The 72,089-nt window shown below is 40.8% G+C and overlaps 3 protein-coding genes across 9 annotated transcripts in view; 1 reads left to right on the top strand and 2 right to left on the bottom strand.

Annotated features, from left to right (window-relative positions):
• Kiaa1211 (KIAA1211 ortholog) overlaps positions 1-15,263 on the top strand; it is a 271,096-nt gene extending 255,833 nt beyond the window's left edge. For all 6 annotated transcript variants that reach the window (XM_029563600.1, XM_008833300.3, XM_029563598.1 and 3 more), the window contains 4 exons: positions 1-2,695; positions 8,388-8,578; positions 9,611-9,776; positions 12,411-15,263. The exon at positions 1-2,695 is cut by the window's left edge and continues 96 nt beyond it. In XM_029563600.1, coding sequence (XP_029419460.1) covers positions 1-2,695; positions 8,388-8,578; positions 9,611-9,776; positions 12,411-12,571 — 3,213 coding nt within the window. In that variant the 3' untranslated portion in view covers positions 12,572-15,263. The remainder of the gene's footprint in view (positions 2,696-8,387; positions 8,579-9,610; positions 9,777-12,410) is intronic.
• Positions 15,264-17,734: 2,471 nt separating this feature from the next.
• Aasdh (aminoadipate-semialdehyde dehydrogenase) lies at positions 17,735-57,049 on the bottom strand. Of its 2 annotated transcripts, none has more exons than XM_008833298.3 (15): positions 56,665-57,049; positions 55,521-55,788; positions 52,723-52,843; positions 48,704-49,014; positions 41,360-41,552; positions 35,069-35,310; positions 33,882-33,988; positions 33,251-33,423; positions 32,117-32,309; positions 30,399-30,514; positions 28,755-29,469; positions 23,946-24,109; positions 22,194-22,316; positions 21,025-21,156; positions 17,735-18,356 (listed from the first exon to the last, which is right to left on the bottom strand). In XM_008833298.3, exons 2-15 carry the CDS (start codon positions 55,748-55,750, stop codon positions 17,970-17,972), a joined length of 3,207 nt encoding a protein of 1,068 aa, XP_008831520.1. In that variant the 5' UTR covers positions 55,751-55,788; positions 56,665-57,049; the 3' UTR covers positions 17,735-17,969. The 2 variants fall into 2 exon arrangements, with proteins under 2 accessions (XP_008831520.1, XP_008831521.1); XM_008833299.3 differs by having other exon boundaries at positions 17,736-18,356; positions 55,521-55,581.
• Positions 57,050-65,392: 8,343 nt separating this feature from the next.
• Ppat (phosphoribosyl pyrophosphate amidotransferase) overlaps positions 65,393-72,089 on the bottom strand; it is a 44,069-nt gene continuing 37,372 nt past the window's right edge. Inside the window, exons 7-11 of the mRNA XM_008833297.3 lie at positions 72,017-72,089; positions 71,495-71,622; positions 68,608-68,829; positions 66,099-66,219; positions 65,393-65,685 (exon numbers count right to left, since the gene is read on the bottom strand). The exon at positions 72,017-72,089 is cut by the window's right edge and continues 79 nt beyond it. Of these exons, the coding sequence (XP_008831519.1) occupies positions 65,489-65,685; positions 66,099-66,219; positions 68,608-68,829; positions 71,495-71,622; positions 72,017-72,089 (741 nt within the window). The 3' untranslated portion in view covers positions 65,393-65,488. The remainder of the gene's footprint in view (positions 65,686-66,098; positions 66,220-68,607; positions 68,830-71,494; positions 71,623-72,016) is intronic.

Genomic DNA, 72,089 nt, shown 5'->3' with positions numbered 1-72,089 from the left:
TCACAGCCTTTGGATTCCCAGGAAGACAAAAGACTCCAAGAAGAATATTGGCAAGAACTTGAAGCCAAATGCAAAAGGCAAAAGGCCGAAGCAGCTGAGAGGAGACGCCTGGAAGAGCAGAGGCTGCAGGCACTGGAGAGGAGGCTTTGGGAGAACTGCAGGCAGGAGCTCCTAGAGGAGGAGGAGGAGGAGGAGGAGGAGGAGAAGGAGGAGGAGGAGGAAGAGGAAGGTGGGGAGGCCCAACTGCAGCTAGAGGTAGGCAAGGCACCGCCAGGAGAAGGACAGCAGGCAGGTGTGGAGGAGCCGCATGGCAGAGACCAAGCACCAAGAGAACCTGAAGACCCAGAGCATCTGAGGGTCGAAGAGCGCAGGCGTGTGCTGGAAGAGGCGGAGCGGCTGGAGGAACTGAGGCAGTGTGCTCAGGAGGAGGAGGCCAGGAGGCTGCTGGAGGCGCAGAGGCAGCAAGAGGAGTTGGAGGCAGAGAGAAAGCGGATGGAGGAGTTGAGGCAAAAGCAGGAGGAGGAGGAGGCGAAAAGGCTACTGGAGGAGTTGAGGCAGCAGGAGGAGGAGGAGGCGAAAAAGCTACTGGAGGAGTTGTGGCAGCAGGAGGAGGAGGAGGAGAGAAAGCGACTGGAGGGATTGAGGAAGCAGGAGGAGGAGCGGAGGCGGCTGGAGGAACTGAACCGACAGCGGGAGCAGGAGGAGGATGCCAAACGCAGGGAAGAGCTGAAAAGGTGGGAGATGGAGGCGCTGGGGCGGCAGGAAGCGGAGGAGCGTGGGAAAGCCCCGCAGAGTCCAGAGGAAGAAAGTCAGCCCCAGACAGAGGACGACGCCGACCTTCGGAGCCCACTGCAGAACGACCTGGAGGAGAAGCTAGAGGAGCACGAAAGCCTGCAACCCAGACTGCAAAGACAAAGCGAGGAGGAGCTGAAGCAACCCACCCAGCAGGCCGGCGAGCGGACTGGAAAGAGGGGAGGTTTGGACGAGGATGTTGTAGACGAGGGAGGGAGAGAAGCCGGCAAAATAGACAATCCTGAGCAGCAAGAATGGCAGACGGAGGAAACGCCCGATGGGAGGAAGGAAGCCGCGGCTGCGGACCAGGACAGAAAGGTGGAGGAGCTGAGGTGGCAGGAGGTGGAGGAGCGGCAGACCATGCCCCGGCCCTACACGTTCCAGGTGTCCTCGGGAGGGAGGCAGATTCTCTTCCCCAAAGTCAACCTGAGCCCCGTGACGCCCGCCAAGGACGCGGGCTTGGTCCCCGCGGCGCAGGAGCCGCAGGTGCCCGGAGCAGGCCCGGCCCCGCACTCCCTGCCGTCTGCGCTGAGCATCCCGCACACCGCCATCCTCGTCACCGGAGCGCAGCTCTGCGGCCCTGCGGTCAACCTGAGCCAGATCAAGGACACGGCGTGCAAGTCTCTCCTGGGCCTGGCAGAAGAAAAGCGGCCCGCGGACGTCCGCGCCGTCGAGCCGCGGGCCAGCGGCAGTAAGGCCAGGCCTCACCCGGAATCGCCGAGCAGTGCGGCCGCGCTGGCCGAGTGGGCTTCCATCCGCTCCCGAATTCTGAAGAACGCAGACGGCGACCCGCGCGGCGACAGAGACCCGGCCAGAACCGGGGACGAGCCTGCAACCCGGGCGAGGTGCGACTCCCGGGGGAATCTGCGCAGGACCCTGCCAGTCAACGCCAAGTTCTCGATCATGTCCGCCAGGCAGAAATTCTCAGACAGCGGCGCTGAGACCCCCAAACAGAACCCGGAAGCTGAAAGTATCAGAAAAAAGCCGGGGCCAGCACCCGGAGAAGAGACGGCACCCCAGCCACCGATTGCCGGGCCTCCGGAGCCCCGCAAGAGTCCCGAGCTGCGCCGGGAGCCAGCAGACACCTCTGATGGATGCAAATTTGCCAAAGACCTTCCGTCTTTCCTTGTTCCAGGCCTGCCTTCTCCGCAGAAAGGTACGGCTGACACAGAGTTCACCAGTTTGGATGGCGAGAGTGGTGTAGTAAAGCCAGACCTCGTGATGCCAGGGAGTGAGGAAAAGGCCTCCCCCTTTGGAATAAAACTGAGAAGGACCAACTACTCCCTCCGCTTCCACTGGGACCAACAGGTGGAACAGAAGAAGAAGAAAAGGCACAGCAGCATGGGAGACAGTGTGGATGGGGGGACCCCGGCAGCTGGGAGCACTCATGGAGAGAAAAAAGAGCCGGAGGCTGTGACCCTCAGGCATGGCCCATCCCTCCTCCAGGAGAGAAAGCAAGCCTCAGCCCCTCAGAGGGACTCTGCTGAAAGTCCTGGCAGTCATTCTGTTTTTGTAGCCCAACCAGGGCCCTCACCAGTCAGCAGCCAGGTCCCAGCTCCAGAGCACAAGGCAGCAAGCAAAATGCCACTGATGCCCAAGCCAGCCCTGGCTCCCAAACCCACCGGCCAGACTCCACCTTCATCCCCACTCTCCAGACTGAGCAGGCCCTACCTGGTAGACCTGCCCACCAGGCGGGCTGTGAAACCAGACCCAGAGCTCACCAGTGAGCCTTCCAAGGAGGGCCAGGAGAGCAGTGTTAACCAGCCACCTTCACCATCACCCTTAGAGGACCAGAAAAGGAGGGATGAGGAGGAAGAGGTGTCAGAAAAGAAACCTGCTTCACCAACTCTGTCTGCCAGCCAGCAAGAGAGATCTTCCCTGATTCCTGAAACAGGGAGAAAAGGTAAGTAGCCGCAGGATGGAAGGTCGGTGCTTCACCGGAGGTGCCCAAAGTGCCGGAGAGAGCCCCAGGAGCTGACCCTGGGAGCATCTTGGATAATTAGAGATGGGTTTGCCACTCCCCAGGCAAGCTTACCCCAAATTGGTCCCTTTATATTTTTATAAATTGAATTGAACTTGAATTGAAATGCAGTCCCAACTATCAAAGGCATCATTAGCTATTTTGAGGAACCTGTAGTGATAATCGAAAGTGGAGTTTCCTATCTATCTGGGCAGCTGCTGCAAGAAGGTGAGAGGTCAGGGCTTCAGCCTGCAGATCCTCTCTGTATCACTGGCCTTGACTCAGTGTGTGTAAAATGCAGTGCACATGCAGTCTCCCATTCTTCTCACCACAGTGTGCTGACTTGCATTGTGAAATCCCCTATGGAAATTTCAGAGGAGCACTTAAAGGACCCTGGTTCAGTTAGTAGGAAGAGGCAGGTTGTCTTTGCCTCTTCCTGCTAAACACTGGAAGTAGCTAAATGGGCAATTGAGTTGACTTTTGTGCCTCCTAAGAATGCTCAACTATCTTTCTTATGCTTTGCATGAAAGTAGGAGATATAGTATGGGGCATGACCCAGGAAGCTTCCCAGAGAAATTCTCTGCTTAAGTTTTTTAGGGAGTGATTGTTTCTCTTTTGTTTAAATGTTTAGGTTTGGGGTGATTTTTGTTTTCTGAAAAGTGTTGGTTTGGTTGCTTGTGTTCAGAGCTTTATGGAAGACCAGAGAGTACAGTTGCAAGTATGCTGTGCTAGAAACATAGACAACATGTTTGTGACTTCCTACAATGTCAGAGTACAGTGATTAACAATAAATTTACAAGCTCTGCCTGTGTTGGCAGCCTTTACATTTTCCTTGTTTGCTGGCCATTGGCAAACACAAATTATTTTATTTGAACCTTAATTACCAATATTAACTTTCATGTCACACATTACACAGTAAATACACATGTGCACATGAGCAACACACACACACACACACGCGTACACACAGAATGAGAGAAAGAATGGCTACCTCAACAGAGTTCAACAAGTTCAAAGAAGCCTTTCTAGAAGGCAGAGAGCTGATAGATGTGTAGAGAACCACTGCAAAGTTTAGATAAGACACTGATAAACCAGTAGGAGAACTGCTGGAGGTGCTGAGCTGTGCCAGTCTCAGGAGTAAAGTAGGTCTCCAGGTTGAGTGGAGCTGTAGAAGTGAGGTGCTAGACCATGGAGAGGTTAGGTGTCTTCTTTGTGAGGTGTAGGTGAGGGTATAAATTCTTCATCTATAATTTCTCAGGCCCAGTCTTTATATATGTATATATATATAGATGGATATAGATATAGATATATAGATACAGATATATATATAACTTTAGATATAATTTTTTATATTATTTGTGTGGGTATATTGCCTGCATGTATATAAGTGCACCCATGTCATGCAATGCCAGAGGAGGTCCAAAGAGGACGTCGGATTTCCCTGGAACTGGAGTTATGGACAGTTGTTAGCCACTCTGTGGGTGCTGGGAACCGGACCAGGGTCCTCTATAAGAGCAGCTAGTGCTCTTGACCTCTGAGCCATCTCTCTCCAGTCCCTCTGATAAGGTTTTTATGTGCTCATGGGCTCATGTGTTCCAAGTCTACTGTGATAAGTTTACAGGTGGTATCTTTTAAATTTTAGGAGTAAGTTCTTGGACTGTGCCTCATGGGTAGTACTGGACAGATGGTAATGTCTACATGTGCTGTGAGATGCAGAGTCATCCTGCTTCTGTGTTTGCACTCAAAATGGAGCTAAGGCTATTTATAGAATGAAGTGACCTAGGGCAAGTCACAGACTGAAGGCTCCTGTTTTACCCAGTATGTAGTAACTTTGAGCAGGGCACAACATGATATCAGTAAGTCCTTTTGTTTTTTATCAATTTTACACTTTAAAGGTCTTTTGTTGCTGCTGCTGTTGTTACTGTCTATGGGGATGGGCTCCAGCAGCCAGCAGCTCCAGTTCATTTCCAATAATTCTAGCAAAGTGCTTCTCTGGGTGGAGCTGGCTGGCGCTGCAGTTGAATCTAGGCACTTTTCTCTTCAACTTCCTTCTTTTTTTGAGATTTTCTTTCACTCATTTCAGGAAGCCTTGTCTACTCTTAGAGCCCTTAACATGTTCAATATGCACATTAATTCTCTTGGTAAGAATCTTGCCTTTAATTTGCTTGTTTGCAACAGTGCCAACAGCATGCTGGGTAACACCGCAGACTCCGGCAGTCTTATGTTAGTTTATATGGCATTCCTTTTGGGGCAGTACCCATTCCCTTGGTGTCTACAATATCACTCATCTCGTACATTCATATGTATTTGGCCAAAGGAATGATCCAGAGAACATGCATAGGGTGCCTCACTTTCCCTCTTCCTTTTTGGTGAATTCCTGGAAGATGGAGAAAAGACAAGTCCTTTTCTTTGGTCTTTTTGAAACAGAGTCTCCCTGTAGCTAAGCTGGTCTGGAATTCGCTATATAGTTCAGGCTGGCCTTGAACTCAAAGTGATCTGCCTGCCTCTGCCTCTGTCTCCCAAGTGCTGGCATTAAAGGCATGTACCACCACATCTGGGCAACAAGTTCTTTTTAAATGATCCATAACAGCCTGTAGTTTTGTTTTTTTTTTTTCTCCCTCCATAGTCGTTTCTGTTCATCCTGTTTATTGCTAGAGAAGCTCATTTTCAGTTTTGATTTTACCTTTTGTGGCATTGGCTTTCAAGGTATCTGCAGAGTCCCTCTCAGCCTAGTCTGCTCTGTCACTGGCCTTATCCCTCCTCCAGGAAGGAAAGCTCATTTTCTCTCTCAAACTATTGATGCTCTGTTTTCCTCCCCAGTATTTAGATTTTGAGTTTTCAGATTCCTTTTGAATTTTTGACAGAAAGCAAGGGGTTATCTGTTTTAGTCGCTGCTTCCCTTTACCGGAGCTTTGCTAGTCAACTACTGTAGGCCAGGGCTGACCAAATTTGTCTGAACACCCTATAAAATGTTAAGCACAGACTTTCCGTTCATATGTAGCACCATCAGCTGAAACACCTGAGACATCTACACCTGGTACAAGGTTCCTCTGGGCTAATGTCCATCTGTTTTGCAAATCATGATGCCACTTTATTTTCTTTGGCTAACTTGTCTGATTTCTTCATAACATAGTGGGCAAAGAGCTTGTCACTTCGGCTATTTTCTTTCTTTCTGTTTTTTTTTTTTTTTTATGGGGTTTCACTATGTAATCTTAGCTGGCCTAGAACTCCTTATATAGACCAGGCTGTCCTCAAACACAAAAATCTGCCTACCTCTGCCTCCTAAGCACTGGGATTAAAAGGCATGCACCACCATGCCCAGTGATACTTGCGTTATTAATAGTAAATTAAATTTATAGAGGTTTTTTTACACCATTTTCCCATCTTATAAAGGGTCATGTAGTTAAAAGGAGGTGACTATTCCATATATTCACCTGATTATAGAACTTCCCAATATGCTAAAAGTGAGAAGAGAACTGCTAGCCCTCACAGCTTCTGCTTCCCTAGGGAGTCTTTAAGTATTATACACTGTCTTTGGTTACTAGAGAGATGGCTTAGTGGTTAAGAGCACATACAGTGACTTCCAGAGGACCCAAGTTCAGTTCTCAGTACCTGTATCAGTTGGCTCACAACTGTTTATAACTCCAGCTCCAGGGGGATCTGGCACCTCTGGCCTCTTTTGGCACCTGCATTCATGTGCACATACCCACGTACAGTATGCACACAGATAATTAAATCTTTTTTTAAGTAGATAAATAGAAATTATCATAATTTCTTCACCCCAATAAGTTGTCTTACACATTATGTAGGCCATTCATACCCTTTGTCAGAGATTATTGATTTACAATAATCTATCTGTCTTCTGGAAGCCAAGGCCAGTGAGGTCACCAAAGAAACTCTCCAGTCTGGCTTCTTCAGCATCTCTCTTAATTTTGCCATGTCCTAGAAGTGACTGTCCGCTTCATTGCCAGTTCCTAGTAGGTGGTCCTGTACTTTAGAATATGGGACGATGTGTGATTATTTTGTCACAGGCTTTTGGGAACTCTTTGGCTGAGGCTCAACAAGAATCCAATTTTAATGTCTTGTTTATGATTCTGTCAGCCAGACCAATTAGGCCTTTATCCTTGCTCTTTTAAAATCTGGTCCATAATTCTAGGCCGTTCTAGTCAAACTGGTATTCTCAGGAAATAAAAGCTTTCTCTTTTCCCTAAAAACCAATTTCTTATTTTCTGTTTTTAGGAAATAAATGGTAAGATACAAATGTTGTAGGGTCTGAATTCCCCCTTCATATAATGTGAAAGCTGCCCGGGTTTTGAAGCTCCTCAGGTTTTAAAGGTCCTAAATATACACTCTTTGGCATGGATGAGCTTGTCATCTTTGATGCCTTGCATGGAAGTGGCAGGAATCTGTCTGTCAGCTTCATTAAATAATGGCAATATACCTCCTCTGTGCTCCTAGTGTGAAAACATGGCAGAGATGTTTCAGGCACTGGCCTGCCTTTGTAGTGGACTCAGCTATCTATGACTGAATCTGATCTCTACATCATGCTTCCAGAACTCCTTTAATTATTTAGATTCCCTTTTTGTTGCTGTATTCTAGTTAACCAATGAGCATTCATCTTCTCAGTTTTGCCAATAACCAAATCTTGTCTTTGCTTTGTTATTTTGTTTCACTCTGGTTGGACTTCTGGTTTCTGCACTTCTTCATTGCTGTAAGAGAAAAGAAAAGGCAGAAACTGCCATGATTTTGGCTTGAATTCTTGACTCCAGCTTGTCTCATCATTTAGTCTTTTCTCCTTATCCTGGAGTGTACTTTCAAGCCCAGTTGACTGAGAGCCCCCCGCCCCATACCACCCGGTGGTTAAGAGTCTACACTATTGAAGTGTAAGCTTCTGTTGGATTCCTAAAGAACAGGAATATAGTGAGTCCTTTTCTTTTGAGATAGTCAAAAATTCAATACTAGAACAATTATCTCTGAAAGTATGTGTTTTTTACCTAAGGGAAAAGAAAGGGGACTTTTGTCATAGGCATAAATAATAGTTACCACTCACTTTTGTGAAGTGATTAGTATATGCCAAGCACTGTTCTAAATATTCTAAGTACCAGGATCTGTTTTTTGTTTTGTTTGTTGAGATAAGGTCTTGTTATGTAGTCCAGGCTGGCCTTGAACTCACCTTGTTTACTATGGACTAATTTTCAGATGCGAGTATTGGTTGACAGTGATGGGAGTTCTTACTGTATTCCTTGGAGCCTTGCCCTCAAGCAGCTGAATTAAGAAAGCAGCACCTCTTTTTTGTTTTGCAAGCATTGGGGTTACATATAAGATGTTGTTTGGGAAGAAAGCTTCCATTGCTAAAAGTAAATCTCACTAAAGCAATGAACCATGTACCCAGATCTCCTGTCTCCTGTAAATATGAATTTTTGTCACACTGGAGATTTTATTTTCTTGTAAAGTAATTCTATTTCTAGGCAAGAGAAATGCCCGTTTTTCTGTTAATCAAAGATGTTTGCTTCCCACCCAGTGGAATCCCTTGAACAGCAGCATAGATTTCATAAGCCTATTAATATGTCCTGAGCTTTACAGAGACAGGAGTTAAATTAACTGCTAATCGCTGCATTGTCTTTTTCCTCCATAGAGAAGCCTGTGCTTCAGAGCAGGCACTCCTTAGATGGCTCCAAACTCATGGAGAAAGTTGAAACTGCCCAGCCACTGTGGATAACATTAGCACTGCAAAAGCAAAAGGGGTTTCGTGAGCAGCAAGCAACTCGAGAGGAGAGGAAGCAAGCGCGGGACGCCAAACAGGCAGAAAAGCTCTCCAGAGAAAATGTGAGTAGCTGCTCTTTTTTGCCGTTTTTAATTTTGTCATCCTAAGCTTAGCTCTTCTCTAGGCCATAAGAATTTTTTTAAAGATGCTAACTGGAGGTTATGCAGGGCAGAGATGTAAACTGGCCACCTATAAAATCAGGGAAGCATTTTCAGTATAACATTTGATTTAGTTTCATTATGCTCCTAGGTGAACCTGATTTGAAGGAATCTCTGATATGTTCGCAGCTGCAGTCTACAGGCACAGCAGTTACAGTAGTGTCCCCTCTATCTTGAGGGTCCACTTTCCATTGTTTCAATTACTTGAGGCCAACCATGATCTAAAAATATTAAACAGAAAATTCCAGAATTAACAGTTCCTAAGCTTTAAATAGCTGTTCTGTGGGATGAACGCACATGTCATCCCATTCCATCCCTGATGGGGCCTGAATCCTCCCTCTTTGTCCAGTATCCACACTGTATATACTCAAACCCGGAAGTCACTGGGTAGACATTTTGGTTGCCAGATCTTCTGTTGCAGTCACACTGTTTGGTTTGCCATTACCCCTGTTTTTCTTAAGAATGGCCCCAAAGTGTGAGAGTAATGATACTGGTTATGGACATCAGCCAAAGAGAAGCTGTAAAGTACTTCCTTTGTTGTAAAGGTGAAACATAATACATTCGGAGTTTTGGACATTCCACTAGGATATTAGACTATGTCCTAGTTAAATAGGGGAGACTACTATATATGAGAAATATGAAAGTGAGTTTGAGCAGTGGGCAGAGAGGCTATCAGGAGCCTTGTTCTGTGACATAATTTTATAATCAGCTTGATAGGGCTCTTCTTGGAAAGCAGTGCTCCCTCGGTGGTATGTTGGCACTGAGCTGTTCCTCACTGGAGGTCTAGCTTGAGCACACTGCTCACAAGCACAGTCCAGGCCCTCCTTGGGGCACAGAAGTTAGAGCTGACAGGTAGACACCCTCAGGTCTGCAAGGTCAGTCAGTTTTTCCATGTCATAGACTGAAAAGATGCTTTCTCTGTCTCTGCACATGCAGGTCAGTGTCAGTCCACAGCCTGGAAGCAGCCATGTCAGCAGAGCAGGCTCCCTGCACAAGTCTACAGCTGAGCCAGCAGAAGAGAAGAAGCCTGAAACTGCAGTGTCCAGGCTCCAGCGCAGAGACCAGCTGAAAAAGGCCAACACCCTTCCTACATCAGTGACAGGTAGAGAGCAGGTCCACTCTTCTTTACCTTTAGTTACAGGGTTCCCAAAGTGCATGCTTCATTTCTTGCACTGTGGTAGCTAGCACAATATCTTAGACATCACAGAGCACAGGCTTTCTTACAACCCCATCCATAAACTTTGACACTGATGAAGAATACTAGGAACTCCCCAGCTGTCAGTGGTGATATGGGAAAATCTTGACAGGTTTTCTGGAAGTGTAAAGATCTCTGATGTATAGCATCGGCTACCGTTCATGGTATAAATACTTTTAGACCATAGCTAATGGATGAAAGTGCTAACATGACAGCAAATGGCTCAGTAAATTTACAAACATTTAACAAGACAGTAATAGGCATCACCAATACCTAGGATTGGGGAAGATGGGGATAGTTTAGGTAAATTGAAGTGGAACAAGCCTCAGCTGAGAAGTAGATTTGGTCCTGTTCCATTTGAAAGTAAAAGTTGAGATAAAGGTGTAAAATCCACTCCCTGGGCCTCTATGTCTGGATGGAAGTGGAAGCTGCTTCTCTATGTCCTAGTGACTATGCTCAGATGGGCCAGGCATTCCCACTGCTGTGATTCCAGTAGTAAATTGCCAATTATCTGACGTTACAGAGTAAGCTTTCTCAGCACTGTGTCCTTAATTAACAACAGTCGCTCATAAAAGATGTAAAGACTAAAATGATCCAGTAGTTGCCGACTATTTCCTTATCAACACGGAGGCTGGATGAATCTGAACAGTGCACTCCCAGGAACCAACAGAGCACATCTCTCCACTGTTCCCCAGAGGGCATGTCTATGTTAGTACGTGTTCAACTGGTATAACAGAATTCCCAAGACAGGTAATTTATAAAAAGTAGAGTTTTTATTGTTGAGACGGAGTTCTCACTGTGCCCTGGTTGACCTGGAACTCACTATGTAGACCAGGCTGGCTTCAAACTCACAGAGATCTGATAAAAGCCCTGTACCACCTGAGTTCTTAAACTCATGTTAGAAAGTGGATAAGCAAGTGGGTACACAAGGAAGAGAGAAAAAGTAGGTAAACTCATATGGTAGCCAGCCTCTGTGTGAGAAAAGCATTAATATACTTGTGGCCCAAGCACATACCACTAGGCTTCTGCCTCCCAACACTGCCACACAAAGGAACTAAGGTTCCTACACATGAACTTTGAAGGGACATGCTCAAACCATTGCAGTATCCAAGTCCCAACCACAGCTTCCCCATGTCTTGGCTACCTGCTGCTGAGGTCTGGAAATATAAAGGTCTCAGTATTGAAAATGTATTTACTACTTAAGGTGGGGATGGAAGTGAGTCCCTTATATTACAAAACCACCTTAGGACTCTGAGATTTCTCTAGAACCTCTAGGCATTCTTTGTTTGACCTTATGTACAGGAATTAAGGGTTTTAGACATTAGACTGACAACTTCTTTCAAAATAAACTGGCAGCTCCCAAGTCTACGAGTCATTCCTTCCTCTGCCTGACTGCAACTACCAAAGGATTATCACAACTCAGAATGGCACCACCTCACTAAGCAAGCCTTTTGTGAAGGATCTTTTCAGTCAGTATTTCCTGAGTTCTGGACACATGGCCTTGCTCACAGGCACTAAAGATGCAAGCTCTCTGAACCTAAGATTCTTACAGAGAATCCTTTCACAGAAGCCTGAGCACTCTAGTAGAGAAAGTGAGCAGGGTAACTGGGCATGGTGGCCTGTCATTCTAGCACTTGGGAGACTGAGTCAGGAGGATTACCATGAGTTTGAGGACAGCCTGGGCTACCATGTGAGACTGTCTCAAAAAGAAGTGATAGAATTCAAAGGAATTATTAGACAAGACTACAGTCATGACACCTGGCAGAATCCATGGCTTCACCTTGGGGCTCCAGTGGAAGAAGATGCTTTGTTGAAGAGGTAGCCAGCTATTAATCTCACCAAACTGCCAGGCATGGAGGCTCACACTTCTAGTCTCCAGCACTTGGGAGGTGGAGACAAGAGGATCAGGAGTCCACGGCAATCTTCAGCCATATAGCAAGGCCATCCTGGGCTACATGAGACTCTGCCTCTGCCCCACTCCTCCCTCCAAAAACAAGGTGCTCTAATCAACCAAACTGCTAGCCAATCCATTTCTTTAGATTACTGGCTGTAGGTCTAGAATCACAAAACTTGCCTTTAGTTCTTGGTATCATGCAGGCATAACTTGTATCTACAGACCTGCTATGTAGTTCCAGTTGGCTTTAGAACTTCATTGAGCTCATAAACCTGCCTTTAACCCCCAAGTGCTGGGATTACAGGCATGTACCACCGTGCCTGGCTTGAATCTCATACCTCTAATAAATCAAAACGTGGTCCTGAAGAGGGAACTGGGGAGATGTTTGCTAATGGATACAAAATTTCAGGCAAGTTCGAGATGTAACAATGACTAGTTAATAACTTATGTTCTTGAAAAATGCCGAGTACTCAGATGTTCTCACTTCACTTTGTGAACAACACATCAGCCAGATTTAGCTGTTCTGTAATACATATTTTTTTCCAAACATCATTTCATGCATAGAAGTATATATAATTCTGCTAATAAAATGTTTGTTTTTAATGTGGTTCTCATTTCTTTCTCTTCCCCTTCCAAACAAAACCCAGTGGAGATCTCAGATTCTGCTCCCCCGGCTCCGCTGGTGAAAGAAGTCACCAAGAGGTTCTCCACCCCAGATGCCGCCCCTGTGTCCACGGAACCAGCCTGGCTGGCTTTGGCCAAAAGAAAAGCAAAGGCCTGGAGTGACTGTCCACAAATTATTAAGTAAAGAAGGACTCTTATCCATTTCTGTGGCCAGTTCTTGCCCTTTTTATTTATTTATTTTTTATATGCGGTAAAGAAACCAAGCTAGGAAAAAGAAGCATGTTTTACAGGCTCCAAAATAATGTTTAGAAACTGAACTGGTGATGTTTATTGTAAAGAGTGTATTTGCACAACCCTGGGTTCTGGTGCCTTGAGCTCCCCCTAGTTCTCAAGAGACAGTTTCGTCCTAGGGACCACATGAGGCAAAATCTGCAGAAGAGCTCCTCAGGAGAGCCTGCCATGCTTGTTCCATGGCCTTCCACACACGCACACACACCCCACTTCAGAATGTGTACTTTTGCCAATCTTTGTCATGGTTTTGTTTTCCTTTTCTCTTTTCTATCAAAACACTACCCTGCCATGTTTGCATATGTTAATGGCGACAGGCTCACAGAGAGGTGAAACACAATGTCACTCTCCCAAATGCAGTAACTGGAAAATAAGGAGAAGTCTGGTTCCCAGCTCTGTGCCTATGTCTGGTTTTCATGAATTTTTCCGCACCCTAAAGCTATAATTTAAAGGGAAAATCCACTCACACTTACACTCCCTGGCATCATGGAATGATCAGCTAATGAGAGCCCTTCCATACCGGAACCCTCTTGAAAGACACATGGAGCATTTGCCCTAGCTGGCTCCTGAGGAAAGCTTTCATTTGATCTGATGAAGGAAATTCTGTGAACTTTTAAGTTTTCTTTCTGCCTCTGAGAATCTCCATCTAGTACAGTGGCTCCTGTGCTGTCCTGCCTGCTTTCCAGGCCTCCTCCCAGGTCCTGTGAATACACAGCTTAGAATATATATTTAGAAAAAAACTCTTCAGATGAATTCTGATATAACCCAAAGGTTAAGATTCTGGTGTAATATAGTGTGTCACAGTATGAAGAGAAGGGTTATTTACCCAAAGATGCAATAGTAAGTCAGGAAAATAATAAAACTACCACCCAAATTAGCCATTTATGTAAAATATTTTATGGTGTTGACATTACATGTCTAAAAATTCCCTTTGGCCTTTAGGGAAAATTAACAAGAAACCAAGATTTGTAGCTTATTTGTACAAAGGACTTCCTGCAAAAATTTCTTTACTGTAATTGAATAATTCAGAGTCAGATATTCTGAAGCATTTAAAATTTAGAGCATTCACCTTGCTACCTTTAAAAGCATCTCAGAATTTAAGTGGCCTTTTTAATCACACGTGTGCACATAAGGAAGGGACTTGGCAGTTTCAAAGCCACATGTATTTTCTTTCTCTCCATTTGCTTTACATGAAACGAGACATATCAGCAGACTCCCACACACCGACTGGCACTATGTATTTCAGGATGTTGGCATATTTCCCTTTTTCTTAAATTCTTACTCCAAAATATAGGTGCAGATTCTTTGCCCAGTGCAGGGGGAATTACATCCTTTTTTCTTCCACACTAATGTTTTATAACATCCATCAGAACTTTGCTTTGTGCTTTTACTCAATATGCAATGTGCTGTTGTTCTGTCTAGCTTACAGGATGACAGGATTATGTTTACCATATACAAACCATTTTCTCTCTAGAAACAATGGCTCAGCTTCATTAAGCAGCTGGCATGTGTGGTCAAGTGGATAGCTGTACTATTGCAAGTTGGACTTAATATTATATATACTGGACCTTCAGACTGTTAAGAATCAATGTAACATTTTTTACTGCTACTGTAAGCAATCATTATTCCACTGCACGTTTTCACACCGATACTCATTTCTAAATCTTATATGTAGATAGTTGTTAGTTCAGTGATTTCTTCGCTGATATAATACTTTTTAATGGGAAACTTTCCATTCAGAGCCCTGGAATTACACTGCTACAGTGATTCTTCCAAATTGACTTTTTCTTTCATCCTGTAATGGCAGGAATCATACAGAAATAAGATGATCAAGAACAGCAGATGACCCTGTGTTGGCTCAATACCACGAGCCTATGCATGGTACAAGTAACTGCTTAGTGAAAAATATCCCTCAGTCTTGAAGAGGAAAGGGCAGTCTTTGTAGTAACCGCTAAGAACTTCTAAAGGGTTCATGGTTAACATTTCATTTACAGACCACCCCAAATTTGCACTAAATACCAATGAAGTGTTATTTTGCTTTAGTTGTGTTGCAGTCTTTTCCGAGCAACAAACTCTGGGGAAATTCTGTGAAAAAAAAAAAAAGTTCAAGACTTTTATTTAAATGAATGACTGCTATATTGAATATACAAGCATTTAAAAAAAAACTTAAACACACTTCTCCTGGCAATGTTATAGGTGATTAACCTTTGTTCATAGACTTACATATGAAACTAGAGTTTTTTGTTTACTTTAAAAATGTTTCAAGTGCAATTGTTCCTTATATGAACATTATTACCATCGAATTATCATTTAGCCACTTATCTACAAATCTATAGTTATGTGTTCATCGTCTCTTCTTGTGATGTTTAGTTTGCTTATTTTAAAGCAGCAACATTTAGCTACAAGTGTCTTGCAATATTTTTACCAAGAGCAAAGTTAAGTAGTGACTTCATTCAAATTCCTTAGTGTGATTTTAATATTATTTTGAGATTTTGGTTGTATAAAGTTTGAATGTAAGATGTCCATTATTGAAGGGAAAAGATCTTTCAATAAAAAAATGCTGACAAGATCTTGGCACTGAATTTCCTTTCTCAGTTGAAGTTACTGACCTCCATGGCTATCCATGAGCAGTCTTCGGACTCACAAAGCTTTGCATGAACAGGAAAAACTCAAGATGTTTTTTATGGCACTTAATTATATTTTTTCAGGAGGTTATCTTGGAGAAAAGTAATGAATGGGTAAATGTTTACTCAATTCTAAATTGGGTGTGAGTGGTCGGTTTCTTATTTGTGTGTGTTTTGCTGGGACTTGAACCCAGCGCCTTGTTCATTCAACCACTAAGCATTCAACCACTAAGGTATATCCTCAGGTCCTTATTTAATATGTTTAAGAGAGCAAAAGTACCCACGTAGAATAACAAATATATAGTTTTGAGTTGATATATGTGACTTTAGGCATTCATTATTTCTGCTTCTGTGTCCCGGCCCACATCACAGTTTTTCACCAGGCTGTTGTCCTGGCAGTGCACATGCTCAGCTGGGCTGATGTGTAGTTCTGTGGTAGCTGACCTGCTGCCCTGCTCACAGGCCCTCAGCTGAGGCTGAGGCTTGTGGGGCCATGGCCTATGGTAAGGAGACTACAGGATCATTTTGTCTGAGACAATTTGATAAGATCCTACTTTTAAAAAAACCTTTTCCTGTGGCTAGAGAGATGGCTCAGCAGTTAAGAGGACTGGCTACTCTTGCAGAGGACCCGGGTTTGGTTCTCAGCATCCACATGGCAGCTACCAACCAACCATAACTCCAGTTCCAGGGGATCCAATGCCCTCTTCTGACTTCCTCAGGCAATGCATAACACGGGTATACACGTACATGCAGGCAATATACTCATATGCATAAAATATTTTTTAAAATACTTTTGCCGCAAATTTCAATGTAAATAGTAAATGATGCAATTTTTATTGTTTTTTAACTCATTACGTATATTCTCATCTTTTTCCATGAGTCTTCAAACCCCCCCTGAAACACAGGAACTGGCTTAATAGGATTCCCTGGAGAAACATAACTGATTAGATGTATTTAGGTGGAGAGAGAGAAATGGAAGAGTATTTATATACTATATATAAAATGTATAAAATTAGGTGGAGAGATGGGTCAGTGGTTAAGAGCACTGGCTGTTCTTACAGAAGACCTGGGTTCAAATCCCAGCACCCATATGGCAGCTAACAACAGTCCATAATTCCAGTTCCAGGGGATTTAACACCCTCTTCTGTCCTCTGCAGGCACTGCATGACACAGGTGTACTTACACACATGCAGGCACATACACATAAAATAAAAGTATAGCCTAATATAATTTCTCCAGAGAAACAACCAGTAGATTTTATTTCCATAAACGAAGAGAAATAGGGGGCTTGAGAGATGGGTCAGTAGTTAAGAGCACAGGTTGGTCTTGCAGAAGACCAGGTTTGGTTCTCAGCAGCCACATGGCAGGTAACAACCATCTCCAGGTTAGGGGATCCAATGCCCATTTTTGCCTTCATAAGCATTGCGCTTACATACATGCAGGCAAAGCACTCATATACATAAAAGATTTTTTTTAGAAAGAGCTGGGAATTGGCTCATCAGATTATGGAGGCTGGGAAGTGCCACCATTTGTTGTCTGCAAGCTGGAAAGCCTGTGGTATAGTTCAATTCAGCCCAAGGCCAAGGCCTCAAGAGGGGAGCTGATGGTGTAGCTCGCAAGCCTGAGAGAGACAGTAGCTACTGCTAAGTCCCAGAGTCTGGAGCTCCCAAACTAGAAGCCCCAATGTTTTGGGGCAGAAAAAGACAGTGAGCCTAGCTCAAGAATAGTTTCCCTTCCTCTGCCTTTTTGTTCTATTCAGGCCATCATCAGATAGGATAATGCCACCCATGGTGGGACACTGGTGAAGACAGATCTTCTCCATCTATTGACTCAACTTCAAATGCTAATCTCTTCCAAAGACATCCTCACATATATGTCAAGAAATAGTGTTTTACTAGCTATTTTTCTACAATGGAATATCACAGGTTGACTATAAATAATAAAGGTTTATTTGAATTAGTTCTCAAGGCAGAAGAGTTCAAGATCCAGCAGCCACATCTGGTTCTATGTCCCTTCATTACTGGTAGAAACCTACAAAATCCCAACCAAGATAGTGCAGGGTACCACATGGCATATTGACTCTGGTCTCTCTTATAAAGTTCCAGTCCCACTGGCTTAGCTCCAAATTATCTAAGGCCCTATCCTAAATGCCATAGTGGGATTAAGTTTCCAGATTCTTAATACCTCACAGGGGAGAAGTTTTGATAAAAATATTCATACCACTGCAGCATCCTTTAGACCAATTAAAACAAATATTTTATATACATACACATAAAATGAACCATCATACCTAAGTTTTTTAAAGCGCTACTAAAGCCAGGTGTGGTGGCACATGCCTTTGATTGGAGAGCACAAGGCAAGCGGATCACTGTGAGATGGAGGTCAACCTGGGATGGTCTATGTAGTGAATTCTAGGCCAGCTGAGGCTACATAGTGAGACCCTATCTCAAAAACAAAAATAAAAAAGGAGCTAATAAATATATTGAGATATTTTGTCCTCTCCTCCTAAAAGCTTTTGCTGCTCCCACAGGAAGTAAAATACATTTGTTCTCTATAAAATATAGTAGACAAATTTCTTAACCAAAATATAAATCTTTAATATAAAACTATCCACATCTATGATAACATATTTCCAACCATCTCTCAAATATATACTTATAGAGACTACACTTATTTTTTATTGCCACCCAATAAATCCAGACAGTAAATATAATTATTTCTGCACCCAATTATAAGCATTGATTCCCAGACCACAGGAGAAGAGAAGACTTCTCCAGGAAGTTCATGCACACTTCGCAGCTGTCCAGTTTGAGACTCCAAGATCCACAGCTTCCCATCCGTAGATGCCGCTGCCAGCAGTGTCTCACTGTTGGAACTGTGGTGCTGGAAAGCAAAAGGCGTTGCATATACCCTTGATGTAGTTTCAAATTTCCACTGGAGCTGACCTTTCATGCTACAACAGTAGATAAAGCAATCATGGGAACCAAAAAATATTTCTTGTGATGAGGAGATACACGGGGATGAGAAGATTGGTCCACCAGCAGAGAACTGCCAAACCTTTCAAGGAGAAGAGGGATGACGATCAATTCATCTAGCTGTGACAATACTTCCTTAAAGTTCTGCAAGATTTATTAATACAAACGCAAGAGGTGTAGCGTATTTGGCAACTCTGCACACAGAGGAGAAGGACTGATTCTGAGAAGTTGGCACCTCATCCTAGACCTCTGTCCTAGCAACAACATCCAGGACAAGAGACACTAGAACACACAGGAGACACTTGAGAATTATTACTGGGATGTTCAGAGACACTGAGTTCAAACATAAAACTGCAGCAGGTTTTGGACGTATCTTGTTAAAAACTGAATCTTGGACAGAGGATGGTGCTCAATGGTACAGCAGTTAACTAGCACGCCTATAGCCCTGGGTACCAAACCTTGCCCTAAGGGGAAAAAGAAAAAAGCAGTATCTTACTCAAGTTTTCCAAATGGAGAAGGAATTGGGTTGAAAAGATAAGTTTACATGTAATAATTTAGAGCTTTAGACAAAAGTATCTGTGAGTTTTGTCTCTGCTGTGTGGCTATATATTATATGCTTTCAGATAAACCTGTCTACTATTATTTTGATGAACAGACACAGGAGAAAAAGATGTAAGTCTAAGTAGTATTTACAAATTCATAGTAAGCAGGGCCTGGTAGCATAGGACTAGAATCCCAGCTACTCTATTTGGGAGGCTGAGGCAGGGGGATCAAGGGTTCAAGACCTTCTGAGGAACTTTGGAATACCCATCTCAAAAGAAAAAAAAGGGGGAGGGGATATATCCTAAGGTTATACTGCTCAGTGCCAGAGAGGCCCTGGGTTTGATCCTCAACACCGTAAAGAACATAACAAAAGTACAGCCATAGCAGTATAACAAAAAAAGATGAAAAATGGTATATTTGCAAAATATGATTAAAAAATATTTTATGTTTTTATGTGTCTAAGTGTATTGCCTGCATGTGTGTAAGTGCACCCCTGTTGTGCAACACCTGAGGAGTTCAGAAGAAGGTGTTGGATCCCCTGGAACTGAGTTACAGTCATTAGCTGCCATGTGGGTGCTGGGAATCTAACCTAGGTCCTCTGCAAGAACAGCCAGTGCTCTTAACCACTGAGCCATCTCTCCAGCCCTGAAAAAAATATGATTTTTAATCTTAGTTTTGTCTCTGACTTGTATAAAATCATTGTCAGCAGGGCATGGTAGTGCATATCTATAAAAGCAGGGGGATCTCAAGTTCTAGGCCAGCCTGGACTACAAACAGGCAGACAAAAAGCCAAAAAACAAGAATTCACTTTCATTTTTCTGAGGTTTAAAAATAAAACAGTAACAATGTGTGCATCTTCTAAGGAATCTATTGTAAATAAAAATAAGGCAAGCATTTCTTCACAGGTAATTATGTGTTGCCCAGAGCAAAGGAACCACAGGGTGATGAAGGGGGCTATAGAATGAAAGCATCCAGCCAGCCCAGTCATCAGTGAGGGGCTTAGCTATTGGAGCTCCTGCACTTGAAACATCAAAAATGATCCCCAAATCAACAACCGTAAATGCCGTAAATGGCAATGATTTGTAAATACAGAAGTAGAAACTGTGTTCCCAAGGAAAGAGCTAATTTAACCCACAAGAAGCCTACAGTCAAGACTTAGGAATGGGAATGCCACAATAGTTTTGGTTGTATATGAGGTTTGAGATTTCATGTTTATAAGCAAGGGCCTTTAAAACAATTATAGCTTCTACAGAAGCTAAAATAAAACTGAGTAGAAATTGGTTAAGATTTTTAAAATTAGGAGAGATGGCAGAAGTATAACAACAAAAAAATAAGAGAACAGCCCCAAGATGGCTCAGCAGGTAGAAGAGCTTGCCACACAAGCCTGACAGCCTGAGTTTGATCCCTAGAACTCAGGGCGGAAGGAGGGAACCGGCTCCTCAGAGTTATCTTCTGATCTCCTGATCTCCATACCCACATGGTAGCATGTGCACCTGCACCCATACACATATGCACACAATAAATAAAATTTAAGATAAACAGAAACCTAAGACTTAACAATTAAAACAGAACTAATCTTAACAGAGGGAGCTGAACAATAAATGCTTAAAATTTTTTATCAGTTGTTGACACAAACTGTGCTTTTGAGAAAGATGCGTAAAACTGGGGGTGACAGCTTTGCAGAAAAACCTTGTCATGCGAGTGTGAGGACTGAAGTCCGATCTTCAGAGCCCATTTAAGAGGCAGTTGGGCATGGTGGCCTACCTGTAATCCCAACACGTGGGAAGAGGAGATAGGGAACCTCCTGAGCAAACTGGCAAGCCAGACTGACCAAAAAGGCAAACTGAGGGTTCAGCAGAGGAACCTGCCTCAATATGTAAGGTGGAGAATCAAAGTCAACCTTGGGCCTCCACTCGAGGTGTGCAGCATGCATGCACGCACGCACGCACACATGCATGCCCATGCTTGTGCCCCACACGTTCAAACACGAATACACACAGCCATGCACATCCCACAACATACATGTGCGAGGGATGGAGGGAGAGACAGAGAGAAGGAGGAAGGGAGGGAGGGAGGGAGGGATAAAATAAGAAAAGGAGACTATAGCTCAGTGACACAGCACTTGCTGATCATGAAAGAGCCAGACCCTGGGTTAACTCCAGTGCCTGGGGAGAAAAGATATACAAAACAGAATCAGAACATTTTACCTGCTCTCCCAAGTGAGTAAAGCAGAGTAAATTGCCATCTACACAGCCAATGCAAATATACTGTTGGCAACACTGTGGGGAAGAGAAGAGTGGCTTCCCACAGGAGTGTTTCCACATTATGCTCCCAGTAGCCTGTCATGGCAAAAAGCAAGTCACAGCATTTAAAGTTGTTCTACTAATCAATTACCCGTCTAAAAGCAGTAACAAAAAAACCCAAAACAAAACAAAGGAAAACTAGCATATAAGACCTAGCTCTGTACAGAAAAACAATTTTAAAAATTAGAAAAAAGTGCCGGGCATGGTGGTGCACGCCTGTAGTCCCAGCACTCGGGAGGCAGAGGCAGGCAGATCTCTGTGAGTTCAAGGCCGGCTTGGTCCACATAGTGAGTTCCAGGACAGTTGGGGCTACAGAGACCCTGTCCCAAAAAAAAACAAAAAAAAAAAAAAAAAAAAATCAGAAAAACATAACACCACCTAGCCCTACAATACAGAAGTTCTTAATATGACAAGAAAATCCTGTCTAAAAAAGTTAAAATAAGCCAGGTACATGTACATATAATAAATACATAAATAAATAAAAATTTAAATAATTTAAAAATGTTTATTTTTAAAATAGTTTGTTTTTTATTTTGTGTATGAGTATTTGCCTGTATATATGTAAGTGCACCACAGGTGTGCAATGCCCACAGAGGCCAGAAAAGGGTGTTGGACCCCCTGAACCTGAGGTTACAGATGATTATTAGCCACCTTGTGGGGGCTGGGAATCAAACCTCAGTCCTCTGGAAGAACAGCAAGTATTCTTAACTGCTGAGCCATCTCTCGAGCCCTTAATTTTTAAAAGTTTTAACAGGGCATGGTGGTACACACCTTTTATCCAGGCACTCAGGAGGCAGGGGCAGGTAGATGTTTGTGAGATAGAGGCTAGACTGCTCTACATAGCGAGTTCCAGGCCAGCTGGGACTACAGGGAGACCCTGTCTCAGAGGAAATAAAACAAAACAAAACAAAAAATAAAAACATGAAAGATTTTCTCATTTTTCCAGGTACTCACAATGTGGCTCAGTAATACATGGATTATACGTAACTGAAAAGTACTCAAACGTTCAAAATCCAAAGCAAAAATTAAAAACATAAAGATAAGTAATAAAATTGTCTTGTTTTTATGCCTACAGGATCTACAGCCATTAAAAGTCCTCCCAGTGTAGCACAGTACAAATGGTGGGGAGTCAGGCTTAAACACGGAGAGGAAAACACAGCGCCTCCACACGTTAACTTCCAGATACACCTCTTCGCCTGCAAAGAAGCATGCAAATTAATTGGATTTGCCATTGCTTAACAAATCCCACCTCCCATGACGTTATTCTGTTTGACTAATGAAGTTTTTGCTTATTTTGGTTCTTCTGGAGGTGCTGGGGAGAGCCAGTAGTGTAGCCTTCCAGATGCTACACTACTGAGCTACAAACCACCATCCAAAGGACTACAGGTTTTTCTTCAGTTCTCTCTTCCCCCTCCTCCCTCCCTCTTCCTCTTCCTCTCCTCTCCTTCCCTCTCCTCCCCTCCCTCTTCTCCTGGTCTCTCTCTGGCACATAACTCAGAGATACTGTTATTATTTGAGTATTTAGTATTTTTTCCCTTTTTGATCTTTCAGTGGTGGGTATGTGCCCTCAAGTGCTAATATAAATGAATCTTCAACTCTGACATCATGTTTCTCTCATTGACTTTATAAAATGACTGAAACATAATTTAATACATTATATTCCAAATAAACAAAATTATCTCTCTACTTGATACTCAATACTATAAAACAGCTTGGTCTGTGTTTCTGATTATTTTGTAAGGATTGAATCCTAGAAAAAAATTTACTGATCAAAGGATATAAAACTTACCTACATAGCCAACTGGATTTTTTAATCTTATTTATTTATTTATTTATTTAGTGTGTCACAGTGCACATTCTTTTTCAATTTTTCCAATTTTTATTATTTTTATTTTATGTATATGCATGTATTGCCTGCATATAGGTAAGTGCACCCATGTTGTGCAATGCCTACAGAAGTCAGAAGAGGCTGTCGGATCCCCTGGGACTGGAGTTAGAGACAGTTGTTAGCTGCCATGTGGGTACTGGGAAGCAGGGTCTCATGAAGCCCAGGTTGACCTCAAACTCACTATGTAGCCAAGGATGACACTGAATTACTAATCCTCCTGCTTCCACCTTCTGAGTGTTGGGATTACAAGCATGTGCTACCACATCTGGTTTATGTGGTGCTAGGAATCCAACTCAAGGCTTCAAGCATGCTAGGTGAGCATTCTACCAACTTTTTCCACGGAGGCTTCAAGGAGTTACACAAGCTCCTGCCACTCCTCAGCATTCAGTGTTATCATTCTCATGCTTTCTGTAATTATTTCTGTAATCTCCTAGTTTCTGATTTTCACCCTGAAAAGGTCTCAAAGTCTTGCTAGCCACTTCTTGGAGGTCCTGTGTGTTTGTGACCCTTGCTTTTGTTTTTCTATCTGAGTCTTTGTTTTTCTATATTTGCTCTTTACTTCTACTATACTTATGGGTTTTGATTCATTCAGTTATTTTTTCAAAACAAATTCTTGCTTCTTTTAATTTTCTAATTTTTGCACAAATTTTTATATTTTCATAATTAGGTATTAAAATATCTTACTGCTATTTTACTTTCTGATTTTCTCTGATATAACTTTTTCCTCTGATATAAAAATAAAGTTCTTTATATTTCAAAAATTATTTGAAAGGAAGCTAAAAACATCTAAAAGATACTAAGATTTAATAATCACTTCTCTCCAGACCAACTGTTATCCTTGGGCAATAGTTAACACCTGTTTCCAGACCCAACTGCATCTAACAGTTACTTGCCACTCTTCTGTTTATGGTGTGGGGCTGATGAAATGGATTCTTACATAAATATCTAGAGCATATGCATGCTGATCATGAGATCCAATGTAAAGGAGTCCTGTGGTTGGATCCATTGTTGGTGAGCTTTTGACAGCATCTTCAGTAGTAAACATCCAATATTTTTCTCCAGTGTTACTTTTTAGAACATAAACTACTCCATTATAACAGCCTTTAAGAAACAAAATATAAAAGATGAGACTGAAGTCAACACAAAATATTTTTTTAAGATTTATTGTTATGGGTGTATGAATGCCACATGTGTGCGGATGCCCAGAGTCCAGAAGAGAGCATTATATCCTTTGGAGCTAGAGTTACAGGTATTTGTGAGCCACCTGATATGGGTGCAGGGAACCAACCTAGAGTCCTTTGGAAGAGCAAGAAGTGCTACTAACCACTGAGCCATCTCTCCAGCCCAATCAAATGATTCTATAGGTTAAATCATGACAATTTATATTCAAGTTCTTCATATATATTTGTTCACTCATGTGATTTAAATTTTAGCAACATAAAGCAGAAACTGAACAGTAGTCACCTGTGTAAAATACTTAACAGTTACCTACCCACCCTGTACCCTCACTACATAGCCCAGGCTGGCCTTGAACTCGAGATCCTCTGCCTTAGACTCCCAAGTGCTAGAGTTAAAGGCAAATGCCACAACATCCAACAGTCCCTTATTTTCAAAAGTACTATAGACCAGCAAGATAATTCAGCAGGTTAAAGGGGCTTGCTGCAAAGCCCAAGGACCTAAGTTTTATCTCTGAGAGCCACACGGTAGAAGGAGAGAATCACTCCTATAAGTTGCCCTCTGACCTCCATGTGCACACTGTGGCATGCATACATGTGCATATACACATACTAAATAAATAAAGGTATGTGCAATAAAGTATTTCATACCAAGAAAACAATGACACATGCTGTGGGAGAAGCTGTTACAGAACTGAATTCAAATCTCATCATGGCTGTCACTGGAAAGATTACCGAGCATCACTGAGCCTCCAATTATTATTCCTAATGTGGATTTACCTACTTCAAGCGTCATTATAATAATACAATGAGGATAGTTGCTCAGCCCACAGCTGTTCAGGAAATGCTAGCATTAGTAACAGTTTATTGGACATTTTCTATGTGTCAGGTTCTTTTTCCTTTGAGATGGGGTCTTTAGCTCAGGCTAGCCTCAGATACTCTATGTAGGAGAGGATGACCTGCTGATTCTCCTGCCTCCACCTCCTGATGCTGGGACTACAGGTGTACACCATCACACCTGGTTAATGCAGTGTTAGGGACTGAACCCTAGCTAGGCAAGCATTCTACCAACTGAGCTACATCTCCAGCTTACTTTCTTAAATATTTTATGTCTGCTAGCTCATTTAATCCTCACAGTGAAGCAAGCAGGATTACAGCCACACTTTTATGGATGACAACAATGAAATAGATTACCTTACTAGGGAAAAAATTAAAAGTTACTATGCAACAGAGTCAGTATTTCAATCTAAGAGATCAAGGTTCCAGACAAGCCTATATTCTTAGTAACTGCACTAAGCTGCTTTTCCCAGCTTGTGGCCATGTAGAAGGTAGTGCAGGGATCCCAGACCTTGATGCAGTCAAGTACAAGTGGTAAAAAACCTACAAGATGATGGTCACTAAAGATACCTGGGTGCACGTAAATCAGATCAATTCTGAGGACAGCTATTAGGACAATTTTATTTGCCTACATGCCACCTGGCTCTACCCATGGCCATGGTCATTGCTCTCACTTGAGATTCAATTTCCAAGATACTTCTTGTGCCATCTTTTTACCTGGCAATGGCTAGACAGTAGTAATGTATCAGTGATGAGGAATTTTTTCATAGCAGAACTTCCAGGATTCAGCAGGCAATAAAAATTTTCTTTTAGTTCAGTTCAATTCCAAAAGAAAATCCAAAAGAATTTTTTTTTGTGACTTGAGGTATGCAAATTTATTAGATAGGACACCAAAAGCATGACCCATTTTTGTCTTTTTGGTTGTGAGCCTTGAGCCTTTAACAGTTGCGCCAGCTCTCCAGCCCAATTTTTATAAAAAGATAAATTGGAGTTTATCAAAATTAAGAACCTCTTTTCAGAAGACACTATGTTAGCCAGGCATGGTGGTACAGGTCTATAATCCCAGCACTTGGGAGGCTGAGGCAGGAAGGTTGTAAGTTCAAAGCCAGTCTGGCCTATATAGTGAAACCATGTTTCAAAAAAATTAAAACCAGGGGGCTGAAGAGATGGCTCAGTGGTTAAAAGCACTTATTGCTGTTGCAGAGGACTTGGGTTCACTTCCCAGCATCCACATGGCTGTTCTCAATCTCCTGTAACTCCAGTTCCAGGGGATCTGATGCCCTCTTCTGGCCTCTGTAGGTACTGCACACCCATAGTACACTTAACATTCATGCAGGAAAAACATTCATCACTCATACACATAAAATAAAAATAAATTTGGTTGGGAGTGGCAGTGCACGCCTTTAATCCCAGCACTTGGGAGGCAGAGGCAGGTGGATCTTTGTGAGTTCCAGGCCAGCCTGGTCTACACAGTGAATTCCAGGACAGCTGGAGCTACAGGGAGACCCTGTCTCAAAAAGACAAAAATTTTAAAAAATAATTAATTAATTTTCAAAAAACAACAATGAGGATTTAAATTTTTCAAAAAATTTTCAAAAAATGTTTCAAAAAACAACAATAAGTTCAAGATTTAAACAGACCTTGCATAAAAGATACACAAATAGCAAACAAGCTCATAAAAAATGGCTCAACTCCTTTAATCACTAGGGAAATGCAAGTTAAACCATTATGAAATACTACTTTACAACTATTTGAATGGAAGAAAAAAAAAACATTAGAAACATAATACAAAGTCCTAGCAATTGGACTGCTCACACATTGATGATGGAAATGCAAAACTGTCCAGCTGTTTCAGACAACAGCTTGGCAGTGTTCTGTAACAACTTGGTGCAGTCCTGACAACTGTACCATATACACTGTGTAACTGAAAATTTCCTTACTATACTTTTCAACATATGTTTAAAATGGATCAAATTCAAGTGGATCTCAACCAGAACAGCATATGTAGGAATATGCTCCTAACCATACACTTAACCATATAGTATATCAGCCCTCCCTTGCTAGGTATTGACCCAAATGGAATTAAAACTTATGTTTACACAAAAGCTCATTCATAAATGTTTTACAGCAGACTTATTTATAATTACCAAGCCTGGAATAACCCAAATGTGAATGGATGAACAGACCATAATACACCCACCCAAACTAAGTATTAATAATGAGCCATGCAGCAGGATGGCTAAACCTCAAGCCACTGTGCTAGGAAGAGCCACAATCAAAGCCAACACAGCCTGATTTCATTTGTATCTTCTGTAAAATGCAAAATTGATGAGCAGAAAAGAGAAATAGAGGGAGGAGTGACTACAAAGCAGCACATGAAATTTTTGGAGTTAAGGACTCTTGGTTACAGTAATGGTTATGTGATGTATACACACCTGCCAAAATGGAAAAACAGACAACAGCAAGTTTGTATGGATTTTGTTAATAAAAATAATTTAAAGTTCTGAATGATTATAGGCATTGAGTTTAGACATACAAGATACAAATAGGGTTCTCAGTGTGCTGATTTTAAGGATGGGAACTGCTCCAGAACTTATATTTACTGTACAACTGCATCATATACATTGTATAACCGAAAATGTCCTAACTATACTTTTCAAAATGTGTTTAAACTGAAAGGATCAAATTCAAGTGGATCTCAGCCAGAACAGTGTATGTAGGAATATGCTCTTAGCTAAACATCTGGTCTGAAAAGCTTTGACAGAATCCATGAGTATATGGAATACAACTTAATGTAGTTGGGGGATAAAAATGACTGGTGCAGATAGACATTAGGTGGGACCTCCACATTCCTAGGAAAGTAAAAGCCACCTTAATCTTAATGAAAACAGCTGCGGCTGGTAACCATCACTCAGAGCTTTGTTTGTACCTTATGCTGCACTAGTGGATTCATGAAGTGAACTTAATCCTCCTCCAAACTACTTTGATGTGGTGGTTTTAAAGTACAACCACAAATGCTTAGATGTTCTTCAAGAGATACAGACTAATTCTCTCCCCTCAAACATGGGCTGGACTTCGTGGTATCTATTGAGCAGAACTAAACAAAAACGATGGTCTCTAGTTTCAGAGACTAGGTCACAGAAGGTACCATGTTACTCCTGTGACTTCTCTGGGATTACCCACTCTGAGCGAAGTTAGCTACCATACTGTGCAGACATTTAAGCAGCCTACAGAGAAGCTCAAGTGGCAAGACCTGATGCTTCTCAGCAAAAACTAGCTAAGAACTGAGATCTTCTGCTAACAGCGATGTGAATTAGCCATCTTTGAAGCATATTTTCCACTCCATGTAAAGTTTTTAGATGCATACGTAGATGCATGAGACCTTGACCACCACCAGGTAAGAGACTCCAAACTTCCTGACCCAGGAAGTAAGTAAGAAAAAAGTATTTGATGCTGTCAGCCATGGATTTTGGCACAATGTGTGACACAGCAACAAGTTTTATTCTTGTTCCCACTTTACGCATGTGAAAACTGAAGTTCTAAGTCTCACAGGGCTTAGAGCAACTACAGAAGTAAGTTTACATCCAGGACTCTGACCCCAGGCCACTGTTAATCAGTTAGCCATTCCTCTGACAAAAACCAAAACAACCACAGTTTTCTTTAAAACTTAACTTGGTCTTATCAGCATTCTATAAATCAATCTAACTCTAAAAACTTCAAAATCAGAAACTTACCCACTACAATAAAGTTTCCACACTTAGATACACATGCTGAAGATTCAATTCGATCTCCTAAAAGCTGTTCCCATTTCATCTTTCCTGAGTAAAGGTCAATTGCCTCCACTCTATGAGAGTGGGAGCCAATATACACAGTTGTGGATGACTTATCAGCAGCTGGTATCACCACCAGAGGGGAAGCGTCAACACACTTGCCTGTGTCTGATGTCCACCTCACACGCAACACCATCTTCTCAGTCTTTACCACAGGTTTCCCCTCCTGAGAAACCTGTGTGTCTTTCAACTTTTCAGTAAGAACTGGAGGATCTAAGCTTTTCCAATTCTGAGTGTTAGTCTGTAACAAGATTTGACTCCCTCTGCTCAGTGCAATAAAAGCATTTGTTTCACTGTCATAACTTAAAGGCAAGGCAGACTTCTGATGGGAAAGTTTTCCAATGGTTTTATCTTGATTAATGTCACTGAATTTCCTTTTTGTGGCATAACTCTGGTTGATTTTCAGGTCTTCATCTGTAAACACACTTTGAATGATGTGGTTGTAAACCTCTCGGATGGAACTGCTGAGAATAATTTCCAGAAGCCCAGGTATGGATGAACCAGTAAGCTTTTCAATCTCATTGAAGAGCCATGTGGACTTCAAGGAATCTCCACCACTATTTAAGAAGAGTGATTCATCTGGAACCTTCAAGGCATCTTCTGGGAGACTCAAAACAGACTAGAGATGAGGGAAGGGGGAAATGGTGACAGGCCCAAGTCAAAAGACTCCATCACTTACAAGTAAGGAAGACAGAGAGATGGCAGTACCCACCCCAAAGACAGTGACATAAAAATTCAGAAAAAAAATGTCAGTAATCAAATCTAAGATCATTTTCTCTATATTAATAAGCATCATTATGATACCAATTTTGTCACAAATTCACTCTACAATGCAAAATACACTTTCCTTTAGGGCAGTTTTCTATCTTAAAAATAAGGAGGGTCACAAAAAAATCTGCTTTATCAATTATAAGCCCTTAATACACTAGCTAATATTCTCTACTATGAAGATAATATCAATCCTCAACTACTTCATGTAAGCCAAGATTGCTTTACAGGAAAAGTGGAGTGTTGAGAATTTCTCCTACATATCCTTTATTTTAAAAGACAAACCAAATACATCCTCTTCACAGAACCATTAAGAAAAAGAAAAAAAAATCTGTATTTTATCTAAGCAAATTTACTTACCTATTGAGACACACACATTGAAAAAAATCCCTCAAACAGAAACACAGATGCTGCTACTACAGGTTTCTTGGGACTAAGGAGATAATTCAAAGTGCAATAGACAGTCCAACATGGCTTAACTGTTTCCACAGCTCTGGCAAGACTGGTGGTACTGCACCTGCCTCTCCCAGAGAAGTCAGGTCCACATAGGCAAGTGGATATTTGCACTTTTTTTGACCCTTTCACTTTCAGTGAATTTTTTTGTGAGGCATTTAATAAAACAACCTAGCCTTTATTTTAGCACAAACAATCAGTAAAGGTATACCACCTGACACCTGGGCAGCAGCAACATTCTTAATTTTTTTTTACTGATTTACTAGGGATGCTAAAATTTCCTTAAATACACTCTATAAAAATAAATTTGCATTTAAGAAGTCATACCTTCCATAAATACTGTAATTTTTCCCAAAGTTCCTCTTTTCCACAGAGTTTATTCTTAGGCTGTGAGTTTAGGTATTCTAAATATATCTTGTTTAACTCAGAAAAATTTATTTTGCCTTAATATAAAAAGAAATAACATGTTTTAAAATAACATTTAAAATTTAACCATGCGGCTAAGGATACAGCTCAGCAGAAGAGCATGTACTTAGCATGCACAGGTCCTAACCCCATAAGTAAGCAAATAAACAAATTCATCCCAGAGTCATTTTGTGTCTCTCAGTCACACACACTTTTCACTGTAAAGTTTAGAAATCATTAGACGAGTTGGTCATAGATAATCAATTTTGAAGAAACTAGGTCAATACTACAAGAATACCATGAATGGCACATAAGAGGCAAGGAGATGCTGTTTATCTCATTTAAAGAGCTGAAGACATAGTGTTTGGTGGGAGGGCTGAAGTGGGGGTGCTGAATATGAGCAAGGTACAATGATACATGTATGTAAACATCATAATGAAGTCCATTATTTTTTATGTTAACTAAAAATCTTTTTTAAAAATTTAAAAACATGCCAGGCAAGGTGGTACACATCTATAATCCCAGTGCCTGGGAGGCAGAGGCAGGTGGATCTCTGTGAGTTCAACCAGCCTGGTCTACATAGTGAGTTCCAGACAGCCAGAGCTATATATTGAGACCATGTCTCCAAAAAATCATAATAAAAATTCTAAAAACATATTGGCAACAGCAATTATTACATTTTGAAGTATGTGTTAAATGAAAATAACACTGGGAAAGCTCTGTAACACAGTGATCAACATATAACATACTTTTAAAACTGTATTGCCAGTCCCCCACCACCTACCCTCCCTCCACAGAAGTCAGAACACAACTTTCAGGAGTTGGTTCTCTCCTTCCACCATGGGATCTGGTTATTGAACTCAGACCATGAGGTGTGTACAAGAAGCACTCTTCCCAGCTGAGTATCTCACTGGCCCCATACCTTTTTTAAAAAGGCAGGGTCTTACTATGCAGCCCAGGTTGGTGTCAAACTTGGCAATCTTCCTGCCTCAGCCTCCCCAATGCTAGGATTAGAGATGTGTGTCACCCTGAAATACATAGCAAGATCCTGTCATCAAAAAAGTATAATTTGAAGCTCAATAGTACCCAGCAGTTTTACCTCTACCATTGTGGTGCTTCATTTTATATGTCAACTTGAGTGGGTCATAGCTTTGGTTCACAATTTAAACGTTAATTAAACACTGTTTCTGGGTGCACCTATAAGGGTAGTTCAGGTTTAGATTAACATATGAAATCAGTGAACTCAGAAAAGGAGACTGCCTTCCCAAATTGGTTGGGTAATAGCCCATCCCTTGAGGGCTAGAACAGAGCAAAAGGCAAAAGAAGGGGAAATTCATCCCCTATTCCTCCTCACGGAGTTGGGAGATCTCATGTCCTCATGCCTTGCCTGGGGGATTTATATCACTGGCTCCCTGGTTTTCAGGCCTCAAAACGCAGATTGAATTTCTTTATCTCTCTCTCTCTCTCTCTCTCTCTCTCTCTCTCTCTCACACACACACACACACACACACACACACACACACACCTGTTTTCTTAGGTTTCCTTCCTTGCAGACACAGCATGAGACTGTTTTGTCTCTGGAGCTGTATCAGTTCCTCATAACAAACATTTGTATATGTATCCACTTTAAATTATTTTACCATGAGATGTAAATGGTAGAGTATTAATCAACACAATTTCATCAGGGATGGCATGATTTGGAAGATGTTTCTGCAATTCTTTTAAAACGCAATCCTTTATTAAATCATCTCTGGATACTATGAAGAGAATTAATTTTTCCTGATTATACCACATAACTGCACAGGATTCCACTTGTTGAAGTTCTTCAGCAACCTATAGAGAGATTATCCTTATTTACTAATGGGAGCATTTAAAAAGGAACTTCCTAAATGCTCAAATTTGTTTCTAAAATCATTACAGCTGAACTAACTTCCAGAAAATACCAGGGATCTAAAAAAAAAAAAAAAAACAAAAACAATCATTTGCTATTGTCATTTACTACTAGGACATAGAGTTCTTAACAGTTTTCAAAAATAATACATTCAAGGCTGGAGAAATGGCTCATTGGCTAACAGCGCTGGCTGTTTTTGCAGAAGACCTGGGTTCGAATGCCAGCACCCACATGGCAGCTAATAACCATCCAAAACTCCAGTTCCAGGGGCTCCAATACCCTCTTCTGTCCTCTGAGGCACTGCACAACACGGGTGCACTTATATACATGCAGGCATAACACCCGTATGCATAAAATAAAAATAAATCAAAAATTTAAAAATAGTAATAATACATGTAATAATACATCCAAAAGCAAATAAACCAATGTATTTTCATCTCAAAATCTATTTTGTTACTTATTTTTAAAACAGCCATCTCCAGGTAGGCTTGGTGATTCACACCTGTAACATCAACACTAGAAAGACTAAGGCAGGAAAACTCAGAGTTTCAGACCTATGGAGACATAAACAGACCTGTCTCCAAAACAAAATAAAACAAAGTATCTTCATGACATTGAATCATCCATGCTTTTACTACATTTTGTTGTTGTTTTTGTTTTTTAAGACAGTAGCTCAAGCTGGCCTTGAACTCAAGATCATTCTGCCTCAGCCTCCTGAGTGCTGTTTACAGGCATGTGTCACCACACCCAGTACTTTATTTTTTACTGTAATTCATTACTAATATAAAGATGATACTGAGAGAGAATCCAGCATAGAAAACTGATAGCAGCTGACTCTTCTGCCTAATGTATGAGTAGATATTCAATATTTACACAGTTCTACCTGTTGTATAAGTTCAGTGTTAAGACGTTTGCCATGACGTTTGATCTGGCTATCTTTTCGTCCCAGGAAAAATATTTCTCCATCTTTCACAGTCACAAAGTCTCCTGTGGCTCTCATGGTGCCAAGACGTACTGTCATTTCATTATCAAGAAAACACACTCTGTTTTTCCCACCTTCCAAAGATAAAAACTCCAATGTCATAAAAATCCAATGAAATTCTATTTAACAATATCAAAATCAGAAATAACCTCAATATTCAACTACTAAAAAGCAAAATTTGAATATATATATTAAAAATGAGGCTAACTTTTACTGCTACTTGATGATATCACAACCAATAAATTAACAAAGGGATAAATAAAATTTATTTCTAAAAATGTGTGATTTTAAAAAATATTTAGAATACTTAGACAGTTTTTTCTATAAATGCTAACAGTCCAAGTTATGTTTTAAATTAGAAACTGCACATGATATAACTTACATAAACATTACACGGTTCATGATTATGAAAAAAATAAAATTTATCACTGAAAAATACAGTGGACATAAAAACATCAAGAAAATAAAATAAGCATATCTGATTTTTTCTTTTTGAAAAAAAATTATTCTCAATCAACAAATATAAAACAACCTAAAAATACTTGGCCAGTGCCTTCGTGAACTGGGAAACCATCTGCATCTCTGACTTCGACTACTGTTCCAAATATTGGCGATCCCAGCTGTATAGGCAATTCGTGTCTATGAAAAACACAACCCAGAGCAGATTTAAAATTTACATTTGAATAGAATATTTCCCAATGTATTTGAATCACACTATGCCAAATAAAGAAGAAAATTAGATTATAGTACAATTCAAAGACTGCAAGAGAAAAAGGGGAGGTAGAAAGGATATCATGTATGTTACAGCAAAAACAGCATTTTTTAATTTAAATTTTTTTTTTTTTTTTTGGTCTTTTTGAGACAGGGTCTCCCTGTAGCCCTAGCGGCCCTGGATTCACTATGGAGACCAGGCTGGCCTGGAACTCATAGAGTTCCTGCCTCTGTCTCCCGAGTGCTGGGATTAAAGGCGTACACCACCACGCCTGGCCTTAAAAAAAAGAGCATTTTTAAAATTATTACTGCAGTGCCTGTCAAAGATCTCTTATAAGAGTTAAGAATGTAGCTCAGTGGCAGAGGGTGTTTTTAGCATGGAATCCAGTTCGACTATCAGCATCAAACAAAAATCAAAATCCCCAGTGTAACAAAACCCCAGCATGGATAGGGAGGTGGGCAAGAAGCCCCAGCCCCAAATAAGAATCTATCAGTGATTGACAGCTGCTGGAAGAAGGAGACTCAGTTTTCTTTGAGGGTATGGCACTGGGTAAGTTGATGAGGGTCCAGGGAATGGACCCACATCCAAGGGCATTTGGGGAATACAACTTAGAATCCATAGGCCCTAAAAAAATTAGCAGACTTGAAGGGGCAAGGAGTAAGGGAGGTGGGTCTGAGAAGAGATGGGGAACAGGGTCTGAATATGATCAAAATACATTGCATAGAATTCTCAAAGAATCATAGCCAGGCGTGGTGGCGCACGCCTTTAATCCCAGCACTAGGGAGGCAGAGGCAGGCGGATCTCTGTGAGTTCAAGGCCAGCCTGGTCTACATAGTGAGTTCCAGGACAGCTGGGGCTACAGGGAGACCCTGTCTCAAAAAGACCAAAAAAAAAAAAAAAAAACCCCTCAAAGAATCAATTAAAATGTTTTTAAAACCCAATCTTAATGTTAAGATCCCAAAAAAACATGTCCTCTCCCTTCTAGATAGTATGCTTAAAACCCTTACTTCAAAGTAGAGTTAAGAATCTCCTCTGGAATTCTGTAAAACGTTGCCCAACTCGACACCTCTGTGATGCCATAAATGTTAAATATCTGTGTTTTGTTGCCTTCCCCTCTCCAGCTTCTGAGAGTGTTCAGTGAGGGAAAGGCTTCACCACCAAGCGCCAGCACCCTCAGGGAGGTACTGGTTGATAAAACAGTTGACTTGATGAGCCCAGATCCAAATCTTCTCAGCAGTGTTGGTGTTACCTGTAAACACATTAAAACCCTTTAATGCTCCCCTTCCTTCTTAAAGAGTAAACTCTAAAATAACGCATCCAAGCTTTACACTTGGAGCTCACATGGAGATTAAGTCTGTATTTATCTTTTTTTTATTTGTTTTTATTTATGTGTATGTGTGTGTGCCTGCAGAGACAAGAAGGAGGCGTCAAAGGCCTCAGAGTTCCAGGTGTTCATGAGCCATCTGATGTGGGTGCTGGGGATCAAGGGTCCCCTTAACCACTGAGCTAGTCCCAAGGCTGTATTTTTCAAATGATCAATCCTATTTAGAAAACTACTGAAGTACTGAGGAAAGCATTGTTTTAAAAACATGTATAGAGATTGCCTTAGCAAACAAGGAAGCAAAAATATTAGTTATGTTTTATTACTTTGTTTTGTCTCATAGTACTAGAAATCAAACCCATGGCCTCATGTATGCTAGATAATCACTCTACCACTGATCTATATCCCCAGCCCTATAGTTTACAAGAAAAGATTTCAAATGAAAAGGATTAGGATCTGGAGAGATGGCTCAGCAGTTAGTACTAGCTGCTCTTGCAAAAGACCCAGGTTTGGTTCCCAGCACCCACATGGCAGCTAACAACTGTCTATAACTCCAGTTCTAGGAGATTTGACACCCTCTTCTGACCTTCAGGGACAATGCATAACATGGGTGCACTTATATACACACATGTAATACACTCATACACATAAAATAAATATAATAAAAAAATTTTTTAAAGTTACAGTTTTAAAAAAATTAAAAGTATTAAAGACCTGAACATCAATTTATCTTTCCTTTCCCATTAGCTCTATGTCCAGAAAATATATAAAAGGGTTTTAGAATGTGCCCAAGCAAAATCATATGAACAAAGATTTCTAACAGCTTCACTGAGTTATAACTGACATAAAATATTAAGAGTTGGGCAAGGAGTACACCTGTAATCCAGCACGTGGGAGATGGAGGCAGGATCATCAGGATTTCAAGGTCATCCTCAGATACACAGCAAGTTTAAGGCCAGCCTAGGCTACATGAGACCCAGTTTCAAAAGAAACAAACAACAAACTATTAAGTATATTATTTAGTAAGAATTTTTGAAACAGAGTTTCACTGTTTAGCCCAGGCTGGCCTGACACTCAGTGCATAGCCCTAACTAGCCACAAAACTCCTACTTCAGTCCTCCAAGTCTTTCCAGCTTAAGTATACAATTTAATATCATTTTTTTAGAGATTTATTTTTATCAGTATTTGGCCTGCACACATGTATGTGTGCCATCTATGTGCCATGAAGGCCAGAAGAACGCATCAGATACCCTGGAACTGGAATTAAGGACAGTTATCTGCCTCCATGTGGGTGCTAGGAATTAAACCTAAGTCCTCTGCAAAAGCAGTGTGTGCTGACTTCAGTATGTGAATTCCGAAGGGATACAAATACCCAGACCACAGTAATGAACATCAGCCTTAAAATTACCTATAGCAGCCGGGTATGGTAGTGCACAACTTTAATCCCAGCACTCCAGAGGCAGAGGCAGGCGGATCTCTGTGAGTTCAAGGCCAGCCTGGTCTACATAGTGAGTTCCAGGACAGCTGGGGCTACAGGGAGACCCTGTCTCAAAAAGACCAAAAAAGAAAAAAAAAATTACCTATAGCCATTCTTCCCTCTACTGGATGCTTCTCCAGACAACTTCTAATCTATTCCCTGTCACAAGGGATCAGTTGACAACTTCTAGAACTTTATATAAATAGAAAACCACACTTCACTTGACTTTCTTCACTTACTATAAATGTTTTTGCAAGCTAGGCATGGTGGTTCATACCTGTGATTCTAGCACTTGAGAAGCTGAGCCAGGAGGACTATCCCAAGTCTGAAGTTAGCCTGGTCTACATAGTGAGTTCCTGGCCAGGGTAAGCTACAAAGTTATAAAGTAAGACTATCTCAAAAAAACAAATTACAAAAAAACTTGAATAGGCAAATAAATAAATAAATAAATATCTTACAATTCATCCTTTGTCATTGTACGAACAAACAGTTCACAATTCATCCTATGTCACTGTGTATATAAACAATTCACTTCTTTTTATTGTGGTATTCCATTGTATAAAAAAATGCATAAATGGATTTTCCATTTCTATATAAAATCTAGGTTCGATTTCTACAAAAAGTCTACTGGAATTTTGGTACATGCTATGTTTAATATATTTATATATGGACTTAGTGAAAACTGCCCTCTTGACAATATTGAAACTTCTACCCATAAACATGAAATGCCTGTTTACTTAGGTCTTTCATTTTTATCAACAATGTTACATAGTTTTCAGAGACTACATCTTGCTATTCTTTAAACTTATTCCTATTTTGTTATTTTTGATGTGATTGTAAAGAAATATTTTCTTGATTTTACTTTAGACATTTCTTTAAAACAGACATATATAGAAATGTGTATGAATATATATATACATACGTGTGTGTATATATACATATATAGTATATATGTATGACTGATCTTTTTTAAATTTTTGGGTCTTTTTGAGACAGAGTGTCCCTATAGCCCCAGAGGGCCTAGAACTCTCTATGTGAACACAGAGATCCACCTGCCTCTGCCTCCCAAATGCTGGGACTGAACATGTGCACCACCATGCCTGGCTACAATTGATCTTTTTATATTGAGCTTTAATCTTCCAGATTTGCTAAAAGTGTTCATTAATCCTGGTATTCTCTTCCCCTTCCTGCCTCCCCTATTTTTCTAAATATGAGCATGCTATCTGCATATGAAGTTCCTTCTCTTCATCATTGGCACCATCATCACCCTCTCCCTCTTCTTCTTCCTCTTCTCCTTTTTCCTCGTTGCATTGGTGGGCCCCACCAGAATAATGCTAAACAGAGTGGCAGAAGCAAGCACCCCTGCCTTATTCCCAGTCTTGGGAAAAGCATTCATTCATCAAGCATGCTAGCATAGTTTTTTGTTGTTTTTTTTTAAATTTTATTTATTATTTTTATTTTATGTGTATGAGTGTATTGCCTGCATGTATGTGAGTGCACCTGTGTCGTGCAATGCTGCAGAGGTCAGAAGAGGGCTTTGGATTCCCCTAGAACTGGAGTTAAGGACAACCGTTTCCAGTTGTTGGCTAACAACTGTCTCCAGTTCCAGGGGAATCCAACGCCTTTTGATCTCTGCTGGCATTACATGACAGGGGTACACTAACACACATGCAGGAAATACACTCATACACATAAAAAATAAATAAATAATTTTAATTAAATAAATAAGCAAGCAAACAAAAATCTTATGCACTGAAACGACAGCCCTCAAGAAAACAGAACTGAAGGAATTTGGTTATATATATTATGAACTGAAGTCCTGAGGAAAAAGGTCTCATCTATGTTACAGATTTTACAAGGCTGATTGACTTCATTTGTGTGAGGGTGGAATGTTGCAGTTCCTGGCCAAATTATCTTGGGCTATCTTTAGTCCCCTTTAGTAGTCATTAATCTCCAACCTCTGTGTCTGTCCTAACATCCCTGTGACTATCACTTGAAACCTCTCAGGGTTTATTAACAGACTACTAGCTCCCACTAACTCAAAAGCTACGAATATCATCAGATAGTATCTGAGGCCTAGAGCACTTTGCTGTGTCCGCCTATCTGATGTTTCCATCAATGCATCAGAAAAGTGCCTTGATTTATTAATTTCTTTTGCTCTGCAACTATACCATTAGAAACATGATATTTTGGGCAACCCAAATCCTGTGATCCAGGCCATGGTCACTCATATTTGGCTCCAGAATAAACTATTTCTTATTCTCTTTGAGGTGAGAGTTGGATTACCTCGACAATACAGAGCACTCAAGCACAGCATTAGTGCCCTTATAAAAGGATGTCCAAAAGATGCCCATTGCCTTCCAACACATGAAAATACAGTAAAGACAGCAGTCCATGAAGTAGTGAGCATGCCTGTACCTCACATTGAATCAGCTGGTGCCTTGATCATAGGCTTCCCAGGCCCTAGAACTATAAGAAATTTCTGCTATTTATAAGCCACCTACTTTGAAGTATTTTTTTACAGTACCTGCAAAGAGTAGGACACATATACATACTATGTTATACTACCTATTTTATATACATACTATGTTATACTACCTATTTTCCCTTCTACTAAATGAATACTTTTTCCACTTACAGATAAAACCCAAAGTTCAGAGCAACTGCACACTTAACTAAGATATCTTTGTATTATGATACATATAAATAAGTTCACTGATTCTCTCCATTATTTTTAACCATTTATAATGTAATATTGTAAGGCCTGTGCTCCATATACTCTTTCTTTTTAATATAGGGTCTTATATATAGCCCAAGCAGACCTGGAAACTGTTATGTAGCCTAGGCTGGTCTCAAATTCTTGATCCTCTGCCCTCTGCTAGGTCTATCAGAGGTACCACCTAGATATGTACTATAGACTTTCAAATACATATTTTTTTTTTATATATATTTTATTTATTATTTTTATGTGCATGTGTATTACCTGCATGTAGGTAAGTGCACCCATGTTGTGCAATGCCCACGGAGGACAGAAGAGGCTGTCGGATCCCTTGGAAGTGGAGTTAGTTATAGTTGCTAGCTGCCATGTGGGTGCTGGGATTCGAACCTGGGTCTTCTGAAAGAGCAGCCAGTGTTCTGAACCACTAAGCCATCTCTCCAGCCCTCAAATGCGTATTTTAAAAATGTTTTTATTGGAAGAAGCCAGAGCGGTCTGCGTCCCTATTCTCTACTGGCAATCTGGGTAACCTCTTCAGAGGATGATGTGATAAGAATAGGAGGTAGGAATTGGCTAGGCAGTTAGGGTAAAAAGACCCCACAGAAAAGTAGCCAGGTTCTTGGCTAAAAGTCAAAATGTCCTTGGGCCTCTTAGCAGCATACTCTGTTCCAAAGGCCAAAAATGTTGAAAGTGTTTGGGAGCTTGTATCTCATTCTTAAAAGATTTTAGGATTACCTCTTCAGAGAGGGCAATGTTAGAGTAGCCCCATATAAAGAAATAAAGAAGAAAGAGTGCATGCAAGCTATCAGAGATATGGGAGGAGTTGGAGGGAATGGGCATGGATTTGATCAAAACACTTTATATGCATGTATGAAATTCTCAACAAATTACTTATTTTAAAAACAAAAGATGAAGAGCAGTTGAGGAAGATGGCTGACATCTCTCTCTAGCCTCCACATGTGCATTCATAGGTGAGCACAACAGTACATTCGTAGAAACACCAGCCAACAAGCCAACCAACAAGCAAGCAAACAAACAGATGTGAAGCTACACCGGAACAGTCTCTATCACTAGGGCTCAGGCGCCCTTAGACTCAGCATACCCAGGTTTAGGAAAACTTTTCTTTCCTTAGAGTTTAACTAAAAATCCTTGAATCGACTTTGATAGGGTAAGTTCAGGACTCGTGCTTAACTGCAAAATTGTTTACTCTGGTCAGGGCAATGGAGTGTCCATGCACCATGTCACAGAGTACTGTAGAAAGAGCAGGTGACATGGTAACAGCTGGTGTTTATGTAATAGATACTGGATACCAGCTACTATCTAAGGAGTCCATGTGTCCCAGTTCATTTAGGCTTCATGATTCTGACAGTGGTGATGTTGCTATAGCCATTTTACAGATGAGGGAAGTGACAGAAGGTTAAGCTGGGTAAGGATACATTCACTGGGTGCTAGGATCAGGCTGTGAGGGGACCCCACCACCTGTTTTCTACTGCCCATACTCTGATCTGCTCCTGACACAGGGGGCCAATGTTCCCCTCATGGCTCCTGACTATAACCATTAACTGTCAATTTCATTAATGCACCATAAATCATTTTCTAGGCATGATTAACTGATTTCTCTTTCATTTTTAAATAAACAAATAAGATCACAAGATAACAGATCTAACTTTAATGATCTAGATTATTAATTCTTTGCAAAGAACTACAGAAGTATAAAGTGTTTTCTAAAACAGTCAACATTAAACAATCCAAGAGAAAACATTTCATTTGTTACTAAAGTGTACCTGCAAAACAGTCACTCTGTGATGGGCAAAGAGAACAGCAGCTAATCTCGATGGGAGCATTTTGACAGAAGCTGGCACAATAAGCAGACAGGCTCCACTTGAAAGAGCAACAAATATTTCCACAACAGATGGATCGAAGGTCAGAGGCGAAGCCAGAAACAAAACATCTTCTTGGGTGATGTCAAAAAGCACCCTGAGGCAAACACAGTGTAGTTATCATAAAGAATGTATAACATTTGATAAACGCAGATCCCAAGAGAATACTGACAAGAACAAGTTTCTGAATGTTGTCAGACTTTATTCTCCTTTTAGATTAACCAAAAATATAAAAGTCAGGATTGAAAGCCCTTTAAACAATAACTTTTTCTTCAGACAGATTTTAATCATGTTACAGCTTTCTGGTTTAGATAGATTGAACTACAATTCCCAGAATTCTCTAACATGCTTCCGTTGTCCTCTAGCCCCAACTGTCCTGGAACTCACTATGTAGACCAGGCTGGCCTTGAACTCACAGAGATCTGCCTGCCTCTGCCTCCCAAGTGCTGGGATTAAAGGCGTGTGCCACCACGCCTGGCTTAGTTTGGTTTTGAGACAGGGTCTTGCTATGTAGCTCTGGCTGGCCTGGTACTCAATGTTGCCCACGTAGGCCCCAAACTCACAGCAAATCCTCTTGCCTCATGCCTTCCAGGTGGCTAGGATTATAGGTATGCACCACTAGCTTTAATATGCTTTTCTTTAGGGAGAAGAGTTAAGAGAACAGAAGACAGGCAGCTGCCACTTGGTAACACACAAACACAAATGTCCTGTTATTCAGTCGAACCCTAAAGTCATAATTAGCTGAGTTTAATCAATTGGTAGATTATCCTAAACTGGCTGAATTTCTTCAGTAAGAAGTCAAGCACCATTTGGGTCTGCAATTAACTTCCCAGCCCCCATGATTGTCTTTTCTGGCTTGGCCTGAGAACAGTCAGCCATGGAGTTCCAGCCTGATCCAGATCATTGCTGCACACCCCGCCCTCCCCCTTGCCACCTCCAGACTGCCTTTTCTGGCTTTGCCTGAGAACAGTCAGCCACGGAGTTCCAGCCTGGTCTTGATCACTGCCACACACCACACCCTCCCCCTTGCAACCTCCTGACTGCCTACCCTACAGCCCTCATACTTAGCCAGAGGACACAATATACAAGACAGTTCCTTGTAATAATCCACTTGTATATTCTCCTGGTTTCATACCACTAGAATCTTTATTCTCTTTGGTTTACTTTCCATTTTCATTTTATTTTTTAAATATTTAATCTCTGTGTATGTCTGCATGTATGTGTGTATGCAGGTGGGTGTGCCTGTGGGCATGGAGGCCAGAAGAGTGCATAGGATCCCTCAGAGCTAAAGTTACAGGCATCTTCGGAACACCCAGCTTGTTACATGGTGCTAGGATATGAAATCCAAACTACTGAGCCATCTCTCTAGCCTCTTATTTTTATGTTTTTGAGACAAGCTCTGCCTATGTAGCCCAGGCTGGCTTGGAACTCTTGATCCTCCTGCCTCAGCCTCGGAATGCTCGGATTATAGGGATGGCTAAACTCCTTATTCAAACTTATTCAATGATGTTTAGTCTAGACCTCTGTTTTTCCTGTCCCTACAATTTGGCACTTCTCATGGTATGAGAACAAAAATAAGTTAGGATATTATAGCAAGGATAGACAGCTTTGGGCCTATGGTGCTGCTTTTCATTTGAGCACACAAACCAAAATCTCTAAAAATAGATTCCCTTAACTTCAAAAGATCTTCAAGCGAGGAACAAAGATTTTTAAAAATTTAATTATGTGTCTCATTCATTGTATGTTAAAGGTTAACTCAAACATCTTTTATTTTTTGTTTTTTGAGACACAGTCTCCCAGTAGCCTCAGCTGAACTGGAGCTATATAGACCAGGCTGACCTGATATCACAGTGATCCACCTGCCTCTGCTTCCTGAGTGCTGGGATTCAGGAACTCACTATGCAGACCAGGCTGGCCTTGAACTCAGAGATCTACCTGCCTCTTCCTCCCAAGTGTTGGGATCAAAGCTGGGTGGGTTCACCACGCCCAGCTTCTTTCTATATTTAATAAACTACAACTGTTGTTTTATACTGGCTCATCCTTCATCCTGGGAGGAAGGAAAGGATATGATCTGGAAATATGTTTATATTTTATTTATTGCTTTTATTTTATGTGTATGAGTGCATTGCCTGCATGTATATAAGTGCACCCATGTCATGAAATACCAAAGGAGGTCAGAAGAGGGCATCGGATCCCCTGGAACTGAAGACTGCTCTTAGCCACCATGTGGGTGCTGGGAATCAAACCTGGGTCCTCTGCAAGAGAAGCCAGTGCTCTAAGCCACAGAGCCATCTCTCCAGCCCCAAACAGAAGTCAATGTTTAAAGGCAAGATCAACATTCTATAGAGGGAGGATATCACATATACCTTGTAGAATAAGGGTCTTGCATAAACAGCAATTTTTTTTATCTTTCTAAGATATTCTTATTATAACAATAAAGCAAAACACAAACAGATAAAAAGAAAATCAAGCCAGGTGTGGTGGTGCAGGCCTTTAATCCCAGCCCTTAGGAGGCAGAGGCAGGTGGATCTACAAAAGAGCCTCGTCTACAAAAGAGTTTCAGGCCAGCTAAGGATACAGGGAAACCCTGTCTCAAAAAGACTGAAAAAAAAAAAAAATGCCTACAATTTTTTTTCAGAAAGTATAGGCTGAATATCCTTCATTAAAAAATGCCTAGGGGCTGGGGGCAGGGAAGCTGGGTGTGGTGGTGCACACCTTTAGGGAGTTCCAGATTAGCTGGAGCTATAAGGGGACCCTGTTTAAAAAAGAAAAAGTGCTGGGAGTTGGGTGTGGTGGTGCACACCTTTAGTCCCAGCACTCTCAGGTGGAATAGATATCTGTGATCTAGGCTGGACTGATCTACGAATTCCAGGCCAGCTGGGGCTACAGAGAGACTTTGTCTCAAAAACCAAAACCAAAACCAAACCAAACAAAAAAAGGTGGAGGGGGTGGGGCATGAACATACATGCACAAAAGACACATAATGATAAAAAAGTTTTTTAAAAACTTGGAAACAATGCTGGGCATTGTGGCGCACGCCTTTAATCCCAGCACTTGGGAGACAGAGGCAGTCGGATCTCTGTGAGTTCAAGGCCAGCCTAGTCTACATAGTGAGTTTCAGGATAGCGGGGGCAACAGGAAGACCCTGTCTCAAAAAGACCAAAAAAAAAAAAACCACCTTGGAAACAAGAATGTTTTGGATTTCAAGTTTTACTGTTTGCTTGCTTTTCTATTTAGATACACATAATGAGATATATTGGAGATTAGAGCCAAACCTAAATACAAAATTCATTTGTTTTGCATATACTTTATATTATGTAACATACTATTTATTATTATATAACAATATATTTATTACCTAAAGATAATTTTATATAATATTTTTAAATTTCTGTGCATTTGGGGCTGGAGAGATGGCTCAGCAGGTAAAAGCACATGCTGCTCTTGCAGAGGACCTAAGTTGGGTTTTCTGAACTCACCTGGCAGCTCACAACCTACTATAAATCCATTTCCAGAGGAACCAACACATGTTTCTAGTTCCTCAGGCACAAGCAACTACATGGTACATATACATACATGTGGGCAAAACACTCATACACATAAAAAGTAAATCTTTAAAAAAATATTTTTTTCTGTGCATGAAGCCAAGTTTGTGTATACAGAACCATCAGAAAATGTCCTGCTGGTTCCAGAAAGTTTCAGATTTGGGGGCAGTTTAGACTTGGGGCTTTCAAAGGCTGGAGACATGACTCAGTAGTTAAGAGTATTTACTGCTCTTTCAGAGGACCCAGATTCAGTTCCTAGCACCCACATCAGGCAGCTCACAAACTCTTGTAACTCTAGTTCTAAGAGATCCGGCACCCTCTTCTGGCCTCTGTGGGCACTAGACAAACACATGATTCATATACATACATACAGGCACGTATTCACACACATTTTTTTGTTGTTTTGCCTATACACACACACACACCACATGCATGTCTAGTACCTACAGAGGCCAGAAGAGGGTGTTGGATCCCCTGGAACTGGAGTTACAGACAGTTGTTAGCTGCCATGTGAGTTCTGAGGACCAAACCCAGGTCCTCTGCAAGAGCAGCTAGTGCTTTTAACCACTGAGCCATCTCTAGCCCTCACATAAAAATTTTCTTTAAAAAATCCATGGGGTTAGAGAGATGGCTCAGCAGTTAAGAGCAATGTCTGCTCTTGCAGAGGACCTGGGTTCAATTCTTAGCACCCATATGGCAGCTAACAACTGTCCATAACTCCAGTTCCAGGGGATCTGATGCCCTCTTTTGACCTCCGAAAGCACTGCACAACACAGGTGTACCTACCAACAAGCAGGCAATACACTCATACAAATACAAATAATAAATAAATTAATTAAAAAAAAAGAAAGCAACATATTTTCATCATAAACCAGCCCTCTATCCTCACTGAGCAAACATCTGCTCTCACTTTATACCATTCCTACCTCTGTGTCCAGTGCCTCTAAGCTGTCCCTCCCACGTTCCCCAGGATCCAGATCTATCCCACTCTCTTCCAGTTAGTTCTCCAAAACATATCAGAGTCCCTTTGCTTTGGCCCTTCTTTTTCCTTCAAAAGTTACAACTCATGGCTTCCTCTAACACTAAGGAGCTGATATAACTTATCATTATCCTTGCAAGAGGTGTTCTGTGTAGTATTCTCAGTGCTACCCCTCCCTTCTCAAGGCTCCAGTCCTTTGCCAATACTTCTATTATTTCATTATTCAAGCCAATCCTCCTACCAATTCCTGCCCTAAAGCCTACAAAATTCTCCCAATATAAAATAAAACTTTCACTCTCTAAGGCCAGGCATGGTGGCACATGCCTGTAGTCCCAGCACTTGGGTGGCAGAGGCAGGAAGATCTCTGTGAGTTCAAGGCCAGTCTGGTCTACAAAGTGAGTTCCAGGCCAGCTGGGGCTACAGGGGGAGCCTGTTTCAAAAGACCGAAAAAAAAAAAAAAAATTACACACTCTCCTGGAATTCTATCTTTCTTTTCCATTCAACTGGTTTCCAGAAAAGAATACCCCAGTTACCTCTACATTCTCCCATTCTGCAGTCTACGTAAGGTGTCCTGAGCCATGGGTGCTCAGAAGTCACTGAAGACCATACTGGCAATTACAACAGTCACCTTTCTTTATGGCATTTAAACACCAGCTCTTTCTAGATCTACCTCCACTATCTAATATGCTCTAATATACTGAGCACCAAAAGCGTGGCTGGTTTACAGCAAAATGTTTAACTATAAGATATAAATCAAATTTTGAAGAGTAGTTCTTTTAAAAAGTAAAATACTTCATTAATTATTATGTCAATTGCACACTGAAACATATTTTAGACACAACAAATTTTAAAAATACATTAATTAGCCAGGCGTGGTGGTGCATGCCTGTAGTCCCAGCACTTGGGAGGCAGAGGCAGGTGGATCTCTGTGAGTTCAAGGCCAGCCTGGTCTACATAGTGAGTTCCAGGACAGCTGAGGCTACAGGGAGACCCTGTCTCAAAAAGACAAAAAAAAATAATTCCATTTGATTCTTTATACTTTTCTTTTCTTTTTTTTTTTGTGGTGCCAAGGATTGAACCCAGTATTTTGTGTGTTAGACAAGCACTCTGCCATTGAGCTATAGCCTCAAAAAATTCTTTTTACCTTTTAATATTACTTAAAAACTGAAAACTACTGGGGCTAGAGAGATGGCTCAGCAGTTAAGAACACTGGCTGTTCTTATAGAAGACTCAGGTTCAAATCCAAGCACCCACATGGCAACTAACAACCGTCCATAACTCTAGTTCCAGGGGATCCGACAGCCTCTTCTGACTTCCAAGGGCACCACACGACACGGGTGTACTTACCTACATGCAGGCATACACACATACACAAAAAATAAAAATAATAAAATATTTTTTTAAAAAACAGCCGGGCGCGGTGGCATATGCCTTTAGTCCCAGCACTCGGGAGGCAGAGGCAGGCGGATCTCTGTGAGTTCAAGGCCAGCCTGGTCTATGTAGTGAGTTCCAGGACAGCAGGAGCTACAGGAAGACCCTGTATCAAAAAGACCAGAAAAAAAAAAAAAAAAACTGAAAAGCACATAAAAGTTACACTGACCTAAATTATGTAGGCATCTCAGCAGGTTCCTACTACTAGGGTAGTAGTCCTCATTTGGATTACACCTAGTGGTATGCTCCCTCTTCTGCTTCCTTCATCACAAAATGAGCAGTTCAGTTTTAGAGATTTCCCCTTTGACCGTATTAGGACAAACTCCATATTAGCATAAGGATGAATTTAATGACAGGCAACTCTGGTAGTCCCTACCCGTCATCTAATAGATTTAGTTTAAACTTGAACTGGGCATTCCAGGCTCCTGCCCAGAATGAACATTCAGAGAAAACCTCCTTTCTCCCATACCTCTTCTCGTGCCTCTGCCAACGAAATATTTCTTCTCTTTTTACTAATAATTAAAAAGCAAGAAGTAGGGCTCGTGGTATAGGCCTATAATCCTAGTTACCAAGGCTATGACAGCAGGATAACACATTTGAGGCCCAGTTGGACTACAGATGGAGTTCAAAGTTGTCCTAGGCAACTGAGACCCAGTGTCAAAACACAAAGAAAAAACAGGGCTAGGGATGAAGCTGTGTTAGAGCATTTGCCTAGCACGTGTGAGGCTCTGGGCTCAATCCCAGGCATGCACACACATGCATAAACACATACACACACTCATAAGAGCACGTTCACACACATTCTCATATGCATGTACACAGAGGCTTCAGTCCTATTGTGTGTTCTATGGTTGGCCTATATCACCAAGTGCATTCTTTGCAGAGAACCAAAGATCAGATAAAGATGACAGACCCAGTTACTCAGTTACTTCTGACTATCCACTTAGAATAAGACAAACAATAAACATTAAAAATTCTTTTTTTTTTCTTTTGGTCTTTTTGAAGCAGGGTCTCCCTGTAGCCCCAGCTGTCCTGGAACTATATAGACCAGGCTGGCCTTGAACTCACAGAGATCTGCCTGCCTCTGCCTCCCAAGTGCTGGGACTATAGGCATGCGCCACAACACCCGGCTTAAAATTCTTTTATTCCTTTGTTTTCTGTTGCTTTGTTTTCCTGAGACAGTCTCCCTACATAGTACAAACTGGTCTCAAACTTGTAATCTTTCTGCCTCTGATACCACCACACCCAGCTTAAAATCCAAACTCTAAGAAGGATTCAGTGGCTGGAACTTACCGAAAATGCTGGACATTTGGCAGGATACATGCATGAGGCACTCTGACAACCTTCGGTGTCCCTGTGGTCCCTGACGTGTGCAGGACATAGGCTAAGCAACTCGGTAGCCTCACATCCATGTGTTGGCTTTCTTCACTGCTGTTCTCAGAACTTGTGCTTTTTCTATTTTCTTTCTCATAGTTCTCTTTTCCATCACTTAGCATCAAGTTCACCTCAGCATCTTCCCAATGTAGTCTGAAGAGCATCAGGTCCTTATGTTCCACTGTAATCATCTCATACTTCAAAAATGTTTCATGGGAAGATCTGAATTTCTATCAGATAAGTGATGAAGTTTACAAATATTAAAAGGCATTCTTTTATATAGGATATAAAATATTCATTTGGTTATCAACATGGCTTAGAAGGGATGGGAGTACCAGCTATAGATCTAGGATTAAAAAAAGAAATAAGATATTTCCAAGAGTAAGGTGTTGTCCTTATTTTTAAACTCAGCTTCAAAATAGACATATAAAAGCATGTAATTATAATACCAACATGGTAAGTGTGATAATGACATACAAGTGAAATGTTCATTGAGAAGTTGAACTTAACTCTGCAGAAAGGGTCAGAGATAGCTTCATAGGCAATATCTACATTAGAAGTAGTTTTTCTCCAAATGAGAAGATAGGTAGTTCAGACAATCATGATACAGAATGTATGATCCCAGAAAGCTGACCTGGAAAACAGTAAGTTTTCCAAAAAGGTGCAAAATCAAAGAAAAGGGAGAAGGCAGGTTGTGGTGTTGACAGGAGATGAAATGCAGTTCCTTAATTACTTTGTACAATTAGCACGAAGGAGTCTGCCCCTTAACCTGTATGTGATGAGATCCAATTGGAAGTAGCAACAGCATGGTGCAGACTCTGTTCCAACAAGGATAGAAAGGTAAGCTTCTGCTAAGTCAGTGCCATTTAAGGAGTCCTTTGCAACCATTCTGGTATGTCATATAAGCTTGTGCTAGTTTTACATAGGAGTGGTCCTCAAGGGTTTATGAGCAAAAAATCAATAGAGATGGTGGCTTGCTGGTTATAAAGTGAGCCCAAGGTGACTGTTGGGTTTCTGACTCGAGATCTGGTGGTGATGGAGTGATGCAGAAATGTTTAGATATAAAGGTAGTAAGTTTGTTTGGTTTTTGATTTTGTGAAATAGGGTCTCACAATGTAACCCAGACTAACCTGGAGCTCACTATATAGATCTTGGCCTCAAGCTTGAGGTGATCATCCTGCCTCTGCCTCCTGAGTGCTGAGATTACAGGAATATACTATCACATCTGATTTGTATATATTTAAAGTGAGGTTCTTTTGAATATGCTTTCTTGTATTGATTTTTTTAAACAGCTTAATAAAACAACCTGAATTTCCATAAAAGAAGTCAATATAAATAACAAAAAGTCTATCTTCAGTAAGCCTGCAATGTTTTCTGCTTGTGTTTGTGTTGTATGTGTGAGTATAAGTGGTAGGCTGTGGCACAGATAGCCTATAATGTTAAAAAAAAGTTAAAGGCAAAACTGGCCATGATGACACACTCAGGAGGTGGAGGCAGCAGAATCTTCTAATACAAGTTCAAGGTCTCCCTCAGCTACAGAGTTCAAGGCCAGCCGAGGACACATGAGAGTCTAAAAACAAAACAAAACAACCAACCAAACAAACAAACAAAACAGTTAAGGTCTACATATTCTTAAGACCTAGCTCAAAATCTTTCTTTTCCATTTGACTTTACTATGTCTACTGTCACACTCGGTTCTCTTGGGGCCCCATCACACTGTAGACCATGGCAGCTTCGGGAGTACCAGCCTTTTCTCCCCAACAGCAGTCCTCATACGAAGTTGGAGAAATGCTATACACCAGTGCCCTCCCAAACACCATCTCTATCCCTCAGGGTTTCTCAACCTCTACACTGCTGACATTTGGATCATTTAATTCTTTGTGGAAGCCTGTCTTGTGCACTATAGGATTATTAGCACCATCTACTACTTACTGGATGCCTGTAGCATCCCATTTTTATAAGGGCAATCAAAAACATTTCTGGACTGTCCTCAGTTAATAACTCACTGCTCTAGTGAGTACTAGGAAAGCAGTAGGTGCTTACTGCTCCTTTGTTAAGCAAAAACATTTATACCATCATCAAAATCATGGCTTGGGAAGCAAGGAACTGTTCATGGGGCTTTGCCATGTGCAAATTCCCTACTGTATGCCTTCATAAAGCATATCTTGATACATTCTTTTAATTTTTGTTTTTATTTTTATGTGTATGAGTATTTTGCCCACCTGTATATAGGTGTAATCATGTTGTGCAATACCATACCCACAGAGGCCAAAAGAGGGTGTCAGATCCCCTGGAACTGGAGTTATAGACAGTTGTTAGTTATCATGTGGATGCTGGGAACCAAACCCAAGTCCTCTGTAAGAGCAGCCAGTCCTCTTAACCACTGAGTCATCTATCCAGCCCTGACAATAGGTTTTTATACCCAACCATCTTTTCACAAAACTATTAGAAAATTAAACAGCACAGTGCCAACTGAGTTTTTCTTACTTCCAACAACAAAGGCATGAACAGTCTGAGGAGTGTAAGAGAAGGCTTTAACAGATACTGAGGTTTATTTTCAAACACTTATTAACCAAATTAATCCTTTAGTTTTCTTTCTAGAGGCACCATTCTAATCCTCATGATCCTGTAGGAGGCAGTCCATATAGCTCAAGCTCTTGCTATTTCATATGCACCTGCATGGACACAAAAATACTCAATGCATTTGCATTACTTCCAAGTATAAATAGGCTCATATAGGAAATGGGAGAAGGCTAAGCTGAATGTATTTCCTACAATATTCTTCCTCATTGGAAAGCATTTTATGAACAAGAAATAAATAATAATAAAACATGGGCTGCCTCTTGGTGAACACGCAGTAGAAGTGTTTCTTAGCTACACCTCTTGTGGGCACACACTTCAATTTTTCTTTTTCTTTTCTTTTTTGGTCTTTTTGAGACAGGGTCTCCCTATAGCCCCAGCTGGCCTGGAACTCATTATGTAGACCAGGCTGCCCTTGAACTCACAGAGATCTGCCTGTCTTTACCTCCCAAGTGCTGGGATTAAAGGCATGCACACCATACCTGGCCTCAGACACTTCAATGTTTTTTTTTAAACTTTAAAAAAATTATTTTATTATTTTTTTTTTATTTTATGTGTATGCGTGTATTGCCCACATGTAGGTAAGTGCACCTGTGTTGTGCAATGCCCGCAGAGGTCAGAAGGGGCTGTCGGATTCCCTGGGAATGGAGTTACGGACAGCTGTCAGCTGCCATGTGGGTACTGATTTCGAACCCGGGTCTTCTGTAAGAACAACCAGTGTTCTTAACCACTGAGCCATCTCGCCAGCCCCCAACAGTTCAATTTTTTAAAAATAAATTTAGTTTTCCACTAACATGTGGTCTAACAGCTGATCTCTTCTTCAAACTGTATGCTTGGTTGCAACTCTTTAACATTGTTAATCACTGTAGCTGCTTTAGGTATAGTAGGGCAAAATTAAAATTCTCCAAGTACCATGAAACTTTCCAACACAGGAATCAGAAACTTTGGAAACACAAAAGAAACTCACAACAAAGAGTTGTTACAAGGTTAGAAGATAGTTTCATAAAGTGGTGCTTCTCAATGAAGTGTGTGGGGTAGCAGGAGCCAGGGGACATTTGGGAAGACCTGGACATTTGAGGATGTCATAGCACAGAGGTGCTACTGGTGTCTAATGAGTGGCAGCCAGGAGTGCTGCTAATCATCTTACAATGTACGGGATACTTTCTGTAACAAACACGAACCCACAATGTTGACAGTGCTAAGGCCCAAAAATGCCACCAGAGTTAGTGAATTTAGAAATCAAGATAGGGGAGGAGGGAACTTAAAGGTACTCTTATGTTAAAAGATAAATGTAACACACACACACACACACACACACACGGCCCCTGCCCTCAGAAAATCTAAACACCAAGACTTACATTAACCTGTTTCTTTTCAACAAGAACATACTTTAGGTTGCATTTTTTCATAAAGTGAGTTGATAATGATGGTGGCGAGTCTGGATCAATTGGAGCATAAGCAGCAGGGACTTGGAGAATTCTGTAGAAACAAGTACAAGGTCAGCACAGAATGTTGGTGGATGTATTCTCCTGTAAGCACTTCTGTTCCTCCAAGTACTTTATTGTTCATTAGAATTTCACAATTTTTATGGCCATGTCTTGGTTGTAAATATTATTTGATTTGCGCCCAATGAATAAGTGGAGTATCATAAAATTTTATATTTAGTTCTTATCACTTGAGATTTGTAGTTCGTGTAGAGAGCTTGCTTACATGTACAAATCCCTAGGTTCAATATTCAATTTTGAAAAAAAAAAAGTTCTACCACTTAATATATAGAAATACAAATTTTTTCAAGAGTTAATATATTATAGCATAATATACTTGGCTAATTGGCCACTAGTAAAATATCAAACAGGGGTCAGAGTCTAACTCATCTATCTGTCTATGCAAGATAATGTAAAAGAAGCTAACATTCCCATGCAGTTTAGTGAACTACAAAAGATGCCTCCCAAGTGCTGAGACTAAAGGTGTGTGTCACTATGCCTGGATAATCATTTTTTAAAACTATTTTTTCTAAAGTAGCCAGTTTCTTGGCTAAAAGTCAAAATGTCCTTGGGCCTCTTAGCAACATACTCTATTCCAAAGGCCAAAAATGTAAAAAGTTATTTGGGAGCTTTTATCTAATCCCTAAAAGATTTTAGGGTTATCTCTTCAGAGGAGGGGAATATTAGAGTAGCAAAAAGCCCCATTAAAGAAAAAAAAAAAAAGGAGGCTGGGCATGGTGGCAGACACCTGCAATCCCAGCACTTGGGAGGCAGAGGCAGGCAGATCTTTGTGAGTTCAAGGCTAGCCTGGTCTACATAATGAGTTCAGGTCACCTGGGGCTACAGGGAGAACCTGTCTCAAAAAGACAAAAAAAAAAAAAAAAAGAAAGAAAGAAAGAGTACATGAAGCTCTCAGAAAAAAAGTGATGGGGAGATATGGGAGGAGTTGGAGGGGAGGAAGTGGGTGTGGATTTGATCAAAACACCTTATATGCATATATGAAATTCTCAATAAATTTTTTTAAGTTAAAAAATATTTTTTCTATTTATTTTTATTCTTTGTATATGAGTGTCTTGCTTTACCCACTGAGCCATCTTGCTTGGCCAGCATTTATTGATTTTAAGTAAAAATACTTGAAGGGACATCTTGGGGACATAAGATCTTTGCACATAGTAAATTCTCAATAAACTGTCAGTGACTGAATGTGCAAATTTTAGAACATTTTTTTATTTCACTCACACTTACATAATTAATTTACTAAGACATGTATTATGGGATGAGTATCAACTTATTTCTATAATTCTTTGGCAGCTTTTATTTAATGTAAAGACCTAGAACACAAATCACAAGAGAGATAATTTAAATCACTAAACATGTTATAAATATCTGTTTTGCATGCTGGACGTGGTGGCACGCACCTTTAATTCCAGCACTTGGGAGGCAGAGGCAGACCAATCTCTGTGAGTCTGAGGCCAGCCTGGTCTACCTAGTGAGTTCCAGGATAGCTGGGGTTACAGGGGGACCATGTCTCAAAAAGACAACAACAAAAAAAATCTGTTTTGAGGCTAGAGAGACGGTATAGCAAGTAACAACACTGACTGCCCTTGCAGAGGACAGGGTTTAGTTCCCAGCACCCACATAGCAGATAACAACTGTCCATTAACACCAGTTCCAGGGGATCTGATGCCCTTTTCTGGCATCTAACACTCTAACATCTGACATTCTAACAGGTTATATATCTCCTTTTTTCTTTCTTTTTTTTTTTTTTTTTTTTGTTTTTTGGTCTTTTTTGGGACAGGGTCTCCTTGTAGCCCCAGCTGTCCTGGAACTATGTAGACCAGGCTAGCCTTGAACTCACAAAGATCCGCCTGCCTCTGCCTCCCAAGTGCTGGGATTAAAGGCGTGTGTCACCATGCCCGGCTCTTTTTTTTCCTTTTTGCAGAGTGGGAGTATTGGCGACCCAACCCAGGTTCTTGCACATGGTAGGCAGGTGCTCTACCATTGAGCAACAACCCCAGCCCTCATATTTGATTTTAATTCTCCTTCATTTGTTCACTGACTACCTGAGTGCCTAAAATTTTAGTTGTTCAAAAGAAAATAAGCTACATTATTTCTAAAATCCTTGTTTTCTTTGACCTAATTTGTAACAAACTGTTATAAATTGTTTTCTTTTGACAGACAAATGAAGGCTCTATACTTTAGAGCTATTTAAATAATCAATTATTGGGCTGGAGGGATAGCGCAGCTGTTAAAGGCTAAGGCTAACAACCAAAAATAAAAATCAATTATTAAAAACTTTTAATCTAGCTGGGCGTGGTGGCGCATGCCTTTAATCCCAGCACTCGGCAGAGGTAGGCGGATCTCTGTGAGTTCAAGACCATCCTGGTCTACATAGTGAGTTACAGGACAGCTGGGGATACAGGGAGACCCCGTCTCAAAAAGACCAAAAAAAAAAAAAAAGACTTAATCTTTCCAAAATAAGCTCAAATTAATTAAAGTCAAATGATTAAAAATAATACTAGGAAGAAAAGTGAACCTTAGCCTCTTTAGAATTGGTAGACAAATATAGAAAAATCCAACAATAAACAGAACAATAACTTACAATATGCTCTATGTATAAAAACTTCAAGCTAGCTTAGAGTAATATCAATCTATAGTACTAAAAATCTTACCCTAAAATCCAGGAGGGTAAGTTTATCCCAGGTTGACAGTAGAGACCAATCTCCCGAAGTCCTGGAAAGTCACAGTGTGATAGCAAAAAATTGGATAATTCTGCAGCCACACTAAGCACAGTCTTGTAGGTATAATACACTGGAGGTTGGCTGCTGCATTCATCAAAACATACAGCTGTTTTGTCCAGGTAAATGGAGGCTACCTGATGGACCAGCTCCTGAAGACTCATTTCAATGACCTTTGTCTAAACATCAGTGGCAGAGAAGTCTTTGTATAAAAGAAATATTAGGAGGATATTAGGAGAGGGAGGTTTAGAGAGACTGGTGAGAGCAACGCAAGAAACTTCTCTACTAGCAAAAATGACTGTACCGGCTGGATACTCAGCTCAATGATAGAATGCCTGCCTGGTGTGAAAGGTCCCACACCCAGCACTGCAAGACAACAAACCGAAGTTCCCAGAAAAGCTGCACCTATGTTGAAGACTCTACAAGGATGGCCGACTGATTTAAAACTTTGATTCTGGAGAACTGCAATGCTCAGACTCATAAATTATCTTGGGCTATTTTAACAGCCATTTATCAATCATCTGTGCCTGGCCTAACACCCTTATGCCTATACATGAAACCTTAACAGAGCACTAATTTCCACTAACCCAAAAGCTAAGAATATCTGTCACCTGATAATACCCAAAAATATAACTGAATTTCCCCACTTTGCTGTAACCCACCTAATGGTCCACCAATGTATTTGAAAAACGCCTTCATTTCTCACTTTCTTTTGTTCTGCAACTATAAAATCTTACATAACTTCCCTGAACACGGTATTCAGGGCAACCCAAAGGTCGCTCATATTTGACTCATAATAAATGATCTCTTATTCCCCTTAAGAGCTGTGTTTTGTGTTTATGTTTGGGACCTTTTAAAAGCACAACAACAAAAAGGAAAATCTAGCAAGCAGATTTCACATGTAATAGCACAAGTTTAAGTTGCTTACTACTTTACAAATTCTATTTAGTCTTCAGCAAATTCTATCACTTTAGGGATTCTCCCTAAATTATCGGGCCTTATAAATAAATATCGGCAAATAATCTGGGTTTCTATTTTCCCTTCTGCCCCTGCGTTTTAATTTACATCACATAACTACCTTTGGTAACAATGAACCTACGGCTTCCAAAGCATTCGTTCATTGCTCTTCGAAACCATGCTGGAGGAGGGACGCAGGTGCACCTGCATTTCACTGAAAGGACAGGGACGGAGGCAGGAGAGGTGGCCCACCCCAGGGGCTCCAAGGCCAGGCCGGGCAGGGTCCCGGAGCTGTCGGGCTGGCGTGCTGGGAGCTCGGCCTCGCCAGCCCGGCCTCCTTCAGGCCCTCGCCACGCCCCTGAGCCTGCCGCGGCCCCCGAAGGGCCTCCAGCGACTCCCACCCGGCCTTTTCGCGACAGCACGTGAGGACGCTTTCCAGCCGAGCAGCAGTTGCCCAGCAGCCGTAAAGCAGCCACTCTGCCTCTCCCCTCACGTCAATTTTCCGAGTGGTCCGTAACGTCCGCACCAGCGCTGGGGGCGGAGCCATCGCTGACGGGACTCCGCCCAGAGTCGCCCCTGACGTTCCTTTAGCGTTCGGGGGCGGAGCCATCACTGACGAGACTCCGCCCAGACACTCCATTTGGTCCTGCGGTGGCTTGGGATGGTATTAGCTGCTCTTGTCTTAGAATCGTGCTTGTTCATATCTTCCCGAAACTTCAGGCAACACACTTGGTTGGTTTTTTGTTCTTGTCTTTTGTGATTTTTTTAAAGACAGGGACTCCCTGTAGCTCCTATAGCCTCAGCTGTCCTGGAACTTGCTAAGTGGACGAGGCTGGCCTTGATCTCACGGAGATCATCTTGTCTCTGCCTCCCCAGTGCTGGGATTAAAGGCCTGCGCCACCCTGCTCAGCTCAGGCAAAACACTTGTGTGTGTGCCTGCATGATTATATGTGTACCACACATGTGTGCAGGTGCCTACAAAGGCCAGAGTGCTTCGGATCCCCTGGAACTGGAGTGCTAGGTGGTTTTGGGCCACCTGGGGTGGGTGCTGGGAACCAAAGAGGGTTCCTTGGTAAGAGTAGTAAGCACTCAATTGCTAAGCCATCTCTCCAGCCCCAACACACGTGAAACTTGTGCATCAGTTTCTTCATTCATAAAGTGGGGGTTAAAGTATCTCCCAAGGTTGAAGTGAAGAAATCGCTGAGAAATTCGAGAGTCCCTGGCCTTGTGCCGTCCACATTTTCTGAGAACATACTCAAGACTGGTGGCACCATGACAGGTGTCTTAATGAAGCTTAGAACGATGCCATCTACAGCTATTCCTTGCACCTCCCTATGAAGAAACTCAGGCAGGTCTGAGTTATATGTCTCGCTATGTACGTTTCGAGAGTCGTAGCTGGATGTAAATTATTAAAGTGCGAAAGGAGTCAACTGTGGGGTTGTAAGTTACTGTGCCCCAGCAGAGAGGAAAAGGATCAGGGTATTTTCGTTTTTGTTTTCTTGGCAAGACAGCAGCTCTGCACCCACAGCACCGGAAAAGGCCTAGGATGTGTGTCCTTGGCTGTTGGTGACTAGAAGTTGTTGCAAGAAACACTTGGCAGCCACATTTTTCTCCTGTACCACAAGCATCTCAAACACGCATGGCCCTTTTTAATGTTTTGTTGTCTTTTGTGTTCAGAAATGACACCGTTATTTATCTACTTGCAGTTAACCTCCCTTCTCTTCTCCCGTTTTACTTACATGCTTTGCAGTCCAGGCCAGTGTCCTTATGAATACACCAGAACTACCTGGGCCAATTTTAAAAGTGGACTCTTAATTCCTGATCTTCAAAAGCTCTCGTTTTTTCTAGCCAGGAACCTACAATTTACCTCTCTAAAATGGCGTCTTCTCACCTTGGTTCAGATCCTCTTGAACTGCTAAAGCCTTTACAGTCTCTCCTGTGTTTAACTGATTTTTAAGTTGCTAATCACCTCCACCAGTCATCTTTCAGCCTGATTTTCTTGTTTTCTGAGATATAATCTCACAGTATAGAGCTCAAGATCCCCCTGAGTTAGCCTCCCAAGAGCAGGGATTGCAGATATGCCCCAAGCTCACCCAGGTCTCTATTGTTAGTTTTAGTGTTTTTTCTTCTACAGGTCTCAGGCCCTGTCTCATGTTAGACTTTTCTAGGGTGTCTAATGATCCATGATTCTATTTTAAAACTTTTTGGAAATCAAGTTAGAAGTGTTGCAGGGGACAAGATGTTCCAATTCTGTGTCATTTTCACTTAGTTCTCTCTTAGCTGTCTGGGGTCCTCCACTACAAAAACCAACCTTACTTTCTTAAGGGACCAAAAAGCCCTCAAAATTAGGCTGGAGAATTGTGACCATGGTAAAAGAGTAGAACTGATTCCTTAATGAACTTTCAATGCTTTTAGCTGGCTACTTCACCTCTACTTCCAGAAACCAGTTTTGAAAACTTTTTGGGGATTCAGTGACACAAATAGAATTTACTTTCGGCTGTTCTTGAAACTGGTTTAGAATTTAGCTTTCAAAATAATTTACCCTTTGCCTACAGGTTCTAGAACTTTATTTCTGGTATCTTCCCCCCCCCCCCCACACACACTATTCTTGAGGGTTTATTATTCCTTCAAAATCCCTTAGCCATGTGTGGTGGCTCATGCCTGCAGTCCCAGCACTTAAGAGGTGGAGACAGGCAAATCAGTTCAAGGTCATCCTTCACTACATAGAAAATTTGAGGCCGACCTGCACTACATGAAACACTACCTCAAAAAACCAAAATAAATAAAAATCTCTGCTAGGTGCTGGGGGTTTACCTTGGTGGTATAGCTCAGAGTTTGAGCCCCTGGATTTCCAACACCCTTAACTAGCATTATTAGGAGTTCTTAAAGAGAGACCACATGAAGAATGTTCAAGACATCTTTTTACTGGTTAACACTAACTGATCATTGTAACACATACACATTGTCCATTGAATAAGCAGCTTGTGGGTAGTTCTCACTGCCAACATTATAGCATTGTTGTATTGGGGAGGGGGAGGGAGTTTATTGAGATTCGGTCTCCCTATGTAGCATAGGCTGACCTTGGACTGGAGACTCCAGTGTCTCAGCCTCAAGTGCTGAGATCACAGGTGTACACCATAACATACACAGACTCTTCAGGAAGGCAAACCAGTGTTCTGGGCTGCCTAATCCGTTATGAGTCATAAGGGGTTTCTATAATTATCAAGACAAAAGTGATTTCCCCTGGGACTGGCATGGTGGCACATGCCATTAATCCCAGCACTTGGGAGGGAGAGGCAGGTGGACGTCCGTGAGATCGATGCCTGCCTGGTCTCATAGTGAGTTTCAAGCCAACTGGGGCTACAGGCAGAGCCTGCCCTAAAAAAAAAGTGACTTCATCCAAGCTGCATAAAGAATGGTCAGGGCTTTGCATTTTTTATGTACCTGGTTTATCTCATGCTAATACCAGCAATGACAAGCACATTCCTGGCACTGATGGTGTCAAGTGTTTCTAAATGCTTTGTTTATTTATAGTATGCTGGAAAACTTCCCAGGGAATAGAGCAGTATTACTTTAGGCAACCATGGTTGTTCATGCAGTCAGGTCTAACTGTATCCATTACTGAGAGTTCTTCATCTTTCTAGCCTGATCTTTCAAAGCAAACCACTACTCACCTCATCCCCTCCTCCATGTTACCACACCTGCTACTATACTGTCTAGCCATGAGATGCTAGTCCTCTGGGCATAGCAAGGCCTTACCATGTTTCCACACCTGTTTCCTTGAGTCTTTAGCTGAAGCGCCCTTCTCTCTCCAAGGATGGTAACAGTTGGATGACTTCATTGATGCCTTTCTTTTTAAACCCCTGAAAACTACAAAGCTTCCTCTCCCCTAAAATCAAATGCAGTTTTTCCCTCAATTAAGTTTTTAAAATATTTTTGATAAATTGCCTGGCATATTTTCATGCGTCATCTATCATAGGCTGTGTCCCTGCCTGTTCTGGCTAGGTATGTAAAACATGCAAAGCCCTGACCACTCTTTATGCAGGTCATTGTTCAGTTAATTGGAATAATGAATTTTAGATTTGAAGAGGTATCTTCCTGCAGCAAAAAGCAAGCCTGCTCCCACTTCCCATAAGACCAGTGACTGAGTCATTCTCTAGCACAACCCACTGTGTGCACATATCTTCCTGGTGCCATCTCCCTCCAGTGGGATTTGGGGGCACAGTAAATTGGTGCAAAAAATGACTCTGACTTGCTGTGAGTAGTAATATTCTTTCACCCAAGAACCTCTTGTCTACTGCCCTCAAACAAAAACATCAGTTGTTAGCTGTCATGTGGGTCCTGGGAACCAAACCCTGGTCTTCTCCAAGAGCAGCCAGTGTTCTTAACCACTGAGTCATCTCTCTTGCCCCTTAAAGTTTTTTTTTCTATGTAATTCTTATATACCTGTAAGAGGGGCATTATTTTCAAGTCTGATTTTTGGTATTAAGATGTACCCAGACAGCACATTCATGTGTTATGCACATTTGCTCAACTCTCAGACTGCTGCATTTATCTATTCCAATTGCAGCACACTATCATGTGCCTCACTCATGCATCCAGCTGACTACTGTGCCCACTGTCATCCTAATTTCACAGCTTCTCTTCACCCAAGTACCTTACCTTGCAGAAGTCACAGATTCCCTCAGACATTATTATTTTGTTTTGTTTTGATGAGACAGGGTCTTACTCTACAGCCCTGCCTGGCCTGGAACTCACAATGTAGACCAAGCTGGCCTCAAACTTAAGAGATCCATTTGCTTCTGCTTCCTGAGTGCTGAGATTAAAGTTGTATACCACCACGACTGGCCAGAAATTTATCTTCAAAAAAAATTTGGAAAACTGTTTTTCTGTGTGGACAATGATCCTCGATAGCTTTGCTTTTGGTTTGAAATGAGCAAATGTATTAAGTACATAACAAACAGGAGTAAAATAATAAAACAGCAAGCAGGAGAACATCAGATCAGACCCAGCAATAATGACTGAGGAAACCCCTCTGGAGCCCCTGATAAACTAAGAGGGTTCCAGACAGAATGTCTCCTCCGGGGTGAGACTTCCAGTTAGCCAATCCAACCATAGGCATTTTAATATCCTGGGATAAACAGGCTGAGTCTTTAGCTTTGGGAATGATTTACCATCCAGCTATGTTCAAGGACTCAGTGATTGTACTCAATTTACTAACCTTCTGTTCTCAAGGACATACTACTTTTACTTTTGAGTTGTTTTGCTATTCTTTCCTTTTTAACAGTGAAGAAGGACCCACCCATCCCTGAAGAAGGGGTCTTGGAGGACACTTTAAGATAAATGTACTTGGGTTAGACAGATGGATCAGTGGTTAAGAGCACTTGCAGAGAACCTGGGTTCAGTTCGCAGCACCCACATGGTGGCTAACATTGTCCTTAACTCCAGTTCTGGGGTATCTAACAGCCTCTTCTGGCCTCCATGGGCATTGCACAGCACAGGTATACTTACATACATGCAGGCCAAACACTTAAACACATTTAAAAAATTTAAGATAAACATACTTAGGGAGCCAGATGGCTCAGTGAGTGACGCACTTGCCATTGACCCTGAGGACTTGGGTTTGGTTTCCTGAGCCCACATGATAGAGAAAACTGACTCCAAGTTGTCCTCTGATATTCACATGCATGTATCTATACATACACAAGTTCACACTAAATGAATATAGAAAAAAATACTTTAAAATATTCTTCGGGGTCTTGGCCCAGTGTGGTGGCACATGCCTTTAATCCCAACACTTGGGATGAGGATCTCTGTGAGTTCGAGGCCTGGTCTACATAGTGAGTTTCAGGCCAGCTGGGGCTACGAGGAGACCCTGTCTCAAAAATACCAGAAAAAAAAAATTCTTGGGGTTCTGAAGTAGGGAGGCTAACCCTTAACCCCACCTAAGAGCCACCTACTCAGTAAACTTAAACAGCACATGACAATTTATTGACGTCTTTTACAATTGCTGACCCTATTTTAAAGCACTTATCACCAGTACATTAATGGTGCACTGTGCAATTTACTCTTAACAATGTTCAACTGCTCAAAAAGGCAAAGGCAAAGAGACAGGTGACTTTTACAAAAAATGCAAGGATGAGTGAAGTCTGCTTGCAAGAGAATGAGTCATCATATTTAGAGAAATAGCAAGATATAAATACCTAGAAAAAGATGAATGGATGGAAGGAAATTACTTACGTGACTGCGAGGGTTGAGGAGTCTGCAATCTACAGGACAGACAGGTCAGCAGACTGGAAGTTTTGGTAAAGATCAATTTCTAGTTCTGAGCTTGAACTCTCTAAGCTGTTAGGCTGAAAACTCAGGGAAGGATTTTATGCTGCAGTCTTTGGGGCTCATTCCTTCTTCAGGAGTGTTCTGCCTATTCATTCTTCCATTTTCACCACCTTGACACTGAATGGTATTCCACTATTCAGATATACTAGTTATCAACTTGCTTATTTTATTGATTTTAGAAGCCCTTTCAACACTTTGAAAATCTAACTGTCCCTTATTCCCCCTAGTGTTTTCAAAGAACTTGTTCTACAAGAGTGCTTACTTAGCCTTCTATTCTGTAATTACTTTGCCTCCCTCCTACTCAGAAGTTTGCCCAGCTCATAAGAGATGGCCTATTTATTGAAATGCCTGAATCAGAGAAATAAGATCTGACTAGCTAAGGTCAAGTACAGAATGCTGCTTCATGTTGTTCTCAATAATATACTAACCATCACTATTTTTAAAAAGCACACATGTAAACCCATTAATATATTTGCCACCAAGAGATCACAAAGAAGTAGAAACAGATTGATGTGGGGCTGGAGATGGCTCAGTGGTTGAGAACACTGGTTGTTCTCGCAGAAGACCCGGGTTCGAATCTCAGCACCCACATGGCAGCTAACAACTGTCCATAACTCCAGTTCCAGGGGATCCAACAGCCTCTTCTGACCTCCGTGGGCACTGCACAACACAGGTGCACTTACCTACATGTAGGCAATACACGCATACACATAAAATAAAAGTAATAATAAAAAAAAATTGATGTTAAACTGTATGCAAATCCATTTTTTATTTTTTCAGCCTACAATAATCTACTTATAAAAATTTTAAAATATTTGAAAACATTTAAAAAAACACTTGAAGCTGGTAAAAAAATGTTAATTTAATTTGTATTCAGAAACTCATGAAATAAAAGGTCATGGTGGAGAAATAAAGTTATACAATTTTATCAAACTGTCACAGTATTACTTTCCTTTATAAAAGCATCCCAACAAAACAAAAATTATGGAAAACATAAAAGCCCAATTAGAGAATTTGGTTTTGCACCTTCCCTGAGTTTCTTTTTTAAAACATCAAATTTAAATAAGGCCATTTCAAAACTGACCCCCACAGGTCTTACCTCCCTCCTCCATGCTCACTGCCATGGGTAATGCATTTAACATATGAAGTTGCACCCATTGAAATTGTCCCAGGACTGTGAAATGCCAATTTGCCTGTGTCTGTGACAGAGGGTTGCCTGAGCCACTGCAGGACATGATCTTCAAGTACTAACAACATTTTATCTTAATCTACCATTTCGCATAACACACAAGACTACATACCAAATACAGATGAACCAAATTCAGTTAATAAATATTTCTAAAAGGGTTTGGAAACTATATAGCAAAGTTTGGCAACACAGAACTAATTACTTTTGCCATGTTAAAATCTTACATAAACAGGCATTATTAAACAAATCACCTCAATCCTCTAAATCTGCATCACAAGAATTAAGAACTCATTAGACCCTAACAAAGCAGAAAAGTGATTATACAATGAGTTGATGCTTAAATACAGGCATTCTAATTCCCAAGGAGTTGTCTCCTTGATCTTTAAACAAAATTGGCCCTTATTATGCTATTTAATCACTTAATTTCAATCATATTTATATATACATATACAAATATACATGATCATAAATGATCAAGCACTCAATTTAAAAAGCAAAAATTTAAGCTGAGTGTGGCGGCCCATGCCTTTAATCCCAGCAGATGGGAGGCAGAAGCAGTTGGATCTCTGTAAGTTCAAGGTCAGCATACATAGTGAATTCCAGGGCAGCTGGGGCTACAGCTTTTTGAGACCCTGTCTCAAAAAGAGTATCAACAACAAAAAGCACAAATTTAATCAAATTAAGGATAACATTAGCTTCTCAAAAGCTAATAATCATATATTACTTTAAAATTTAGGGGCAAGACCCACCCAGCACTTATTCACATCCTAGTATGTATTCATTATTAGAAGGATTCTAAGGCAAAGAAAGAGACATTTTACCTTGAGGCAGAGTAACCCAGACTGGACTTGCCCTCAAGATTCTCCTGCCCTTGCTTCCCAAGTAGTTTTTCATTTTTTTTCTTTAAGAGTGGTTTACTGGTCCCTTGCATTGAGAGAGAGAGAGGAGAGAGGGGGGTTTGGGGAGGGGAGGAGAGGAGAGAGAGAAAGGTGTTTCCTAAGGTCAAAGCCAGAATTACTGACTTAACTACAGACAAGATATTTACAGGGCACAATGAATTCAAACTTTTCATGAAATTTTATACTTAACTCCCCTGTCCTGTGTGCATCACACCTCCATAAAAAAATCTCTTGCAAACCCTGTAAGCAATGGGATTGGCAAATACCACTACCCATTTATCTGCCTTCTCTGCCTAGGTGAAAGAAGTCAACGCTTGTATAAAAAGAATCCCACATGCTGTATTACACTCAATTAGCATGGGTCAATTGTAGCACTTTAGGACCCTTTTCAGGAAAATCTCAAAATTTATAAACATAAACATAAGTATGTGGTATTATACTTTATTTTGTACCAATTAAAAAAACAGACAATCTGTAACCACTTCTTAATTTTCCATCTTGAAGCACAACTGTTCCACCAGCTACCATTCTAGTTCCACAGGGTACTGTCCAGTGAGACAAGCTGTACAGTGTCCAGTCTTTTCAAAGCATTCCAGACCATTTCCATTTTCTTGAATTGTGATATCATGTTTTTTCACTTTCTGTTTCTTAAATTTTATCCCTTGTTGTACAGATGAAACCAGTCCTTCTACCGACAGATACACAACACTGTTTGCTCCTATATGAAAAAAGGAGAAATGAAAAAGTCATGAGATTTTTCTCTAGATAGGAAAACATGTTTCAACACCACAAAGCTACAAATAGCATAATTTAAGTCAGGACAGAAATTTTCCTTAGATCTGGGAACTGAACCCAAGTCCTCTGCAAGAGCAGCCAGCGCTCTTAAACACTTAGCCATCTCTCAGGCCCCTGTTCTGGGTATCCTGTCTCCACTTTCTGGGCTCTGGAATTATAGGGGTGCAACCCCCACCCAGCATGTACAGACTAAGTTGTGTGCCAAGAGCTTTAATTGCTGAGCCATATCCCCAGACCTTAAAATTTGATCTTCCAATGATTTGCTCCTTCATATTAAAAAAATTTTAAACAAACAAACAAAAAAACAATTAAAATTACAGAAAATTTAACACCTACCAAGGTATTCTGCAAGACGTCCAAACTCTGGTTTATTGGCTATCAGCTCTTCTTTTGTGGGAATGTTTATTCCCATGAAACATGGATATTTTATTGGCGGTGAAGCTACTCGAATGTGCACCTAGGAAAAGAAATCATTTTGTAAACCGAGTAAGATTAATTAATAAGGTAAACTATAGGATTCATTTCATTGCATAGGTGAACTTTTCCTGTGTCATTTGTTAGACACAGGAAAAACAGATTTTTCTATCTTCTATTTTCCATTTAATGATTTTACATTCCCACTTTCTTTGTCTTTTTTGAGTCAGGGTCTCCTTGTAGCCTCAGCTGACCTGGAACTTCCTACATAGACCAGGCTGGCCTCGAAGTCAGAGATCTTCCTACCTCTGCCTCCCAAGTGCCAGGATTACAAGTATGCACCACCACGTCCGTTCCTAGTGTTACGTTTATTTTCTGCTTTAAACTTAGTTATTTGGTTATCTGTTTTTTATTACTGCAACAGAGGCTGAATTCATTTTCTGTCTCTGTTTCTACTATATAATTTTCATAGAATTTTCCAGTGAGGTTATCATAAACAGTCATAAAAAGGCTGAAATTATCTTTGAAATGTAGACCATCTTTATTGCTTTCCACTTCATTTTCTCTCCTGTTTTTAAAAAAAATTCAACTATTAAATGGCCTCTTGCTTCTGTAGTTTGAACTGAATGTTTAGTTAGAATAAGCTTTGAAATAGAAAAATAATTAACTTAATAAAAGCATACCTTGGAGATATTCTAAGTTTGGTTTTAAATTACCACAATAAAGTAAATACTGCAATAAACTGAGTAACAGAATTTTTCTGGTTTCTTCAAACCATGTAGATGTTTTACTATATAGCTGTCTATTAAATGCACAGAAACATACTGCTTAAAAGAACAATGTATAACCTTAATTCTGTGCCATGAAGTACAGCTCACAAATGTTCTTAAAGTTATCTACAATGTTGAATCCTCTTTTAATTTTTTAATCATATTTACTTTATTTATATGTGTAGGTGCATGTATGTGTACCACAGTGTGTATATGGAGGTCAGAGGAAACTTGAGGGACTTATTTCTCTCCTTCTACAATGTGCATCCTAGGTATCGAACTTAGATCAGACTTAGAAGCAAGCACCTTTACCGAGGCATCTTGCTGACCCCTTGAATCCTCTCTTGAAAGTTTTCCGTTTATTTTGCTCAGACCCACCAAGGAATTATTATCGATGGCAGTTGATAGCCTTAATGGATGTATTTCTCAAATAAATATGGTCAGTGGTTAAGAACACTGACTGTTCTTGCAGAAGACCCTGGTTCGAATCCCAGCACCCACATGGCTGCTAACAACTGTCTGTAACTCCTGCTCCAGGGGATCCGACAGCCTATTCTGTCTTCTGAGGGCATTGCAAACATGGGTGCATCCCTGTAGCCCCAGCTGTCCTGGAACTCACTATGTAGACCAGGCTGGCCTTGAACTCACAGAGATCCACCTGCCTCTGCCTCCCAAGTGCTGGGATTAAAGGTGTGCGCCACCGCGCCCGGCATAAATAAAATATTTTTTAAAAAAATAAATATGGTCTGAAATTATTTCTTGGTCTAAGGGTTCCAAAATGGATATTGTGTTAGTAGGCATTAAAACAGCATGGATCTTAGCTGGGCATAGTGGCACTTGATTTTAAAAACCACACTTACACCTAAAACAATTATAATACCAAAGAGCAGTGATCAAGATCGTAAAAAAAAAAAAAAAAAAAAACAAAAATTTTCAGAAATTAGAAAACTATGACAAAGAGACATGAAAGAGGCACATGCTGTCAGAAAATGGCATCAGTGGGATAACGCTACATAAAGCTGCTGAAAATCTGATTTGTAAAAAAAAAAAAAGAAAAAAAAAAAAATCACAGCATCTGAAGGCCAACAAAGTGACGAACGTGAAATAAGATATGCCTACACCACACATCACAGCACATCACGTATCACAAATATGCTCGCCAATTTTAGAAAGTTGTTTTTCAGGAGATAAAGTAATAGAAACACAACTTCAATGGTTAAATTTATTATATTAGGAACTGATTCTATGCCTTCAAATAGAGAAAGTAACCAGTAGTCTTCATCTTTTTTTGGTTTAGGTTTTTTTTTTGAGATAGTGTCTTTATTTAGCCTCAGATAGCCTGGAACTCATTATATAGACCAGGCTGGCCTCAACCTCACTGAGATCACCTGCCTCTGCCTCCTGAGTGCTAAGGCTAAAGCCATATGCCACCTTGCCTGGCCTACATTTAGCCTTTTAATCTATTAAAGATTAAATTCAGTATATAGTGTAACACTAGTCAGTACATGCTCTCCAAGTTGCTACATAGATTTTATAAAACAACCTGATAGGAAAAGTTAGTTTGTTTATCATATTGAACTGGATTCACTGTACAGCTGTTTTTATGCCAATATCATATGGCTAATTATTGAGGCTATAGCATGTGTTTTAACATTACTTACCTCTTTTGCACCAGATTCTTTTAACAATTTTATTATGGGTGAGATAGTATTGCCTCTCACAATTGAATCATCTATAAGAACAATTCTTTTTCCTTTAAAGTTGTCAGACAACACTCCAAATTTTTTTGCAACACCAAGTTGTCTTAACCTCATGTTTGGCTGAATGAAGGTTCTTCCGACATACCGGTTTTTACATAACACTTCCACATATGGAAGTTTACACTGACAGAGAAGAAACAAATGCACAATGAGTAGTGGTATACAAAAGTGTCTCTTACATATTATTATTACTCCATCTTGGTGAAGAATACTAGGCACATAAAGATAAACATAAGTCCCTGTCAGAAAAATCCATGTATTTAAGTTACTGGCATAATAAATTAATTAAACCCAGTAGGCTAAGGAGATGCCTTTTACGGACAGGAGGTATTTATTCACTTCTCAAGGTAACTATCTCTAAAACACAAGCATATTATTTACTTTAGAAGCTAATTAACTAAGCTATCTGTTATCGTTCCTGTGTTGGTGATTTGGTCCTTGTGCGGCAGTATTGCTATAGTGTAGAAGCTTTCAGAGGTAGGAGATCCTGTCCTCAGAAAAGATTAAAGTAGTTTTTATTTGGACTCTGGATTAGGTCTTGTAAGAAGTTACTATAAAAGCCTGAACCTGACCCCTGAAATTTTGACTGCCTTACTATCCAGAAATATGGCCTGTCTCCTGTATGCATTCTTCTGAGATGCCATCTTCTATGAGTCCTTCAAGAGAGCTGAGTAGACGTCATCATCAAACACTTTAACCTCCAGAACTATGAGCTAAACTTTACAGTTACACAGTATCAGGGCATTTCATTAAAGAAGTGGACAGGTAACTGATACTCTATCAAAGATGGTAGCTATTGGATATTACACCCTAGGTCACTATAGTGATACAATCACCAGATTATGACAAGTGAAATTAAACAGAGCACTAAGAATATTACAGAAGGCAAACATAAACAGTGTTATTATCATTTATACCTAGCAGGGAATGGGTATAGCAGAAGCTTGTAAGGTTACGTGAAGAAGGATTTTTTTCAATACAGGTTAATACCCTTTACCTGAAACACTTGAGGACAGGACAGTTTTCCGTATTTCAGATGCTTTTCAGGTTTTACAATATTTGCATATTCAGTGGACATCTCAGGCATGGCAGCCAAGGCTAAGCATGAAATTCATCTGTTGCATATGCACCTTACACATAAAACCTGAAGGTACTCTGTGCAATATTTTTAATGCACATCTGTTTTCATAGGGACCCATCATATAACCTTCTGCTTCAAGTTCTAGGTTGATACTCAAAAATTTTGCATATTTTAATTAATTATTGTATGTGCCACAACATGCATGTGGAAGTTAGAGAATGACTAGTGGTAGTCAGTTTTCTCCTTCCACCATGTGGGTCCTAAGAATCGAACTCAGGCCATCAGGTTTGGTGGTAAGAGTCTACTCAATGAGGCATTTCATGGCTCCAAAACTCTGGATTTTGAAGCATTTTGAATTTGTGATTAGAGACATTCAACTGTACTACCACTAAACTCTCTATATATTTATGATACCATCCTGTTTTTATCCAGACAGGGTCAAGGTTGGAGAGATGGCTCAGGGGTTAAAAGCACTGGCTACTCTTGCAGAGGACATGGGTTTGGTTCCCAGCACTCACATGGTGGCTAATGACCATCCATAACTCCAGTTTCAGGGGATAGGATACCCCTTTCTGGCTTCCGCAGGCTTTGTATGACATGGGTACACTTAACATACATGCAGCAAAAACACTCATACACATAAAATAAAAATAGTAAATAAAAATTATAGAGACAAGGTCTCACTATGCAGCCTAGGCTAGCCTCCAATTGACAGTGATACTTCTGCTTCAGCTTCTCCAAGACTGGGATTACAGGCCATGGCTACCACAACCAGCTCCTTTTTTTTATTTAAAGACGAAGACCACAGACTTCCAAGTAAGATGCCAGACTAGAAGCTGTGTGAAAAGTCAGAATAAGGAAAAACAGGCTTGCGGGTGTGATTAATGGGGTGGCACACAACTTTAATCCCAGCACTTGAAAGGCAGAGGCAGGTGGATCTCTGAGTTTGTGGCCAGCCACATTGGGAGTTCCAGACCAGCTGGAGCTACACAGTGAGACTAAAATAAAAAATAAAATAAAATAAATAAAGTAAGGGTTGGAGAGATTCCCAGTACCCACATGGCGGCTAACAACTGTTTGTAAATCCAGTTCCAGGGGATCCAACACCCTCTTCTGACCTCTGTGAGCATTGCACAAGTGCACTAATATATATACAGGTGATACAATACTCATACACATAAAATAAAAACAATATTCAAAATAAAATAAAAATTAAAGTCAATAAACAAAATAAAACAAAGAATTAGGGCCAACATTCAATATTCTAGTCTTCTGGGTGAAGCATGATTTTAAAAAAAACTGCATTTATTTATTTTGTATGTGAGAACATGCATGCTATAGTGCTTCTGTGGATGTCAAAGGACAAACTGCAGGAATTGGGGGGTGGGGTGTATGCCAAAGTGCCTGTGTGCAGGTCAGAGGGCAATTTGCAGGAGTCAGTTCTCTCCTTCTACCATGTGGGTTCTAGGAATCAAATTCAGGTGATCAGGCTGGGTGGCAGGAGCCTTTACCCATTGAGCCATCTCTCCAGCCCTCTTTTTGTGATCTTTGCTAAAAGAGCCACTGTCACTGAATGAAAAGGCTGATAATTATTACAGAGGAACTAACATTAAACCCCTAAACCTTTCCTTCTTATAGTAAGTTGATGTGTTCCCCTATTTCATTGTTAGAAAAACAATTCATGGAATATTAATTAAGAGTAAATACCTTTGTTGCATACCCAAGAGCAGCAGGTGTAGCTGATTCTGGAACTGTGCTAACCAAGTCTGCATCCACAGGTGCTTCAACAGCCAACTGCTGACCACAGCTGTATCTTACTTGATAAACCATTTGGTCTGGAATAAAGTTTGGAAAAGAAAACAGATTATTTTACTTGGTGTGATATTGCTACTCTAAAAAGCTGGTGCTAGAATTCTACAAATTTAATAGGAAAGGAGAGACAATGTATATAAAACAATAAAGTAGAAAAACACAAAGGGGAGATTAAAATATGTATTTATAAAATTTGACATTAATATATATTTGAAAAGTATAATCTTTATTACTGAAAGAAAAACCAAAATCTAAGAGCTGAAAAGAAGGGAAAACAGCGACCGTATGATTTGTGCGCTCAGCAACACATTCGCAGCATACCATGTGCCTTCCAAGAGCCAGATTAAACCTCTGACCAACAAGCTGCTTTTTTTAATGGCATGAGATTTAGATGATGGCCAAAGAAAAGAAACTCACTTTCAAATATACTATCTGGTCTTGCAAAATAAACATATTCAAAGATACAAAAAGCCACTGGGTTTCCTTCAGA

The sequence above is a fragment of the Nannospalax galili genome, unplaced genomic scaffold (assembly GCF_000622305.1).
Source record: "Nannospalax galili isolate Female #2095 unplaced genomic scaffold, S.galili_v1.0 scaffold433, whole genome shotgun sequence".
Lineage (NCBI taxonomy): Eukaryota > Metazoa > Chordata > Mammalia > Rodentia > Spalacidae > Nannospalax > Nannospalax galili.
This window is presented reverse-complemented; position numbering and strand designations above follow the sequence as displayed.

Excerpts from the sequence above, each read along its gene's own strand:
- Aasdh (XM_008833298.3), bottom strand. The coding sequence starts at position 55,750 with ATGAGTCTTCAGGAGCTGGTCCATCAGGTAGCCTCCATTTACCTGGAC. Across the intron at positions 33,989-35,068 it reads ATTCTTAACTCTACTTTGAA|ACACGAATTGCCTATACAGC; the intron begins GTAAGGGTTTTA and ends TGTTTTTCATAG. Across the intron at positions 29,470-30,398 it reads AATTACAGTATTTATGGAAG|TCTGTTTTGAGTCTCCCAGA; the intron begins GTATGACTTCTT and ends CCTCATCTCTAG.